This window comes from Giraffa tippelskirchi, chromosome 4, assembly GCF_054371585.1.
Source record: "Giraffa tippelskirchi isolate mGirTip1 chromosome 4, T2T-mGirTip1v1.2.pri, whole genome shotgun sequence".
Taxonomy (NCBI): domain Eukaryota; kingdom Metazoa; phylum Chordata; class Mammalia; order Artiodactyla; family Giraffidae; genus Giraffa; species Giraffa tippelskirchi.
In genome coordinates this window covers 8047930-8104080 of record NC_137278.1, presented here as the reverse complement: position 1 = coordinate 8104080, position 56151 = coordinate 8047930, and the positions used below count along the sequence as shown (strand labels likewise).

The 56151-nt window shown below is 54.7% G+C and overlaps 4 protein-coding genes across 31 annotated transcripts; 2 read left to right on the top strand and 2 right to left on the bottom strand.

Moving 5' to 3' along the window:
• Positions 1-2160: 2160 nt before the first annotated feature.
• Positions 2161-7689, bottom strand: PTGES2 (prostaglandin E synthase 2). Of its 4 annotated transcripts, none has more exons than XM_081587061.1 (7): positions 7411-7689; positions 5898-6095; positions 5148-5206; positions 4631-4780; positions 4161-4430; positions 3749-3866; positions 2161-2862 (listed from the first exon to the last, which is right to left on the bottom strand). In XM_081587061.1, exons 1-7 carry the CDS (start codon positions 7678-7680, stop codon positions 2767-2769), a joined length of 1161 nt encoding a protein of 386 aa, XP_081443187.1. In that variant the 5' UTR covers positions 7681-7689; the 3' UTR covers positions 2161-2766. The 4 variants fall into 4 exon arrangements, with proteins under 4 accessions (XP_081443187.1, XP_081443185.1, XP_081443189.1 ...); XM_081587059.1 differs by having other exon boundaries at positions 2161-2791; XM_081587063.1 differs by having other exon boundaries at positions 4161-4361.
• Positions 7690-22722: 15033 nt separating this feature from the next.
• LCN2 (lipocalin 2) lies at positions 22723-26796 on the top strand. Its single transcript, XM_081587057.1, has 7 exons — positions 22723-22997; positions 23524-23660; positions 25067-25146; positions 25356-25475; positions 25681-25782; positions 26436-26465; positions 26588-26796. Exons 1-6 carry the CDS (start codon positions 22860-22862, stop codon positions 26456-26458), a joined length of 600 nt encoding a protein of 199 aa, XP_081443183.1. The 5' UTR covers positions 22723-22859; the 3' UTR covers positions 26459-26465; positions 26588-26796.
• Positions 26797-31091: 4295 nt separating this feature from the next.
• BBLN (bublin coiled coil protein) lies at positions 31092-34691 on the top strand. Its single transcript, XM_081587058.1, has 2 exons — positions 31092-31400; positions 34212-34691. The coding sequence occupies exons 1-2, from the start codon at positions 31322-31324 to the stop codon at positions 34382-34384; spliced, it is 252 nt and encodes an 83-aa protein (XP_081443184.1). The 5' UTR covers positions 31092-31321; the 3' UTR covers positions 34385-34691.
• A 986-nt stretch (positions 34692-35677) lies between these two features.
• CIZ1 (CDKN1A interacting zinc finger protein 1) lies at positions 35678-53762 on the bottom strand. Of its 25 annotated transcripts, XM_081587008.1 has the most exons (18): positions 53550-53762; positions 53341-53471; positions 52484-52616; positions 52141-52256; positions 48346-48575; positions 46046-46139; positions 45734-45842; positions 44888-45224; positions 44608-44815; positions 44232-44353; positions 43162-43359; positions 42284-42408; positions 39735-39822; positions 39128-39241; positions 38786-38935; positions 36730-36799; positions 36402-36523; positions 35678-36023 (listed from the first exon to the last, which is right to left on the bottom strand). In XM_081587008.1, exons 1-18 carry the CDS (start codon positions 53693-53695, stop codon positions 35808-35810), a joined length of 2709 nt encoding a protein of 902 aa, XP_081443134.1. In that variant the 5' UTR covers positions 53696-53762; the 3' UTR covers positions 35678-35807. The 25 variants fall into 25 exon arrangements, with proteins under 25 accessions (XP_081443134.1, XP_081443130.1, XP_081443132.1 ...); XM_081587004.1 differs by having other exon boundaries at positions 44608-45224; positions 45734-45866; XM_081587006.1 differs by having other exon boundaries at positions 44608-45224.
• Positions 53763-56151: the final 2389 nt, after the last annotated feature.

Below are 56151 nucleotides of genomic sequence, written 5' to 3'. Positions count from 1 at the left end.
CATTACAAACGGGCAAGTAAGCATCCTTGGAGAATGAAGATGGCCCAAAGATGCGATCCCAGAACTGGCCACAAGGTGGCAGCACCAGGCCTTGTGACCTCCTCCTCTGGGCTTTGCGTCCTCTACCGCCCTCTGGTGAATATGGGAAAAGGTGACTGAGGCAAGGCTGTCACCTCTGGGGGGAATACTCTGACAGAAGCAGGACTCAGTACCCCTTGTGTTAGTGGCCTTGCGTTGACTGGCCATTATCCAGCCCCCGTCACAGGGAAGTCTCCGTCACAGGGAACTTCTAATTAGCGGTTCTAAAGGTCTAAGTTCCTTGGACTTTTCACCAAGGTGGAGGTGTGTGAGGAGGGTATGGACAGGCTCCTCTCCGCCTGCAGCAACCTCAGGAATAAGGCCCCTGTGAGGAGTCCGGCTCCTATCCCCAGCATGGCTGCTCTATCATCAACCGTATCTTCCTCTGAGAAATGCAAAGTCAGAAGAAAACATCTCTGCGAACACGAGGAGAGGGGTGGTGATGAGCAGCTGGGGTCTGGCCTGCACCGCGGGGTCTCCTTAGCTGGACCAGGCCTCCCGAGGAAGCTGAGGCTGGGAGACCCAATCACGGGATTCAGCAGGAGGAGCAGAAAAGGTAGGGAGCTCAGGGTGGGGTTGTGAGACGTGAGACCCTCCCCAGGCCACAGTGTCATGGACTGAAGGTGGCCGCCTTATCCCGAGCAGGTCACATCAAATGCTCCCTTTGGGGATTCTGGGATTGAGACAGAGAAAGGCCAGCCAGCCTCCTTGAACAGCTGGAAAAGTACCAAGTAACTCGGGTGGGTGACGTGGAAAAGGCCATCTGTGAAGAGAAGGAAAGCGGGGAGGGGAAGGGATATGGGAAAGCCTCCCCCAGCGAGTCATGGTGCTCCTGGCCTAGTTCCTGTCCTGCTGAGGGAGGCTCTAGGGCCATCGCAGGCCCCCTGGGGACTTAAAGGCCGATCGGTGAAGGGGGAACAGCATCCTGGACAGCGGTGACTCTGGAGGCCTGAACACCTGTTGGCCCCTCAGAGGCGGCTTCCATGGCTCCTCATCCCTCAGACGTGTGGTGTGGCCTCAGGCCTCGGCTTCCCTCCTTCCTCCCACAGGAGCGCTCTGCAGACTGGACAGACCCAGCCAGTGTGACCGGGTGACAAGGGCAGGTGCTCACAACGGGAACAAAAACAAGCAGGTGGCGGACAGCTCTGCAGAAGCTGAGGCCACTGCCTCCCCACATTGCGCTGTCTGCCTCCGGAGGGTTTGTCGGTGCTACCTTATCTGTTCAGTTCAGTCGCTTAGTCGCGGCTGACTCTTTGCGACCCCATGGACTGCAGCACGCCAGGCCTCCCTGTCCATCACCAACTCCATCACCAACCTTATTTGAATGTGTGCTAATACAAAGACCATGAATTATTTCTATGTTTTAAAAAAAATCACAGGAAAAAGTTAAACTCTCCTGAGGGGGTCTGAGGGAGTTGGCCCGTCACTCCCTGACAGGGAAGCCCCAGCAGGCTGTCTGTCCAGCCTCTGGAGGGTGACCTCGGTGGACCAGCATGCCCGTCATCTGCTGAAACCAGGAAAACAGGGACCCCACAGCCCCTCCTCGTTCCCAGAGCTGCTTTTCCCTATAGACTCCTATCCTACCGACCATCCCCTGAAGTCCCAGGCCTGGGACTGAAGCTCTGGGTGGCCACCCACGACCAGAGGGCCCCAGAGAGCCCCGCGTCCTCTGAACCCTGGTCTCCTGGTCTGTAGAGAAGGACTGGAACACTCCAGCCCCTGCTGAGCAGGGCATCCTTCCACACACTGACCTGCGTCTTGCGGTCGAGCCCTCACAACTGCCCCTAGAGGTGGGGACCATCTTTGAGCCCACTTGACAGAGGAGACTCAGGCTCAGAGAGGGGTGCCGCTGCCCTGCCCAGAGTCCCACAGTCAGTGGGGAGCAAAACCGGACCCGCGCCTCAGGCCATTTCTGCACCTCCCTGCTGAGCATCCCGTGGCCATGAACCCAGGGATTCTGGGCCACAAAGCCTGCTGAGCCTTTCACCCAGGCCTGACCCTTGCTAAGCCCTGGACAAACAGTATTAATCACCAGGGCGGCCTTCCCTAACCAACACTGACCTCCACTACAGTGCCACCACATGGGGAGCCACAAACCTTTTCTTTATTGCAAACAGGATATACAGTCCCCGGGGGGAGGGGATCACCTGGGAACGGCAGGAACCAGAGGGAGCCAAGGACAGGATCTCCCAAAACCGAAGGGTCCCTGCTTCTCTTGCTCAGGGCAGGAGCCCGACCTGACTCCACCAGGTGGCACAGACAGGGCAGCCTCGAGAGCCCCAGAGAAGGCTGAGAGCAGGGAGGCCCAGGAGGGAGTCAGGGAGGGTCAGCCCCTGGGGCTGGTGTGCAGGGAGGTAAATGATCCGTGGATAGAAACCAAGCCTGGGCTTTGTCCCCCAGGGCCCCAGCAGACATCCACTGTTAGAAGCGAGGGGGCTGCCGGGATGGGGTGCGCAAGAGGCCGAATGATCCTGTCCCCCGCTGCACAGTATCTCAGCGTCGCCAAGTGCTGGCCCAGCAATCCTGGTCCTTTGCAGCTGGCTGCTTCTGCTGTTTCCGCCCTCCCCCGGCAGGGATCACAAGGCTCAGTTCACTGGGGGGCCTCAGTGATGGCCTTCTCCACCCGCAGGTACCAGGGCTGGATGTGAGTGTGACGCATGAGGTCGTCGAAGGCCTCCAGACCCTCCATCACACGCAGCACGCCGTAGACTGCCTGGGGGTGGGTACAGAGGGGTGTCCACACCGGCTCATCACCTCCCCTTTCTGAGAGCCCGATGACCCAATCTAGGGAAACACCAAATTAGCCAAGATGGCTCTCTCGCCCCACGCCTTCTCGCCTTCATCCCATGTTTTGTCAATAATCAATATGTAATGGCTGAGATCACTTATAGCACTGTGCATGAGCCTCATGAGGTAGTCGCTGGCCACCGGCTACTTTTGTTCTGTAAGCATATATAAGCTCCATCTGGAACGCCCCAGAGGTTGGGCTGTGTTATGTGAGCTTATGTTATGTCTGCTGCTACGGCTGCTGTGCCAGCCAGGAGAGAATAAGCACGTCTGCAGTCCCTACCGCTCCCTGAGCTTTCTTCCAGCCTCTCAGCTCGTGCCTTGTCTCCCCTGGGTTCAGCAAACAGTGCAGTGTGAACAGCAAGACAACTGGCGTCACCAACAGGATCAGCGAGACACCCACTGATGGGCCAGCTTTGCATGTGGGGCTTTGAATGAAGCATGTGGGCTGGTTGCAAGTTTTGCCTGCCCTGCAGCTACATCCCCTTTTCTGGGCAACAAACCACCCTCCTCCCCTGACTCAGAGTTTCCTTTGAGAAAATGCCCTTCACCCACCCTCAGTTCTGAGATTTTAGAAGAGGGGACCCCATCACCTACTCCAAGACATGAATCTTGCAATCCACATATTCTACCCTGGCAGAACTACTTCAAGGATTGGCACTGAGGTCAGGCTAACAAGACCCTGTCGCATTGCCTTTTGCTGGGTAGAAGCCTGGAGCACTCATTTTCCTTAAGCCTTTGACAATTGTGGAGCCAGGTGCCCCTGGGATGGAGGAGCTGTGAGAGGCAGGTTATTGCCCACACCTGGGTTTTCCCAGCACCCTCTCCCCACCCCAAGGAGAGACCCTCCAGTATGTGCACCCTCTGCCGCCACCACACTCACCAGATCAGCCAGGTTTGGCTTCTGGCCCCCCATGAAGGGCCGGTCTTTGCCCACCGCTGCCACCCACTTGTTGGCAGCCTCGTAGAGATCCTCCCGCACGTCATCCTGGAGGTGGTGCCTAGGCAGGGATGGAGAAGTCCATCAGGGGGACTCCAAACCCTAGCACAGGTGGGGAGTGCGGGAAGGCCCGGGGACCAGCGCTGCTTTCGGGGCAGTAGGAGGGGGACAGAGGAAGGTACAAGACAGGGACCCAGAACTGGACTCCAAGGCCGGCCTTGCTTCCCCTGGGGTTGGGGAGGCAATCAGGAGTTGTGGGGTCTGAGTCTCAGATGGGCAAATGCTGGGGGATGGGAAGCCCCCAGGTGCGTGCACGCACGCCCACCCACCCACACACCCACGCGTGCACCATCACCTGCGCTTGAGCCGCTTGCTGATGAAGTACATGGCAGCTGCACCCATGTACTTGGCCATGGCGCCCTCCACGGTCCCGAAATTGCCCTCCTTGACAATGTAGTCAAAGGAGGCCAAGGCCTCGGCCGGCGTGCGGTACACGTTGGGGGAGATGAGGTGTACCAACCAGTCGTCAGCCCACTGCCGCCACTTCATCTCCTCCCTGCAGGCGAGGGGGACAGAGGGCAGGCCAGGTGGGCTTCCTGAGCCAGCATCTCCTCTCCTCTCCTCCCTGCGGGCAAGGGGGGCAGAGGGCCGGCTTGGTGGGCTTCCTGTGCAAGCGCCCGGGGCGGGGGGAGGCACAAGGAGACTCAGTCCCACCTGTGGCTCAGCCCCAGCCCTCATGGCTTACAGCATCTCACTCAGCCTGGTCCCCTTAGGGGAAGACCACCCCTTCCCCACATCCCCAGGGCCAGCCCCGGCCCCACTCACGTCCTGGCCTCCTTGCCCCCATACATCCGCTGGGCCTCCTTCTCATCCAGCATGAGCCAGTACTTATTGCAGAATTCGGTCACCTCCTTGCCCTGGTCATTCACTGCCTTCATGGGTGGATAGTAGGTGATGATGTCCGCCAGGGGTTGCCTTTGGGAGACATCTAGAGTTTTACCCTGACTCCCTCTTCCTCCTGGAGACTAAGCCCTCACTGTCTCAGGATGAATAATACCTCCCTGACCTGAGGCAACCCGCAGAAGCTTCCCACCCTCTTGTGGGTGACACAGGAGGTCCTGCAGCAAGAGGGATTTGGGGCAGACTCTGGAAGCACTTCCCCAACAGAGGGAGATTCACGGAGGAGAGGAAGGGGCGAATCTCAGAGTGACACCCACAGCCCATTCTGGATATCTAAGCTGCAGCCCCACCCCCACTCCCATGGAGGAGCCCAGGGGAGGCCTCCCTGAGACAGGAGAGAGCATGAGATGCGTTGCCAGCCTGGGCCTCAGGGGCTCCTTACCCCGACACCAGGTAGGTCTTGAGGGCGCTGATGATGACAGAGGAGTCGTTCAGTTGTTGCTGGAGAAGAGGATGGTTTAGATCAAGGCTGGGAGGGGCAGTGGGGACTGGCTGACTGGCCACTGGCCAGATCACCAGGGGCTCTTCTACAATCCTGACACCCAGGCATTCTGCAGGAACTGGTCAGGGGGATCCTGGGTGTTGTGTCTCTGTCCCTAGGGGTTCACCCCCAAAACTGATGCTCATTGAGTTCTACCTTCCCCCAGGTTGCAGTCCCCACTATCAGGGAAGCCTGTCCTGTGTAAGGGAGACACCAGTGTGGCTAATGGAGAGGAGGAGGTGGGAGGGACATAGGATCTGAGCCCTGCCCCCTCACCCACCTGGCCTCTTGGGCACTGAGGGGCTGGGTGGACTCAGAAGGTACAGACTAGGAGCCAAGCCTACACCCGGGATGGTACAGTTCTCTGTTGATCAATGAAGCCAAGTCAGAGAGGCTAAGTGACTGGTCCTAAGTCACATAGCCAGGGAGTGGCAGAGCCCCTCCTTGAACCCAGGCCACCCAGACTTCAGAACCCACGTTGTTAAGCTCTGTGGCGCTCTGCCTCCCTTAGACTCACTGGTTTATAATCTTCAGCAGAGGCCCAAAGAGCCCACGTTCCTCCCGGGGCTGCAGAGCAGAGCAGGGCCCGACTCAGGGGTGTTCCAGGACAACCTGGGACACTGGGGCAGGGGGCAGCTCCCCAAGGCTCACCAAGCTCTCTCCTTCCTGGGCCATAACGATGGGCACCTTCCTGTAGGAGGAGAACTTGATCTCGGCTCTGCGCACAGGGTTCACCTCCACCACCTGGTAGGGCAGGGCGTGGAAGTCGAGGAAGGCGCGGACTTTGCTGCAGAAGGGACATGTTTTGTACTGGTACAGCGTCAGCTGCAGGCAGCTGGACAGGGAGAGCTGGATGAGGAGCAAAGAAGGAGCTTCTGAAGCCGGGTGCCCAGGCCCAGGCCCCGCCCCCAAGCAAACCTTTCCCAGGGGAGTTTTCCAGGGTGTCTCTGAGAACTTCGGGAGGAGTGGAGGATGAGTGGCGGGGAGGTGGGGAAGGGCTCTTGCAGCGGACAGTTCAGGCTCAAGCGCCCATCCAGGGGTCTCCCCAGGCAGAAAGTCTGTTCTGTGTAGGAGGGATCTTCTCATCTCTGTCCAATGCTAGACAGACATCCCTCCGCTCCTTTCGGTCCCAAGGGAATGTCAGACACTGGCAGGTGTGTGCCCCTCAGATGCAACTGTTTCAACTTGGGAGTGCCCACCCCTACTCCCTCGACCCAAGGCATGCCCGGGTGAGGGGGCAGAGCCCAGCGTTTCCGAGTGGTGGTGGTGGTGGTGGTTCAGTCGCGCAGTCATGTCAGACTCTTCACGACCCCATGGATTGCAGCACGCCTGGCTTCCCTGTCCTTCACTATCTCCCCGAGTTTGCACAAACTCATGTACAAAGCCCCAACAGAAGAGGGTGGTATCTGGGCCCCTGGCCTTCATAGAGCAGGAGAGCCCCAGGTGAGCTTCCCACATACTCAGGTTTGAAAGTCACAGCTGCGGTCCCCCTCCCCCATTGTTCAGAGACGGGAGACTGAGGATGGGCCATGGAGGTGGGTGGGCAGGGAGACACAGAGAACTCCACTCCCCATCAACCCGCTCCTGTTTCCAGGGGTTCAGGAAAGGGGCGCCTGTGGGTGTGTGGTGGGGCTGGGGGCTGCCACTGTGTACAAAGCATACCAAAGGGCAGCTGGGCCATCCTCTCGCCTGGGGGGACATACCCTTGTTCCTCCTCTCAGGGCCTGGAATTGAACGGTCATCAGTTTCGTAAAAATACTAACACTAATAATACTAATAAATACACAACCTCAGGATTTGGAGACAGGGGGAGGGAGGCGAAAAATGTTTGGAAAGTGATAAACCGTGCAAGAGATTTTCCCTTTTCAGTGATTTCCAAATCTTCCCATTAAAAAGTCTTAAAACACATTTGTAAAATGACTTTAAAACAGAGGCAGTTCCAGTTAGCGGCATCAGTAAGGCCCCATTTCACAGATGAGGACGTTGAGGACAGGAGAGCTTAAAACCAAGTCACTCGCTCAAGGTCAAGAGGCGACAGAGGAGGTGATTCCTGACGCCGCCGGTTCCCAGAAGTCCCGAGGTTCCGCGCTCACCCCAGGGCCCCTACCCAAGGCTCGGTCCTTACCTGTGCGGCTTGCTACCCAAGCCCTTACCGCGGGCTTACCTGGGCGGCCGAGCGCTCTGCGCGGAGGTCCTGGGCGCGCAGGTGCCACCGCGCCGTGTGGTATAGTCCCAGGGCGCCACCCAGGGCCAGCGCCGCCGCCCCCAGGAGCCGTGGACCCCCCTTGCGGGCCGTAGCGGCGGGACCCGAGCCTCCCGCTGCCCCGGTGAAGCCGGCCCGGCTCTGCGCGTGGAGTCCCAGCGCCGGCCGATTGCCCAGCCTCCAGGTCAGAGCGCGCCCGTAGGGCCACAGCGCCCGTACAGCGTGGGCCATGTTTGCTCCGCCGGCGCCGCGGAAGGGCGCGAGAAACAAAGACTGCCTTGGCTCTGGCTCCCCTTGAAGGGGCGGGGCCAGACGGTTGCCAGGGTGACGGTGACGCTGAGCGGGGCGGGGGCAGCCCTCGTGGGACTGAGCGTGCGTCCCCAGCACCCAACTTTTAAAACATCTGTCAGGGCCGAAGAAACACCTGAGGATGTCTGCTAACTGCCCCCGGCTTCTAGAGTGTAGACGTAACTGGTCTCGATGGTGACCCGGAGCCGAATGCAGGAACTCATGCATGCAGCTGGCCATGTGGCCCTCAGTTCAGTTCAGTCGCTCAGTCGTGTCTGACCATTTGCGACCCCATGGACTGCAGCATGCCAGGCCTCCCTGTCGATCGCCAACTCCAGGAGTTTATTCAAATTCATCTCCATTGAGTCGATGATGCCATCCAACCATCTCATCCTCTGTCGTCCCCTTCTCCTGCCCCCAATCCTTCCCAGCATCAGGGTCTTTTCAAATGAGTCAGCTCTTCGCATCAGGTGGCCAAAGTATTGGAGCTTCAGCTTCAGCATCAGTCCTTCCAGTGAATATTCAGGGCTGATTTCTTTTAGGATGGACTGGTTGGATCTCCTTGCAGTCCAAGGGACTCTCAAGAGTCTTCACCAACACCACAGTTCAAAAGCATCAATTCTTCGGTGCTCAGCTTTCTTTATAGTCCAACTCTCACATCCATACATGCTGCTGCTGCTGTTAAGTCGCCTCAGTCGTGTCCGACTCTGTGCGACCCCATAGACGGCAGCCCACCAGGCTCCGCCGTCCCTGGGATTCTCCAGGCAAGAATACTGGAGTGGGTTGCCATTTCCTTCTCCAGGGCATGAAAGGGAAAAGTGAAAGTGAAGTTGCTCAGTCGTGTCCGACTCTTAGCGACTCCATGGACTATAGCCTACCAGGCTCCTCTATCCATGGGATTTTCCAGGCAAGAGTACTGGAGTGGGGTGCCGTTGCCTAACTACTGGAAAAACCATAGCTTTGACTAGACGGACTTTTCTTGGTAATGTTTCTGCTTTTTAATATGTGGCCCTCAGTGTCACCTATAACAGGCACGCAATCGAAAGAGACTGAACCCTTCACAGTATAAGGGAAAGCGTCACGGCATCGGGTCCATGAGAGCCGCAGAAACTGCCCAGCTGGACACGCAGTAGGTGAACGCCCTTGACGCTGGATTTTTTTCTCTGCCCTCCCGCACCGATGCACTGTTTCTTCTGTGACCAGAACCATAACAATTTCCATACACACAGGGGGCCTTAGAAACTCTGTGTCTCGGATTTCGCCCAGCCGGAGGTGCCGAGTCGCCGATTTGCCCAGGTCCCCAGCAGGAAGATGGGGCGGAATGGGGGGGTTCCAAGCTGTCCCGCCCCTCTGTCGGGCTCTTTCGCCCAAGCTGAAGGCTGGAGCCTCCGCCGCCTAGGCTTCTCAGCAGGCAGCCCCGGGATGGCCCCGCCCAGGGACCGGGAAAGGGGCGGGGCTCGAGGAGTGGGCGGGGCTTTGGCGGCTTGTGGGCGGGGCAAGGCGGAGTTGAAGGCCGGACCGGCCCAGAGAGCTCTGCTGGCCGGGTAAAGCGCTGCAGGGACAGGGACGCGGCTCTGAGTGGGGTAGGGACCTGGGGCAGACTCTGCCAGCGTGTGGGGGCGGGGCCGGGGCCCCTCTACTGCGTCCCGCCCCTCCGGTCCAGCGTTCGGTCCACAGCCTCCACCTCCCGCCCCGTGCCGGCCTTTCTGTGCTACAGTCGCCGTGTCCCATCTTCGCGGGGCCCTTGTGGCGCCCGTGTCTACAATGTCGGGACCTGGGCACGCCGGTGGAGACGGGCGCGCAAGGCGAGGACGACGGCTTCAGGGAAGCCGGTGACTCGGGGCGGGGATAGGGGTGGGTGCGGCTGAAGCGAATTTTGCTTTCTCGGGGATGCCCTCCTGGGAAGGGGAATCGAGGCTCGGAAGGAACCCCAAAGTCCTCCCATCCCCCGCCCCAGGGTGGGTCTGGGACTGCCGGCGCCCTTCTGGGGTTTCCGGGGCGAGTACCTGAGAGTAGGTCCCTGGAAACCGCGGCATTGGATAACTGTGGTCAACCGGCCCCGTTTTACAGCTGGGTATACTGAGGCTGCTACAGAGTCACTTGCCCTTTGGGACTGGGATTTGCTCCAGGCACTTTTTCAGCCCCGGTGGAGACGGAGGATCCTAAGTGGGCAGGGCTGGGCTGGACCCTCTTGGCTTAGCCAGAGCGTCTGTCTGGGTGGGCATCAGCATTCCCAGCCACCTTTGTTGGTGGTGGTCTGGAGCCGCGGCGAATGTAACAAATGTGATGATGCTTACAAAACATCCTGTTGCCTGCATAGCACTGCAGGGGAAGGGAAGGAGAGAGAACCGTCAGCTCCCTTCTCACCTTCTGGAGCCTCAGTTTCCCCACCTGTAAAATAAGGGTAATGGTTAGTGTCTCCTGCATTGAGATGTATAAGGATTCAGTGGGGAAATGAATGGGAAGAGGCTGAAAGCTTGAGAGGCCAGTGTTTTAGAGACCCCTATCTTTTGCCCACCTGGCAGCTTGTTCCACCTTTGCCAAATATAAGAAGGAAACCCAATAACCCAGTCCTCCACCAAAATACTTGGCAAATTCTCCCATTGTCCTCCTGGCCAAGATTGGGCAGGATGTAAGGGCAGACCCACATGTCTTGGCCCGTCTTCCAGTGCTCTCTGCCCCGGGTCCCTATATTGCCTCTTCCTTACCTCATTCCAGCCAAAGGCTTCCTCTCTGTTGCTTACCTGGATGTATCCCTAAGCCCAGGTCTGAGCAAGTCCCAGGGATGGCCATACTCTTTCTTGTTTCTGTGGAACATCTGGGGACAGGTAGCCAAGACCCAGGCCTCTCACACAGAGAAGACAGAGCCTCTGTTCAGGCAGAGCCCAGATCCTGCTGGCCCAGGAGCCCCATCCCAGGATTCAGCCTCCGTGACCTCCCATTGGTATCTGACCCTAGTGACCAGTCTCCTGGACACATGCCCCTCTGTGGGTCTGAGACCCCACCCCTTTTTGTTTTCCCTCACCCTCTCTTCTGCAGTAACCCCCCCAACCCCCGCCAAGAGTTGGGTGCCTCAGGGTTCTGTGCTGGCCTCTCTAGGCCCCAGGCACATGGCCTCGGCCACTTCTTCCCTCCCCTGGTTTCTGTTACCATCTGTGTCATGAATGCCCAGCCTGGGGTTTCAGGGCAGTCCTATCCTGTCCCTGCTTCTGGGACAGCCAGGATGTCCCCCAGAAACCCCACCTTTATCCTGGCACAAGCACCTAACTGGCTATCTCTCCCACCTAACCATTTTCTCCTCTTCTGTTCCTGCCTCCATCATCAAGGGAGAACCCAAGAGTCCTGCCAACCTCTTCACCCTCCATGACTGCCAAGCCCCTGCTCTGCCACCTCCTCTGACTCTGCCAGTTACCCTTCTCTGCCACCCCAGTGGGTTCTACCCATGTGTCCCACTGCCCCTTCATCTCACCGAAAACCTAGGAAAGAGATGAATTTCAAAATAATTATGCTGAATGAAAGAGGCCAGGCAATAGGGTATAGATGCTATTTGATTCCACTTTTATATACAACTAGAAAATGCCAGCTAATCGCTGGTGACAGAAAGCAGATTGAGGGTTGCCTGGGGGTGGGGTATGGAGTGTGTGATGAAGAGCAGGAGGGAAACGGCATGAGGAATCTTTGTGGGGGGGTGATGAATACGTTCACTGTTGATTGTGGTGGTGGTTCCATGGATGCTCAGTTGCTTCAGTTGTGTCCAACTCTTTGTGACCCCATGGACTGTAGCCCACCAGGCTCCTCTGTCCATGGGATTCTCCAGGCAAGAAGACTGGAGAGGGTACCATGCCCTCCTCATTGGCTCCATGGGGTATTCATATATATATATCATAACTTAACAAAGTGCTCAAAAACCACAGTGAATGGGGTATGGCAAGAGGACTTCAGAGCTCCCAATGGCCAAAGTTGGAACAATTTGATCAACAAAATTAAGTAGTATTGGACTATAACCCAAAGTATAAAATAAATATCCATGAATCCATTCTGATATAAATAAATGATTGAATTAATAAATAGAGGAGAAGAGAAAAATCTCTTGTGCAGAATTCCAAATAATTTGTGTAGACATCCTGCCCTCAAGAAGGTGGAGAAGAACTCCGCCCTCCTCAGGTGCAGGCTGTGCATGCAGGTTGACCCCTTCCCGTGAGGATGGTGTGGGAAGGGGGATGAAGGGTCACTGCAGTGGAGAAACCTGGCACTCAGCCCCAGCCAGGGGACCAAGGTCAGCATCAGCAGTGATCAGTCATGCTGATAGTATGCATCCTTGATAGAACGTGATACAAAAATGGCACTTGACCTCTGTGCTCTTCCTCCCCTAAACTCGGTCTAACTATGAGGCTAACACATGACAAATCCCAGTAGAGGGACATTCTACATGATACCTGAGCAGTGCTCCTCCAACCTGTCAAGGTCATCAAGACCAAGGAAAATCTGAGAGAGTGTCAGAGCAGAAAGAAACCTGAGGAGTCATAACAACCAAAGGTACTGTGGGATCCTAAAAATTGGTGGTTTGTTAACTGTAACAAATGTATCATATCAATATAAGAGGTTAATAATATGGGAAACTAGGTGCAGGGTGTATGAGAACTCTTTATAATTTTTATGTAAATCAAACTATTTTAAAAATTTATTTTTAAAAACTTGTCAAATTGTGCACTTTGAACATACATAGTTTATATTGCTTGTCTGGTATTTGTGGGAAGATCTTTTAATGATTGATCTGATTTCTGTGATGACTATAGGGCAGCTCAGATTTTCTTCTTCTTAAATCCATTTTGGTAAGTTACAATTTACTGGGAAATTTCCCATTTCATTATCTGTAGCATTTGCCTGTTCTTTTATAATTTTTATAGAATCTATAGTTAAATCCTTCTTTTATTTGTTTATTTGTGCCTTATATCTTTCTGTCTTGAGGAATTTTTCTAAGTTTCTATGTTATTAGTCTTCTTCCTGTGTTTTGGCCATGCCGTGAGGCATGTGGAATCTTAGCTCCCCAGCCAGGGATCGAACTCACATCTCCTGCAGCAGAAGTGCAGAGTCTTAACCACTGGACCACCAGGGAAGTCCCTTATTAGGCTTTTCCAAGAATCAACTTTTTGGCTTTGGTATTCTTATTGTATCTTTCTATTTTATTAACTTCTTCTCTTAACTTTATTTTCTCCTTCCTTCTGTTTTCTTTGGATTTATTCTGTGGTTTCTTTCATAAATTTTTATTTTCGACACTTTGCTCATGACATTGGAGCCTTTCTAATTATTCTAAAACAATTCCTTAAGGCCATGCACGTTCCTTGTTTATTGTGAGCCCAGCAGGGCGTTAAGAATCTATTTCATGCTAGATCTGGTTGTCTGGCAGTGAGGGCCCTTCTGCGCGTCCAGATTGCTGTTCACCAGGTTTGCTTTTCAAATGGACCCTCCCCCAAGGTGCACTCCCCAACGTCCCCTTGGGCCACAGGAGAACCGGGCACCCCTCCTTGCCTGCCCTTCAGAGCAGTAGCCTCATCTCAGTAGCCTCCCATTCTCTGCTCTCCAGCAGCGTCTGATCCTGTCCATCCTTGCCTTTTGACTTTTCTTGGTAGTAGTCCGACTCCAGTCCACAAGCTCCAAGATCAGAAGTCGGCCCTGCACCTTCTCCAGTGATTCCCCAAAATAGCCTTCACTGGGCGGGAGCTGGTGGAAACAGCTGCTTCCCCTCCCTGCCCCTGGGAGGGGTAGATAGTTCATAGATAAAAAAGGGAAGGCTCTGATCGGGAAGGGGGGGACCTTAAGGTCATCTGCAGAGAGGCCTATCCTACCTCTCCTAATACAGCACACACTGGAAGGAAGCACTTGGTGTGCACTGGGGGCCTGTGAGAACCCTCAGCCATGCAGGAAAGGGAACATCGGGAGGCAGGAGGAGGCGCAGACAGTGGCAGAAGGGCAGGGCTTCCAAGCTCCAGCCACAGGTCCGCAGCACCTGCCGCGACATCCAGAAACCCTGCCTGGACAGAGCTGAGTGCTGGAGCTCCTCAGCAGTCTGGCTGCAGCTACACAGACTAGGCTGCCAGGGCCTGAGATGAACCCAGGTCTCTTTGTGAGCAAGTCTGGGGTGTGGATGGCTCAGGACAGGTGGGGACTGGGTTGTGGGAGAAAGAGGTCTATATGAATCATGGGACTCTGATAGGCTGAAAAGTGCTCCCCCCTAAAGGTATTTATGTCTAAATTCCTGCAAATGTAAATGTAACTTTATTTGGAAAAAAGTCTTTGCAGATGTGACTAAGTTAAATATTTTTTTCTTTATTACTACTTAAAAAATTTTATATAGTGGTTAATGTCTTAATTGTTACAGTATATAAATAAAATGTGTTACTCTCTTCAAAAAACAAACAAAACAAGCTATTTTTTGCTTGGTATGGCCCAGTTTTGTTTTTGTTTTTTTTTTTTTTGCTTTCCTGCAGATTGACAATATCCTAATTCCTGATTCATAATATGATCGATTACATTCTATTTTCAGATTTCTAAAAGAATAAAATTATTTTCACAATTCACCAATATTTGAATAGTAGAAGACAAGTGTCCTAACCTGGTGATCAGCCTCTTCCTTCTTTCCATCTTTCCTTCCTTCTTTGTTTTTTAATTGGGGTTTTCCCAGACCACCTCAATAAAGTGAATATTGCAGTTCAAAAATTTTAATTAAATGGGATTTGACATGAAAGTTTTTCAGATTATCCAGGTGGCCCTAAATGTCATCATGGTGGTGGTGGTGGTGGTTTAGTCGTGTCCAACTGTTGTGACCCCATGGACTGTAGCCTGCCAGGCTCCTCTAGCCATGGGATTTCCCAGGCAAGAATACTGGAGTGGGTTGCCATTTCCTTCTCCAGGGAACCTTCCTGACCCAGGAATCAAACGCGGCTCTCCTGCACTGCAGGCAGATTCTTTACCAACTGAGCTATGAGAAAAGCCCAAATGTCATCATGAGTGTTCTCATAAGATGAGCAGAGGCCATGAGAATGAGTCACATTCTCGCTAATTTCTCTCGGTGGTCTCCTCCTCCTCTTTCCCTGCCTCCGTTTCTAGGAGGATAATAACTTGTAGAAAGGCCATGAGAAGCCAATCTATAACTTTTCGGGTAAGACGGTCACCAGTATAGCATTGCCACGTTTAGCAAATAAAAACACAAGACACCCACTTAATAACTGCATGAGTTGTACTTATACTAAGAGATTATTTGTTGTTTATCCGGAATCAAAGTTTAATTAGGCATTCGGTGCATCTCATATTTTATTTGGCAACTGTGTGAGCAGTCCCATCTTCCACTCAACAGATACATTCTGATTTGATCCCTTTAGTGAATGAGGACAGTGTTTTATTTTGGTTTTTTTGGCGCGCCACATAGCATGTGGGATCTTAGTTTCCAGACTGTGAATTGACCCTGTGTCCCCTGCAGTGGAAACACAGAGTCCTGACCAGTGGACCACCAGGGAAGTCCCATAACTGTTTTTAAGGTAAGGAAAGAATGATTATGTTACAGGATGTCATGGCCCAGGTAGCACAGGACTAGCATCTCCCAAAGGTCCTCCTATACACAGGACATGAACTTGGGCAAACTCTGGGAGATGGTGAGGGACATGGAGGCTTGGACTGCTTCAGTCCATGGGGTTTGAAGAGTCGGACACGACACGGTGACTGAACAAACAAACAGTAGACAGTGACTGCAATATCTGTTGCAGGCTCAAGGGTTTTAAAATACAGAATATGACTGGGAGGCAGTACCATGTTGAGGGCTGCAGCATCCAGAAGGTCCTAGGTATACACATCTCCATTCATTCAATGGCCATTTAAAAAAATATATTTATTGGACTTCCTGGGTAGTTAAGAATTCACCTGTCAATGCAGGGGACATCGGTTCCATCCCTGGTCTGGGAAGATTCCACATGCCTCGGGGCAGCTAAGCATGGGCACCACAACCAGAGATTAGCCCCTTCATGCAAAAATGAAGACCCAGTGCAACCTAAAAATAAATAAAATTATTTATTTGGCTGCACTGGGTCTTTAGTTTTGGTACACGAGATCTTCGACCTTCATTACAGCATGAGGGATCTCTTAGTAACAGTTGTGGCCTTTGAACTCTTAGTTGCAGCATGTTGGATCTAGTTCCCTGACCAGGGATAGAACCTGGCCCCCCTACACTGGGAGCACAGAGTCTTCGCCACTGGACCACTGGGGACAACATCCATTTTTGAGTGCCAACATTACCTTTAGGCACTGTTACAGGGCTCTGGATAGAGCAGTGAAAAACCAAATAGACAAAAATCCCCACCCTCCTGGAGTTTACCTTCTTCTGGGCAGAGAGAGATGGTAAACAATAAAAGGGCTATGAAGAAAAAGGGGATAGAGTGTTTGAGTGCTTGCTGGGTGGGGAACAGGTGTGGTTGCAATTTAAATAGGTTGCCAGAGGGAAGGCCTCACTTACACAGTGATAACAGGCATAGTGCATTTATCTTTATTTTTTTACAAACTGAAGGCTCTGGCAACCCTACATCAAGCGAGCCTGTAGGCGTTTTTCCAACAGCATTTGCTTATGTCATGTCTCTGTCACATTTTGGTAATTTTTGAAATATTTCAAATCTTTCAACAGCAAAAACATTATGACTCACTGAAGACTTAGATAATATTATTCTTTTTTTTAGCAATAACGTGTTTTGTTAAAAAAAAAAAAACAGGGAGATTATGCACAAAGGAGTAGGCGATGAGAAGACAAGCAGATACTGAAGTAGTGAGGCCACCCACGCATGAGGGCTGGAGAGGCAAGGAACAGTCCCCTGAAGACTCCTGAGGGTGTATGGCTGCCCACACCTTAAAGTCAGCACAGTGAACCTCTGATCTGGGGCTTCTGGCCTTCGGAATGTGTTGTTTTAAGCCAATAAATGGTTGTTTGTTGTAGTAACTCAATGATTTGAGAAATTCTCAGCCTATTAAGGGACTTCTCTGGTGGCTGAGACCATAAATCCTCCTACCAATTCAGGAGACCTGGGTTTGATCCCTGGGTCAGGAAGATCCCCTGGAGAAGGAAATGACAACCCACTCCAGTACTCTTGCCTGGGAAATTCCATGGACAGAGAAGCCTGGCAGGCTATGGCAGCCTATCTAGATTGCAGAAGATGCTGAAAGTATGAAATTCACTATCAGGAAACCTTACTCTGGAAAGAAGGCCTAGGGTGTGTCTGGGCAGGAGACTCCTGATGTAGGGTAGAGGGGGCCTACGAGAGGGAGACCCAGCAGTGTGGGCAGGTGGCTGAATCAGCCTGTTCTAGCTGCTGTAACAGAATACCTTAGACTACATAGCTTAAAAACAATAGAAATTTAATTCTTATGGTTCTGGAGTCTGGGAAGTCCAAGATGAAGGCACTAGCAGATTTGGTATATGATGAGGGCCCATTTCCACCCATTTCCTGGTTTGAAGATGGCCGTCTTCTTCCTGGGTCTGCACGTGGTGGAAGGGGCGATGGCGTTCTCTGGGGTCTCTTATAAGGGCACTAATCCCTTTCATGAGGGCTCCACCCTCATGACCTAATCACCTCCCAATGGTGTCCCCTCCTAATACCATTGTACTGGGCATTAGGATTTCAACATGAATTTCAGCAGGGGGGTGGGGGGTGGGACATGAACATTCAGTTCAGAACAGTGTCCCAGGATAGGGGTTCCCAGGGGTGTGGGTAGAGATCAAGGAGTCATAGGTCACTCAACCCTGGCAGACCCAGGCTGGCTCCTAGGAGGGCAGTTAGGCTGCACTGACCCTGGGGAGGCTAGTATCCATCTGAGGCTTGAGGGACTCTGTCCAGAGGGAGCACCCACACCTGTGCCCTGCATCCTCTGCCTGCCCAGCATGCCTCTACAGAAGGTTCCCACCCCTGAGATGGTTCTGAGAGTCATGAGAAGGGGGAAAGGCATGGTCCTCCCTCCAGCTGAGGTCCCCAGAAACTCACACTCTCCCCGCAGACCCCTACCTGGTCCCCCTGAGAATCAGACTCCAGAGGGGCAGTGGCCAGGCCAAAGCCTCAGTGGATGTTCTCAGGGTTTTGTTCTCTTCTGCTCCCTGCACCACGCTCTCTGGCCCCTCACCCCACTGTCCACTGGCCCAGGTCAGCCCCTTCTCCTTATAACAGTGGACATGCAGCACCTTTGGAGCCTGACCTTGTCCTCACGCAGTCTTGCTCATAGCAGGAGGGGTCCTGAGCTGAGAACAGCAGATCATGTCTGCTGTCAGGACCAAGCCAGCCCTATGAACAGAGGTGCCCCTGCCCAGCTCCATGGGAGCCCAAAATCCACCCACCACCTGAAGGATGCCTGCTGCCTCCTGCAGATCCTGCTCAGAGCAGTGGCTGTCAGTCCACCAGTCCCCTGTGAGTGTGTGTGTGTGCTCAGTCACTTCAGCTGTGTCTGGCTCTTTGCGACCCCATGGCCTGTAGCCCACCAGGCTCCTCTGTCCATGGAGATTCCCCAGGCAAGAATACTGGGGTGGGTTGCCATGCCCTCCTCCAGGGCATCTTCCCGACACAGGGATCGAACCCACATCTCCTGCATTGCAGGAGGATTCTTTGCCGCTGAGCCACCAGGGAAGCTCAGAGCAGTGGCCTCCAGTCCGCTGGCCCCCTAGTGGTCATTGTAGGCCTTTTCGCGTGAGAGTCCAGGTCCTGCACTGAATGGCAAGAGCACCCATCTAAGGTGCATGCGTGGGCCAGGAGCCTGAGGACCAGAAGCAGGAGAAGGGCCTGGGCACAGACCTCACACTGCTGCTGCTGCCCGGTAGACCCCACGGACTTTTGCAGAGGGAGGAATCTGGGGGCTTATGGTAGGGGGTGTCAGTAGGGGCTGCCTTTCTGAGCTTTGCCACAGCTAGGGTCTCTGGTAGGTGGAGAGGGCAGGAATCAGGAGATCCTCCAGTGAACCCTGGCTGAGAGATGAGCGATGGGGGTTGGAAAGCTGCTTCTGGAATCTCAAGACTCCAGTCAAGTCCCTGGAGGAGCAGACCCCTCACACTGAACAGTCCTTCCTCCTTGGACCAGCAGTGGCCAAGGAGGATCCATCGGTGGACCCCAAGAGTTCCTGCCCCCCACGACTGGCCTCCTGGGGGCATCTTGCCTGTAAGCTGCTCCCAGGTGTGGCCCCACTCTGGGGAGCCTGGTGGTCCCTGCCCGGGGTCCTCCTGCTCAGCCCTTCAGGTCGGGGAGAGAGGGCTGTTTTTGCCCCAAACATCCCAGATTGGATGGAACACGGCTCCCAAGCTTCCAGAAACGAGTCCAGGGGGTTAGACTGGATTCCTGAGATGCAAAACCTGTCAGAGAGCATTTGACTGACTTCCTGATTGGATTAGATCAGGTTGCTCCATGGGAGGTCAGGCCACCAGCAGCCCCCTGGGAGCTTCTCCCTGGGGCATGTAGAGGGGAGAGACGCCTGCCAGAACAAATTCAGAGCAGCCATGGTTCTCCTGGCCTCTTGCCACAGAGAGCCAGGTGTGGGTGGTTTTTAAGTTCCTGAGTTTGCTGAAGATACCCAGAGCAGGTCCAGCTCTGGCTTCTCCCAAGAGGGAGTTGGCCCCGAGACTCCTGTGTGCTGGTCATGGCCTCACTCAGGACATCTGCAGCTCCTAGAGAGATGATGGGGAAAGCCAGCGAGGGTGGCCCTGTAGGACCAGCCCGGGGGCCACGGTGGAAACCAAGAGAGGGGCCACGGGGAGTCAGGCAAGCACCTGGGGTGCCCCACATGGGGCCAGGCATGCAGTGCAGAACTTTCTGAAGCCCTGGAGTTCAAGAACTGCTCCTGGCTCTGGGCAATGGGGACATACGAGTGGCCTCCTTGGCCAGGGCCCAGGTTCAGAGTGAGGGAGCTGGGTGAGGAACAGAGCCTCCAGGGTTCAAGTCTAAACAGGAGGTCTACACCACGATCCTCACCCAACCCTCCAGCACCTGGGTCTGCAGCTCGTGCGAGGCAGTGTGCGTGTTGAGCTGACCCGTCCCCGAAGCCCAGCTGGACTCCGAAGAGGGTGGCATCCTCAGCCCAGCCCGCAGGACCCTTCCCTTCCTGAGGCAGACTGCAGCAAGCACCCTGGCTGATCATCTGCGCCCCTACAGCTCCATACAGCCCCAAACCCACCTCCTATGGGCTGAGATTGGCCTGAGCTATGGCCAAGGCCATGACCATCCTTAGACCCCCACGAGGTATGGCTGGGACGTGGCACACCACTGAGACTCTGGACAAGCTTCAACCCTTTCACCTTTCCCCTGGCTCCTGGACCAGGCCAACCTCCAGGGCTGAGCCAGGGGAGAAGGCAGTGGCAGCCAGGTGATGAGGGGTAATGAGATGGCTGTCACCGGGTGTCAGCCAAGGCCGAGACCACACAGAAATAAGGACAGAGAGACAGAGAAGGCCAGCGGGTCTGAAAAAGGCCTGTAGCCAGCACAGAGAGATGGGCCCTGCGAGGGTTTGGTCAGAAACTCAGAGGTGACCCCGTGTATGTGCACCGGCCACGTGGCCTTGCAGGATCTGGTGGGAAGCTCTCTTTCCAGAGGGGGAAACTGATGGTGTCAGGTAAGTGGACAGAGATTTCCAAGCACCTGGAGGAGTCAGGATTCAAACAGGGGCCCCTGAGCTGGGCAACTGGCCCGTCCCCACTCCTGCACCTGGTCCTGGTTTTCACATGCTGCAGACCCGACCCAAACCCCTTTCCCCATTTTATACCCAGGGAGCATTGGCCACCTTCACTTTTATTTATTTTTCATTTTTCGCCACGCTGCTTGGCTTGCGGGATCTTAGTTCCCAGACCAGGGATTGAACCCAGACCTGCAGCAGTGAAAGCACCCAGTCTTAACCACTGCACCAGCAGGGAATTCCCTCACCCTGACTTGTTTTCTTTTTTTGAGATTACTCAATCAGATCAGGTCTTCACATTTATTGGTTATCAACATCAATGGGAAATCTTAAAACACTGAAGAGAACAGGTCACCCCTCCTTCTGTCTCATTCAGTTAGTTTTTTGTTAGGACCCACTCCTTTTTTTTAAGAGTAACCTGACTTTTAGAATCTAGAATATTCCTTGCAGTGGCTCCTTGGTGATCCAAGGCACTGCCCCTCTCCTACTTAAATTCTTTGGAGCTCCATCCATCAGCCTCCCCGACATCTAGCAGTCATGACTCAATGGACATGAATTTGAGGACACTCCAGGAGACAGGGAGGACAGAGGAACCTGACGTGCTGCAGTCCCTCGGATTGCAAAGAGTTGGACAAGACTTAGCAAATCATTTCATTATGTATATAAATAAAAGCATTATGCTATATACTGTAAATTACATAGTGCTGCATGTCAATTTATATGTCAATAAAACTGTAAAAAACAGATGCTCAAATTTATATATGTCAATTATATCTCAATGAAGTTGGAAAAAAGAAAAAAAAAAAGACTTAGCAACTGACCAACAAAGGACTCGAGGATTCCTTTTAAGGTCAAAGAGAGCAGCAGCAGTGGAGGCCCTGGGGCTGCAAGCAGGCATGAAAGGGTTGGGATGGCCTCTGGTTCCTCCGGAGGGCGCGGGCAGTCTTCGGTGGTAACATCCTGAAGAAGCTTTGCTCATCTCTGCTTCCTGTGCTTTCACCACCGGACAGGGCAGGGCCTGAGGGAGCAGGGGTCCTGTGGGGGCCTCTCTGCCTCAGGAGGATACAACCCACCGACCAGCTCAGGACCCCTCCAAAGCCTCTTCCCTCGGGGCCTGGCACCCCAGAGCTGAGGCCGGGGGAGCTAGTTCCCAAGCAGCAGGTGGGAAGAGTCAATGAGGCCCCTGTCAGTCTCATTTGGGGCCAGTGGACCCTCAGTTTCAGCCACAGATCAGGCCTCCAGACGGCCTTGGCCCTCACGGTGAGCAATTTGGGTGACTGCTCAGGGGCTGGGACTCGCCACTGCCTCCCAAGGACAGCCAGGCCACCAGGGAGGAAACCGCCTCCCTCCAAGGGCAAAGCTGGGCTCAGGCATGGCAGGGATATTTCTGGGATCCCAGGCCTAGGCCACTGGCTCCAACGCTGTGGCCAGAGACTGCACATGGCCTCAATGATCCCTCAAAAAGAAGGCCGAGAGGACTTCCCTGGCGGTCCAATGGTTAAGACTTCACCTTCCAGGATTTCTTGGTGATTCCCTGGTTAAGAATCTGCCTGCCAAGGCAGGGGACAACACGGGTCCCATCCCTGGCCCGGGAAAATCCCACATGCCACAGGGCAATTACCCAAGCCGAAGCACCACAACTACTGAGCCTGCACTCTGAAGCCTGTGAGCCCACACTCTGCAACAAGGAAAGCCACTGCAACAAAAAAGCTAAAGAGAAGCCCCCACTAACTGCAACTACACAAAGGCCTAGAGCAGCAAGAAGACCCAGTGCGGCCAAAATGAAATAAATGAAAAAGAAACAAATCATCACCTTCTAATGCAGAGGGTGGGGGTTCCATCCCTGGTCAGAGAGCTAGAATCCCACGTGCCACGTGCCTCTCTCAGCCAAAACGTCAAAACATAAAACAGAAGCAGTATTGTAACAAATGACTGTTTGTTTCAGTACAGACTTTAAAGACTTTAAAAATGGTCACTGGGGGGTTGGAAGCAGGAGTCTCATCACACATACCCCACCTTGGGCTGGGGCTGAGCTGGGGCTCCTGGAAGCCAGAGATGACAGCTCGTTCATATTGGGGACCACCATCCACGTACAGAGCCAAGCAGAGTGAAGGGAAGGGGCACAGAGGGGGTGTGGGGGGAGCCCTTGTCCCTGCCAGAGGTTGCAGAGCTCTGGGGAAGGTCCCCTCCCCACCCCTGGCCTTCTGCCCCTGGTCTTGCACAATCCTAACTAGCGGGGAAAGGGGCAGAAATCTTGCCAGGTGTTTCAGCAGGAGTGCTGGCAGTTGCCTCACCCTTCCGGCATTTGGCAAAATTTGAATCACTCTACCCTGGGGTGGGCCGCAGGTCAGGTGGACCATAAATAGGGTCCCCCCAGGGAGCCTGCTCACTCGCTTCCTCCTTTAGCCGCTGCCTGGACCACTGGCCTCTTCTGCCCCGAAACCATGTCTGTAGGTCTCCTGTGGCTGGGCCTCACCCTGCTGGGGGCCCTGCACACCCAGGCCCGGAGTTCCACCCCCAGACTGCTGCGGGCCCCACCTCTGTCCAGGATCCCACTGCAGCCCAACTTCCAGGCTGACCAGGTAAGGGCCCCGGAGGGACAGCGGCCAGGGAAGCGTGTGAGCAAAGGGGAGGGGAGGTGAAAGGTCTTAGCGAACCAGAAAGGGCAGGATGCCCAGGCTTCATTCAGCTCAGCCTGCCCTCGGGCCCCCTGATGGAAGCCAGGCTCCATGGTCCCACATTGACCCTGACCTTGCTGGCAAGAGGATCACCTGGACAGACCTTCTCCAGGTCCACACTTTCTCTCATCATCTCTGTAGTGAGTGGATGATGGGAAAACCTTCAGTCCTCGCATGAGGAGGAAACTGAGGCCCAAGGGAGGACACCCCATCCCTAGCATCCTCAGGGCTCCCTCCTGGCCTGGCCTCCCCCATCTCCCACTGGCTTCACCAGTCCAGGAACTGAATGCCCAGTCCCAGGCCTGCTGCTCAGTGAGAGGGGCTACTGGCTCGGGGGCAAGCTGCCAGCAGTGCCTGCAGGGACAGTGCTGTAGGAGGGCCCTAGTGTGGTTTGTGGGTTCCGCCTATTACAGCCCCCCCCCCCCCGTAGTTCCAGGGGAAGTGGTACGCCGTAGGCGTGGCAGGGAATGCAATTAAGAAGGAAGAGCAAGACCAGCTTAAGATGTACACCTCCAACTACGAGCTGAAGGAAGACGGCAGCTACAACGTCACCTCCATCCTGTTAAGGTGAGAGCTGCCACCTCCTTGGGGAAAGTGGGGGAGACCCAAGGGGCTGCTTGAGTGTCTAGAGGCAGATTCATGTCACAGTCAAGGGCTGACCGGAGGAGAGGCAGTCACTCATCCTTCTGCTCAGCGGTGGATTCAGATATTAATATTTGTTCATTTCTTCCTGCGTTGTTGTTATTTATTTGCTAAGTTGTGCCCGGCTCTTTGTGACCCCTTGAACTGTAGCCCGCCAGGCTCCTCTGTCCATGAGATTATCCAGGCAAGAATACTGGAGTGGGTTGCCACTTCCTTCTTCAGGGGATCTTCCCAGTCCAGGGATCAAACCCGCATCTCCTGCATTGACAGGTGGATTCTTTACCACTGAGCCACCAGGGAGGCCCTCTTCCTTCATCAGATCAACATTTGTTGGTCATTTCAGTGCAGATAGACAGTGCTGGGCATGGACACAGGCATCAGGAAACAAGACTCAGACAGAGAGGTCTCTTGGATGGGGAAGAGGGTCCCTGAATCCAGCCTGGAACCCCACCCTGGTCTTCATTGAGGGTTTACAGGGAGGTAGCCTCCAGAACTGGGCCTTGAAGGAGCCACTCTGCCTCGGAAGGAGACACAGAGCATCCATAGCAGGGGCTGGTGGACTCTTGAGTCAGAGGGAAGCACTCCTTCAGGAAGCAGCAAGTCATCATCCAGCTACCCAACAGGAGCTGATGAGTGGCTTGGCAAGGGGGGCAGCCCGCACACTGCCAGGGTCCTCAGACACCAGTGCAGAAGTGATCTGGGGAGGAGTAGGTCTGAGCAGGGTCCCTCTGGGTATGGTGGAAAGAGAAACGGTGGCTGCCAAGGATCACCTAGCCCCTCTGGCACCCAGGGAGACTGAGGCTGGAGCATGTGTGCAGCAAGAAGCAGAGGAAGAATGGGTTTGGGGAGATAAGCTCCAGAACATCAGGAGAAAGGGTGGAACTCAGGTCAGGGTTGACCCAGGAGCTAGAGGAGTCCTTGGCATGGAGCAGACTGGAACCTTGGAGGGTGAATCCCCCAGGAGAGGTTACAGACAGGGAAGCAGCAGAGGGAAGATAGGAGTAGGGAATAAATGCCTGAGGAATGGGGTGGTGGACATTGTGTAGGGAAGACCACCAAGGGGAGACAGCCCTGAAGAGGAAAGGACAGTGGGTGCTAGAGGAAGGATCTGAGCAGGGTCAAGTGACCCGGGGGGACCAGACAGGGACATCCAGGGGTAGGCTCAGAGGCCCATCTGAGCTGGGTGGGGAATGGGCTGTCTTGGGCTGGGCCAGGCCAGGGGCATCAGAATCCCAGCCCCTCCAGCTGCAGCCCTGGCCCCCACCATGTCCAGCCCCAAGAGCGCAAGCCCCTGTCCCCTCTGCCCTCACTGACCCATCTCTCGCCCACAGGGACGAGCGCTGTGACTACTGGATCAGAACTTTTGTCCCAAGTTCCCGGCCTGGCCAGTTCACCCTGGGAAATATTAGGAGTGAGTCCTGAGGGAGGTGGGCCCTGGGGTTGGGCTTCTAGGGGGTGGGGGAGGGCAGAGTCCTCCTAGAAGGGGCACAGACCTTCCGCCCCTCCACACAGATGCTGTTCTATGTGGAGAGCCCCTGTAGACAGGTGGGGAACAAAGCAGCTTCCTCCTCCCAGCCAGGGTGGGCTGACCCCTCCCTGTCCTTCCTATCTTCCCCACAGGCTACCCCGGGATAAGCAGCTACATTGTGCGGGTGGTGAACACTGACTACAACCAGTTTGCCATAGTGTACTTCAAGAAGGTTCAAAGGAGACAGAGCTACTTCAAGACCACCCTCTACGGTGGGTCCTTCCCTTGCGACCTCGGGGACCCGCCCCCACCCAGCCCCTAGGTCCTCTCCAGTTCAGCTCCAAGCCCCTGCGGAGGGCCCAGGGAGGGAGGCCCTTCTGCAGACCCTCCGTGAGGAAGGGGTCAGAGGCCTTGTTCACACATTCAGCGATGTTCATAGAGTGTTTGCTGGCCACTCGCCGGCCATCTTGACCACAGGGAGGACCAAGGAGCTGACCCCTGAAGTGAAGGAGAACTTCATCAACTTCGCCAAGTCCCTGGGCCTCACCGATGACCACATCGTCTTCTCTGTCCCGATTGGTAATGGCCAGTGCAGACTGTCCAGGCCCACTGCTGTCCCCCCGCCTCCCTGGGAGAGGGGGGCGGAGGAGGGGCTGGGCCTTCTGCTCAGTCACTGAAGCCCCTCCCTGGGAGCCACTCTGGGTTCAGGAAGACCCTGCCCCAATCCAGGGATCTGTGGGGCACCCAGGGGTCTGGGGCCCAAGTGTTCCTCCTTGACAGATGAGGATTTCAGGCCCAGGTCCAAATTTTCCCAGTCTCTCGGCCCCGGGGGCCCCTTCCCCCTGCAACCCAGGCCCCTACCATCTGGGACCACTTCCTCCTCCCTCCCTCTTGTCCGGGGCCCCTTTCCTCCTCACCTTGAGGCCTGCTCACCACTGACTTGAAAGGCGGGCTTGTCTTCAGGCGGCCTGGGCTGGGCAGGGGGCTCCAGCCAGGTGGCCCAGGGAGCCAGCAGCCCCCCCATAGCTGGGGGACTGCCTGAGCTGCTCGTCCTCAGGGCTTCCTCCCAAACCCCTGCTCCCAGCCCTGAAGGGAACCCCCAGATCTGCAGTTGCTGGGCCAGGCTGGGGCCTGGGGTGCCCAGGGGCAGTGCAGGCGTCCCAATGGGCAGAAGTCACACACACACACACACACACACACCTGCCCATTCTGACAGACTCTCTCCCCTACAGACCGGTGCATCGATGACCAGTGAGCCTGCAGTGAGTACGGCTCGGGAGGGGGGCGGATGGGAGCCAGGGTGCAGTGGGCCCGGGGTCTCAAACTACCTTTGCGCCCCCGCCCCAGGACAGTTGCTGTCTCTACTTCCCCATCTCCCTCTCAGGTGCTTCCGGTCTCTCTTCGCTCCCAACCCCCTCAGGCCAGCCTTTGCCCAGCACAGTGCCCAGCTAACCCCCCCCACCAGCCTGGACATCAGTGACAGGAGAGAGCCCATAGACCCTTCTCTGTGTCCGGCCCCCCCAGCAGCTCCTTGGGCTGCCCCACAGATGCAGCCCTGCCTTGCCTGCTAAATAAACACGTGCCCTGCCCTGAGTCTGTACTGCTTGACTCTGTGCTCCTGGACTCCTGGGCCACTGGGAGGAGGACAGGCAAAGGCTGGGTTCACATCAGCATGGCTCCCGGAGCCCCTGGGGTCCTCATCAAGAGACGGCAGCCCCAGAGCCCATGGCCAGCTTTGGCTGGACCCTTCCTAGCTCTCCAACCCAACTCACTCCCAGGCCAGCAGCAGGCCTCACATGACCCTGACTTCAAGGAGTGACTGGCCCAGCAGAAACACTGAAGGGGCTACACCTCAATTCCACATTCGGCCACCTGCAATAGGCATCACTGCAGAGGCTCGGCCAGGGCCAGGGAGCTGGAGGGAGGCTGCGAGGGCTCAGGTGCTGTCACCCACAACTTCCTCAGGACCCCTGTGGCTGCTGGAAGATGGTAGCCAGGGCAGGAGGGGTGCACAGTCGGTGGCGCAGAGGCACGCCCAGCCTGAGGCTGTGCCAAGGGAGGGAAGGTCGCCAGGGGTGGTCCCTTACCCCTCTGATAGCCAACCCACCTGGTCCCTGGTTCGCCCAGGGATCACTCTCTGGCTCCCACTGGTGGGTGGCCGTGACCGTGCTGACCCCATTCAGTGTCCTGTCTTCATCCATGCCTCCCCTCTATAATGACCTCCAGACCACCAGGGGCAGAGCTGGGGGCGGCAGGGAGGTGAATACGCACCAGGAATCCAGACTCTAGAAGGCTCAAGGGCTCCAGGCCTGTACCCACCACTTGGTTGGGCCTGATAAGCCCTTGTTCACCCACAAGCCGGAGCTGGAGCCCCTCCCTGTCTGCATCAGGAACCCTCTCCCTGCCTCTTCTTCCACTTGCAAGATTAGAGGCTGGAGAAGAGGGGTTCTGAAGAAACCCAGGCTTCTCCACCCTCAGACTTGCACACGTACCCGGTCACCTTTTGAAACTGTGATAATCCTGGATAATCTCTCTTTCTTAAATTCTTAACGTCATCACCTCTGCAAAGGCCCCTTTCCCAATAAGGTACCATTCAGTGGTTCCAAGGACTCGTTGTTGTTTAGTTGCTCAGTCATGTCCAACTCTTTGTGACCCCATGGACTGCAGCACACCAGGCTCCTCTGTCCTCTGCTATCTCCCAGAGTTTGCTCAAATTCATGTCCATTGAATCAGTGATGCCATCCAACAATCTCATCCTCTGTTGCCCCTTCTCCTCTTGCTCTCAGTCTTTCACAGCATCAGGGTCTTTTCTAATGAGTTGGCACCAGGCGGTATCGGAGCTTTAGTTTCAGCATCAGTCCTTCCAATGAATATTCAGGGTTGATTTCTTTTAGGATTGACTGATTGGATCTCCATGCTGTTCAAGGGACTCTAGAGGTCCAAGGACTAGGACCCAGTTGTCTTCGGGGACTGTTATTCAGCCTGCCACACTGGGCTTGGGGAGGGAATGATGACAGACTTTGTGAGATGGGGAGTGAGAGGTGAACAGGGATCCTAGAGACAGGTCCCCACTTCTGATCGAGGCTGGCTGGGGTAGTGGCTGCATTGTCCTGTGGTCTGGTGTGTGGACCTTGATCACAGGAGTGGCATGGGCAGGGTCCGGGTTCGCTTTGGCTTCTGGGAGTAGAGAAGGGGCCAGCCAGGTAGTGGGCTTCATCAAATGCACTACCCATCTCCTCATCCTCCCACCCTCACTCAGCTGCCTGGGGATGAGGCTTTGGCTGGGCTCTCCTCTTCTCTCCTCCACCTGCCTCCCTCTGCCCAGATCTCTAGCCCCAGGCCCCAGGCACACGCTCAGGTCCAGAAGAAAGGCCACTCCTTGAATACTATGGTGGGGGCCGTGCCCAGTTCTCCATGGAGTCTGACTTCTAAGAGTACAAGCTGAGGGCCTCCCCTGCCTGGTTCCCATGATGGGATGGGAGCCCTGGGGTTGGGGAGGGGGTACCCTCTAGGGCTGGGTTGTCTCTCTGGAAAGAGGGGGTTAAATGCCTGGCAGAGGCGTGAGCAAGGCTGAGAAAGGAGGGTTGGTCACCTGCCTTTGGCTGACTGGTGAGAGGCCCTCCCAGCGACCATGGTGTTTCTTTTTTTTTTTTTTTCATGGTATTTCACTAAGACAGAAGAGCCCTGTGTCCTCTGATGGGCACAGAAACACCTGCGTCTGTGTGTAGCACACAAGTGTGCAGAGACACAGCAGAAACATCACATATGTGGACTCCTGATGCAATTCAAACACACGTATCCTTACAAGCACAGAACACCCAAAGAAAAACACAGACACGTGTTTTCTCCCAGATGTGAAATCATACCTGGGATCACAGGAGCCCACTCTGTGTGTGAGTCCACAGGCAAAGGGTGAAACATGAGGACACCCAGGCACAAGGAGCAGCAGACCTTCAGAGAGACATACAGGTTCCCAGAAACATGCCAACGCACGTAGGGATACACACCACACAGACATAGCAGGTGGATGGGAAGGTTCATGTATGGAGCCTGCTTGGGGACGCCTGATGCCCAGTTCCCCAGGCACACTCCCAGCACCCTTCCAAAGCCAAGACTCTTCCCTCTCCAGGAGTGGCCCAGGTGCTACCTGCCACCTGCTCCATCCATGGGCACAGTACATTCAGAGAGGGCTGGGGAGTGTTGCCAGCCACAGGTGGTGGGGAGTAAGTGGAGGCCTGGCAGGTAGGGGAATGGGAGGAGGGGTACCCACCCCTTATAGTCAAGGAGGGTGAGCTGACCCAGGTGAGGGATTGTTTACTACAATTCTTCCCACCTGGTTCAGCATGAGCCTCGCCTCCACTCCACCTGGTTCAGGGAGAAGGTGGGGCTGCCATCATGCAAGTCAGTGGCGGTGCTGACTGCAGGACGCGACTGCATCCTCCACGTTCCTCAGGAGAAACAGCAAGGCAGCTTCCGGGACAGAGAGGATCCCTCCTCATTGTCATCATCAGGGAACACACCTGGGCCTGACCCCCACCTGAAGGATGGCCTTCTGGCAGGAACTACCAGTGTCAGACCAGAACCAGGCCTTGGAGCAGCTACAGTGACAGGAATCCCAGTAAGTAAGCCCCTCTCCCCTGGACATGAGCCTGACTCAGCTGTGTCCCTGGCCAGGATCACAGCTGTGGGGCCAGCTCAGGAGAGAGAATTGCTGGCTGCATGACTTGGGGCAGGGCTCCCTTTCCAAGCTGGTAAAAAGGGTAAGGTATCATGGCAGCTGGGCAGACCTTATCTCAAAGCCTTCCTTGACTGACAGCCACAAGCTGCACTCTGCTGACCATGACTCTCAAGGAGGCTGTGAATGGATATCGTCCCTATACATTGTTGTTGTTGTTCAGGAGCTCAGTCGTGTCCGACTCTGCAACCCCATGGACTGCAGCATGCCAGGCTTCCCTGTCCTTCCACCATTTCCCGGAGCTTGCTCAAACTCATATTGATAAAGTCGGTGATACCATCCAACCATCTCGTCCTCTGTCGTCCCCTTCTCCTCCCGCCTTCAATCTTTCCCAGCATCAGGGTCTTTTCCAATGAGCCGGTTCTTTGCATCAGGTGGCCCAAGTATTGGAGTTTCGGCTTCAGCATCAGTCCTTCCAATGAATGCTGCTGCTGCTGCTAAGTCACTTTAGTCGTGTCCGACTCTGTGCGACCCCATAGACAGCAGCCCACCAGGCTCTGCCGTCCCTGGGATTCTCCAGGCAAGAACACTGGAGTGGGTTGCCATTTCCTTCTCCAATGCATGAAAGTGAAAAGTGAAAGTTAAGTCGCTCAGTCGTGTCCGACTCTTCGCGACCCCATGGACTGCAGCCTACCAGGCTCCTCCATCCATGGAATTTTCCAGGCAAGAGTGCTGGAGTGGGTTGCCATTGCCTTCCCCGCTCCAATGAATATTCAAGGTTGATTTCCTTTAGGAGTGACTGGTTTGCTCTCCTTGCTATCCAAGGGACTCTCAAGTCTTCTCCAACAACATAGTTCGAAAGCATCAATTCTTCGGCGCCCAGCCTTCTTTGTGGTCCAACTCTCACATCCATACATGACTACCGCAAAAATTGTAGGCTCTATACATTAGGGCCTTAGAAACGCGTCTCAGATTTCGCCCACGGGGAGGCGCCGGCTAGCTAGGGAAGAGTAGGGGTCCCAGCTGCCCTGCCCTGCCAGGTCGCTCGCCCGAGGTGAAGGCCGAGCCTCCACCACCTAAGTTTCTCCTGAGGGTCGCCCTGGACGGTCAAACTTGGCCGCCGGGAGAGGGGCGGGCCTGGGGAAACCGGCCAAAGTGGGCGGAGCTCGACTGTGAGGCAGGGTGTGGGCGGGGCTTGCGGTCCGTTGGGGGCGGCCTTTTGGGGGTGGGGTTCTGGAGCAGGGCACAGTGGAGGCGGAGCTCCAGTCTCCGGGCTCCGCCTTGGGGGCGGGTCCCGGCCGCCCCGGCGCGTTCGGCCGCGGCGTTCCACCCTTCCGGCCCGGAGTTCCATTCACCGCCTCCGCCTTCCGCCCCGCGCCGGCTGTCGGTGAGACAGTCGCCGCGTTCCATCGTCGCGCGTCCCTTGCGGCGCCTGAGCCCGCAATGTCGGGCCCCAACGGAGACCTGGGCACGCCGGTGGAGGCGGGCGCGGAAGGCGAGGAAGAAGGCTTCGGGGAAGCAGGTGACTCGGGGTTGGGGTGGGGGGAGCTGCTGAAGCGACGTTTGCTTTCTCGGGGGTGCCCTCCTGGGAGGGGGAATCGGGGCCGGGAAGAAACTGCAGAGCCCTCCCATCCCTCGCCCCAGGGAGGGTCCGGAGCTGCTGGCACTTTCGTGAAATTCGGGGCGAGCACCTGCGAGCTGGTCCCTGGAAACCGCAGCCCTGGAGAACTGTGGTCAGCCGACCCGGTTTTACAGATGGGGAAACTGAGGCCGCTTCAGGGATCACTCGCTTTTGGGAGGGGGGTGGATTGGGACCTGCTTCAGCCACCTCTTTCAGTCCCTGTGGAGATGGGGACTCCTAAAGGGGCGGGGCTGGGCGTGGACCCTCCTGGGTTAGCACGAGGGGCTATCTGGGTGGGCGTGCCGCCCTGCTGAGTCAGCATCCCCAGCCACCTTTGCTGGTAGTGGTCTGGAGCCTTGGCGAATGTGACTTGCTTACCCAGCATCCTGTTGCCTGCACAGCACTGTGCGGGGGGTAGGAGTGGGAGTGGAGGTAGGAGGCTGGGTAAGGAAAGAGAAAGATCAGCTCCTTTCTCACTTTCTGTAGACTCAGTTTCCCCATCTGTAAGATAAGAATAATGGTTTAGTGTCCCCCCACATTGAGATGTATCAGGATTAAATGAGAAAACAAATGAATAGTAGGCTCCAAGCATGCAAGTGTTCTGTAAATGGTTAGTCCCTTTAGCGTAATAAAGATTAGTGTATTAACTTAGAGGTCAGGACTTAGTAATTGCAGGGTAACTATAGACTCTGCTTTTGGCTTTGTTTTGGATAACAGCTTTATTGAGCGATAATTCACACACTATACAATTAACTCACTTAAATTGTACAATTCAGTGGGTTTTAGGATATTCACAGAGTTGTGCACCCATCCATCAAGACCACAATAGTTTTAGAACACTTCCTCACTCAAGATCTGCATTTTTATTAATAAAGAGGTAGAGTGAATGGGGTAAGCGGTGGGCTGCCCAGTTCCCCCTGGGCACTGCTGGTGAAGAGCAGCCCGGTGAGGTGCTGGGAGCTGTGAAGGGGGCATCCGGAAGGACCTTCCAGGAGTCATGTTGAGTGGAAGTTGGCAGATTGACAGGACTTAGGGCATAGAGGAGGGTGTCCTCAATGGAAGGCAAAGACTTGAACTGAGAGGTACCCTTGACACTTGACTCAGACAAAGCCCAGCCCCAGGAGTGGACTCACCCGCCTCCCCCAGCCTCCTCCCCACTTGGGTCTCTTGACCAGAATATGAAATGTTGCTAATAGTGACCATCTACTAAGTGCTTGCTGGGGCCAGACCCTGAGTTCTTGATATATGTGTTTGACTTCTCACAATAACCCACTTTTTGTCCCCTTTCCCCAGAAAAGTGCAGTAACTTGCTGGGATGGGGCAGAACTGGGACTGAAACCCAAGTGCCCCTGCTCCCCTAGCACCACCAATCAGCTGCAGGACCCTAGGCAGGTCTCGTCCTTCTTGGACCTGTTTCCCCATTTGTACCACAAGGGAGTTGGACTCTAAGATCCAACAGAGGCTTTCCAGGACTCTGTCTTCTGTGAGTTAGGACAACTCTGAGCAATGGGTACCCTTCCCCCAGAAGGCAGACACCTTTGCACCCTTATCCCAGACACTCTCTTCTGACACTGGCCATTCCCACATACCACCAGCCACTTCCCCTTTGTCCCATGCTGGCAGCTGAGTGTATCTGAGTCATGGGCTGGCTCAGAACTGGGTCCCGCAGTGGGCACAGGCCCAGACCTTGGGTCCTAAGAGACATTGTGTTGCTGAGAGAGGCAGGTCAGGAGTGTCAGTGGAGGAGAGTGATGGTTTCTGGTGGAGACCAGGGAAGGCTTCTTGAAAGAAGAGGCATTTGGAGCTGGTCCTTGAATAGCTGTTGTGGTTGAGGCATTCTGGGTGGCAGGGTCAGTTGAGAAAAAGCAGAAGGCTGGAAAGTCAGGCTCCATTCATTCATCGATTCATTCAACAAATGCTCACTGTATGACAGTGAGGGCATTGGGGAAACAGCGGTGGACACAAGACCCCTCTCGCAGAGCACTCACTAGTCTGGTGGGAGAGGCAGACCGGCACACAATCACAGCAATCGAGCTGGAGGTAAAGGCCGTGGAGCTGTGCGAGGGTCAGGAATAGAGGCCTGACCCAGTCTAGGGTGACATCCGTGCTGACACTTGACGGATGGGTGGGGCTCCTCCAGGAGAAGAGGAGGGAAGGCAGACAGAGGAGGACACAGCACACTCCAGGCAGAGGCCGCAGCAGGTTCAAAGGGGCTGAGGTGGGCAAAGGCAGGTATGAGAGAAGAAGGGAGAAGACGGGAGGTGGGGTGAGAGAAGGGAGCAGGGCCTGGGAGTCTGCCAGGAACCTTATCCTGAGGGCAGAGGAGCCAGGCAGGACTAGAGAGTAGGGTCTGCCTGGGGACAGAGGCCTGGATTGCCTGACTCAGGTGCATGGGCTCTGGCCTCTAGGCAGTTGATGTAGGAAGTAGAGAGACTTGGCACCTGGCAAGACTTCCCAGGCTGGACACTGTCTGGCTGACCTCCCTATGACCACCCTAACCCTAGAAAAAGATGGCACACTAAGCTATTTTTCCAATGCCTTTCTTCTTTCAGCATACACCCATTTTCCAGATGGTGACAGTGAGGCTCTAGAAGGAGAAGGGACTTGCCCGAAGCCCTTTTAGAGACAGGCTGGCACATGGTGGTAGTGGGGAAGGTGCCTGTGAGCCCTGAGGATATATGGGACCTTGACTGTCTTTCCCCTTCCTTCCAGAATACGCTGCCATCAACTCCATGTTGGACCAGATCAACTCCTGTCTGGACCACCTGGAGGAGAAGAATGACCACCTCCATGCCCGCCTCCAGGAACTGCTTGAATCCAACCGGCAGACGCGTCTTGAGTTCCAGCAGCAGCTTGGGGAGACCCCCAGCGATGCCAGCCCCTAGGCTCTGGGGTCCCCCAGCCAGGCCCCAACCTTGCCTTGCTGGGTCAGGCTCTGGCCTGAACACTCACCACCTGGCTTAGATACCTTCTCAAGGGCTGGCCGACAGATCTCCTGGAGGGTCTGCCTGCCTAGGCCACCTTTCTGGTACTTTCCTTGGTGTGCCTGGGCCAGCCCCCACCTTCCAGCATCCCCTCCTGGAGCCAGGTATGGGCCAGCAGCTCACCCACCATGCCTGCCTGCCCAACTCCTGGATGCTCCCCACTCTCCCCAGGCCTTGAGTGTCCACATTAAACGGGTCTCCAACACCACTGCGCCTCCTCTCTCTTCTGTATCCTGGGATGTGGACCCCAGTGGCCACCAGAGGTGAACAGGGCAGTGGAGGCATTGATCACACACTGGTGGCTCACGAGCCTGGTGGTGGGGCTGGGGTTCTTGGCCTTCTTGTATTTCTGGGCACAGAGGTGTGGGTGAGGTCAGAGCTTCCTCCCCACTGGATATGTTCCTGGTCAGGGGTTGTTCCCCCAGGCCAGCTGAGACAGCATCGACCATGCTGAGCTTCTCTGGGCTCTAGGGCCTTTCACTAAGACAACCAACACCAAGACATGCTGTGCAGCCTTGGGTTCTGCCCTCCGGCTCTTGGTCCTCAGTCTTGGTCCTCAGTCTCCCCATCTGGCCAATCGCAGGGCTGGTCTGGTTGTCTGTCTCTAAGGGTCCTTCCAGATAAGGAAGTAGAACTAAAGAGCTTGCTCAGCCAGGGCCCCACTCACTGATGATTCATCATAAGGTCTCCTGACAAGAAGGGTGGGGCCTCCATTAATGAACATGAACTTGGAGCCAGAGGGCCTGAGCAGTGAGGACCCCCCACTCCCACACCAACTTTGGTAAGGTCCAGCTGGAGAGAGGCCAGGATGGGGGGTCCAGAGCTCAGGCTCGGGATCAAAGCCTGGCCTGTCACTAGATGTATGACCTTCTGCAGACACTGGACCTTCCTAGGCCTCAGTTTCTTCATCTGTAAATTGGGTATAACAATAAGACTTACCTCCTGGGGACATTGTGAAGATTAAATGAGATCTTACTTGGAGGTAGTAATTTCCTAGCCTGGATACATGCTTAAGAGGGAAACTGAGGCTCAGGAGGTGAAACACCTCATAATCCCAGAGTCCCTGGTTAGGGACCCCGTCTTCAGCTTTCCAGCAGTGCCTCCTCACTACCTGCAGAGGCTGGGCGCCAGCTGAGAGCCGGCTGGGGGTCCCCCTCCCCCTATCCATGCAGACAGAAGTACTGGTGGAGACTATACAGGCCAATCTACCTTCCTTTATTAGATTTTCAGTAAAAATACCAACCATATCAAAGTGTCCACACAGACTCCCAAAAAGCATAGCCAATCGGGACCGAGATGGGGCGGGCATGGGGTGCTCCCTCCGTCAGGTTCTGAGGCGTCTGGAGCGCCGGGGCAGTGGGGGCCGAGGGGGTGTAGGCGTCATCTTGCTGGGGGTTTTGGCTGTGTCCTGGGTGCTGGGCTGGGTGGGTCCTCGACCACCAGAGGCGAACAGAGCAGTCAGGGCGTTCCGGGCGTTGATGGCACACCGGCGGCTCACGGGCCTGGTGGTGGGGCTGGATTTCTTGGCCTTCTTGTATTTCTGGACACAGAGAGTGCAGGTGAGGTCCAGGCTTCCTCCCAACCTGGCGTGCTCCGGGCCACAGGCTGCTTCCCCAGCCCCGCTGAGACAGTGTTGGACATGCTGTGTGACCCTGTGTGAAGTGCTCAGCCTCTCTGGGCCAGACCTCTAGTGCTAATTCTCCGGCCCTCAGCACCACCCACTCCAGAACAATTGCAAAAAGACCTTCGCCCCGACCTGGTTCAGATTCCCTTTGTGAGTAGAGCCTCTCGATGGGGGCTGTGCCCAGGGGCTGATGCCAAGGGGCTAGGAGGGAGGTGGCCACAGGCTGTTCCCGTCAGCTCGGAAGGAGTCTGACCCCCCTGGGCAGGGCGGAGCAGGGCAGGAGGCTGGACTCACCTGCAGGTTCTCAAAGTGGGCCAAGGACTTGCAGTGGGAGAGCTGCGCCCCCGAGTTGCTGTGGTAGAACTTGTGACAGATGTGGCAGACGTAGCCCATCACCGGCACCAGGAAGTCCACCCCTGAGGGACAGTAGGGGCTAAGCGCTCACATCCCCATGCCAGCCCGGTGCCTCAACCCCTCCCCGCACCTAGGGGCCTATCCTCCCCTAATACCCTCCAGGTGGGGAAAGAGACCAGGACGAGGGGACAGGCTGCCTGGCCAGGATGCTGTGACTGGGACCCGAGGGCCGCTGCTCCTGCAGGTGGGGTCAGGGCTGGGGTCTTACCGTATGCGGTGTTGGGGCTGTAGGTCTCCGAGCCTTTCCACTCCTCTATGGATACATCTCTGGATCTCATCTGGAAACACAGCAATGTGGGCCCCGGTTGGTTCTGGCTTCCCTTAGTCTCCTCCTAAACACAGGCGGGGCCTGGAACCCACCCATGCTCTTCAACGCCAGCCCCTTGATTTCCAGGAGGAGGTTGTGGGTGGCATCCTCTGAGCCTTTGCCCATGCTGATCCTGTTCCCCAGAGTTGCCCTTCCCGATCTCTACTTTCCAGGTGCACCTCAATCCATCCCCTTCTCCGGGAAGCCCTCCTGTTCCCACAGTGGCCATAATCCACACCCAACACATCACATGTGGCATTTCACTGAATCCTTGTAACAACTTTCTATGGTTCACCCATTTCACATATGAGGAAACTAAGGCCCAGGCTCATTAACCCACTTGCCCAGGGTCACCCAGCTGGTTGATGGAGGAGTAGGGTAGTGAACCCTGGTGAGCCCCAAGCCCTGGTTAGCCTCTACCATGAACCCCTGCCAGCTCCCGGAGGCTGCAGGGACCACAGTCTTGGTGGGGGGGGGGTGCATTTCAAGTGATCACCTGCTTGACATGAGCCCTTTTCAGACCATGCCTACCAGTGCCCTCCACCACTTACTAGGCAAACAAATATGGCCTCTAAGAATGATGACCACCCCCAAGGCTGTGGCCCTTCCTTACAGTCTTGAGTTGGGACTATTACTTCTAAGCCGAGAAAACGGAGGCTCAGAGAAACCAAAGGGCTTGCCCAGGGTCATGCCACTACTGATCACTGAGCAGCCAAGCTGGCACCACCCCCAATCTGCTTAGGGCTGGAGGCCACACATGCAACCCTCCATCCAAAGCCCCTCTGTGCATGCCTTCTTTGGCTGCCCCCTCACCACCCTGGACTGTGACTGGCAAGCTCTATAAGGACAGGGGCCAGGCCTTGGTCCCCGGTATTCCTGGTGTCCAAGACCAGGGCCTGGCCCAGAACAGGTGCTCCGGAAACACCTGTTAAACCGAAAAGCTCCTCCAGCTCCTCACTCATAGGAGACAGCAGAGCTGATGTATTCTAAGCACAGGCTGTGGAGTCTCGCTTCCTCACATCCAAATGGGTGAGACTTTGCCAGGAAAGTGCCTGGTTACATGCCTAGCATATAGTAAGTGCTCAACAAATGTTGACTGCAGGAGTTCCCTGGTACCCTAGTGGTTGGAATTCCAGGCATTCACCGCCATGGCCCAGGTTCAATCCCTGGTCAGGGAACTGAAACCCCATAAGCCACGTGGCATGGCAAAAAAAAAAAAAAAAAAATCGTGGAGAGCTTCCCTAATGGCTCAGTGATAAAGAATCCGCCTGCTAATACAGGAGACACGGGTTTGATCCCTGGTCCAGGAAGATCCCACATGCCGAGGAGCAACTAAGCCCATGTGCCACAACTACTGAAGCCCTAGCACTCTAGAGCCAGTGCTCTGCAACAAGAGAAGCCACTGCAATGAGACACCTGTGCAGCCAGCTAGAGAGTAGCCCGCGCTCGCCACAACTAGAGAAAGCCCGTGCGGCAATGCAGACCCAGCACAGGCTTATTTTTAAAATTGGGCAATCTGGAAAGCTTTCTCTGTAAAGAGCTTGATAATAAGTACTTTAAAAGAAAAAAAGTTGACTGCTCTCGCCACCATCATCATCACCATCACCATCATCACCTTTCACCGACTTTCCCGTATGTACCACATAGCTCCCCTCTCCATGTCTCTGTGATGCTATTTTATTGGCCTAAGATGCCTTTCTCTTCCACAATACAAGAAAAAATTTCAGGCAGGCTTCCAAGACCCTGTGTATTTCACCTGCCACCCTACCGTCGTCATGATGCATATTTACACGCTGTCATATTGAAGAGCGTTCCTAATAATACTAGATCGTGGCATGTCTTAGTGTTTGCAAATGCCAGCGCAGTGTCTCCTGGCCCCTGGGAGGTGGGGGGAGGTCTCTCCTGGTCTGGGAGTCCAGCCTCCAGCCTCCTTTCCACGCCCCCTCTCCCCAAGCACCTGCTTGCAGAATTCCTCCTCAACCTCTATCTCTTCTTCCTCCTCGTCATCCTCCTCCTCTTCTTCATCGCCCTCAAAGCAGCCCACAGCATCCACCGTGATGAAGTGGTCCTCGTCTTGGCCGGCTATATCCTTCTCCAGCGTCTTCAGCTTCCCAGGGTGGGCAAGGGCTCAAGTCAGCTCTGGGCAGCCACAATGCGACACCCCAACCACCTCACACCCCAGAGAGCTCCAGTCCCTCCGGCCCTGCTATGAATTTGGACTGGAATACACCTTAACTTGCTGTGTGGCCTTGGCCAAGGCTCTGTACCACTCTGGGTCCTCTGAGGGAGCTGTGGTTACCTCCTTGGCTTTGTCCTTATGGCCCTGGGACTTCACGTGCTCCACAAACTTGCGGGGTGTCTTGAAGTAGCGGTTGCAAATGGTGCAGAAAGGTCGCAGGGATTGTTTGGCGAGCTGAGGAATGGAAGGCGAGCCCAGTGGGCAGTGCTGGGGGACAGCGTCCGCAGGTGCAGCTGGGCAGGGCCCAGCGAGACCTCACTTTCCACCTGCAGGTCTCAGGTGTGCTACCTCCAGTCTCAGGGTTAGGGTTACAGTTAGGCCACTCTGCAATCAGCCGACTGTGCTCCACAGAACACAGGCAAACACAAGATGGGATGGTGGGTGGTAACAGAGAGATAGGTCAGAAGACAGAGAGAGCAGGCGCCAGAGGACCCCATGAGTCCCGAGGCTGAATGCAGGGTGAGATGGTGCCTCGCTCACACTGGACAGATGGGGAAACTGAAGCCCAGAGAGGAAACATGACTGACTCATCATGAGCTACAGCCATGCAGGGACAAAGACTGACGTTTACTTTCCACTTCCAACCTGGGCTCCCTCCTCCCCAGGCCTGGTCTTGGAGACCACACATGGGGTACCTTTGCAGCCAGTGGGGGGGGGGCCCTGGTACCTTGTGGTCCTGCGTCCTGCGATGCTGGATCAGGTCCCCCATGTAGTAGAGCTGGCAGGTGTTGCACCAGCGCCTGGGTGGAGGCTCTCTGATGACAATCAAAACAAGTAAAGCATGACACTGCATTCTTTTTGGAAAGACAGCCGCTCTTCCAGACGCTCCATAAATGGAATGCCAGTCCAACAGAATCGTTTTTTTTTTTTTTTGGAAACTTAACAAACAGATTCTGAGGTTCATCTAGAAGAATGTTTAAGAATAAAGGAGAAAACTTGGGGGGAGGGATGAGATTTAGAAGCACTGGGGACACCAGGAGGCCACCAGGATGGGTGACAGATCTGAAAATATCTGGCTTTGAGAACTCCTCTTTGTCCTTCACTTTGGATGCCCTGTGTTTCTCAGAGCTGGTCTGAGCCCTTCCCCAATTCCAGGACCTGTCTCCATGCCAGTAAGTCAGGCCCTGCTCTGGGACCCCAAAGTGCCACTGCCATAGCATTGTCCACAATGGATTGGGAGGACCTGATTCCCTCTCTGCCCTCAGTGGACTGTGAGCTCTGGGAGGCCAGGACCTCACCCCAGCATCCCAGGTCTGGCAGGGGATCAGTCCAGAACTGACTGTGAGGGAAGGACAGGCAGCCTAAAGGAAGGACTGCGGCATTCTGGGCGGGGCCGAGTCAGGATCCAGCCATGTCAGGACGCAGTGTAGCGAATCTTCTCCACCTGAAGCTTGTTTACAGCTTGGGCTACAGCCCTGCATTCTGTCACAATATCTATTTTTATATAGTCAAACTCATTCTGCAAATGCAATTTTGGATCCAGTTTGGTCCTGAAATTGCATCAGGCATATGTTTCCACATTATCAGCAATTCTCTGCCGTTGTCCTATATATTATTAGTTCTTCCACCAAGAACTGATCTAAGCCCCTAGTTTGGGATATTTTAGATCATTTCCAAGTAAATTTTTTCACCACTGCATGAACTCTGCAAGGAACATCTCTGTGAGTCACCTTTCTCCTGGTTTTATGCTGATTTGGCCCAAGTGTAACTCCTAGGTCAGCAAGCAAGGGGAGGCTTAAGGGTGGAGAAATCCTACAAAGCCACAGAGAAGTTCCGCTCGAACTGAGAACCAGCTAACAGAGCCACAGCCTTTGGAGGGAGCTCCCCGTCACTCAAGGAATGCAAGCAGAGGCCACCCAAGGGCCCTTCCTGTCCCCTCACCCCACCCAGGGAGCTGCAAGCTGTGACTCTCTGTAAATCCTCATCGCGGAGCCCCTGACCATTGTCTCAGGGCCTATCTGACCAGGGAAAGGATCTGATTTGGCCTCCACAGGACTCGTTTCTTATTTTTTTAAGATTTTTTTTTTTTGGATGTGGATCATTTCTAAAGTCTTTGTTAAATTTGTTACAATACTTATTCTGTTTTATGTTTTGGTTTTTTGGCCACAAGGCACATGGGATCTTAGTTCCCCAACCAGGGATTGAACCCACACCCTCTGCATTGAGAGGTGAAATCTTACCCACTGGACCACCAGGGAAGTCTGCTGTTCTGGTTTTAATTCTGAACTAGCTGTTAACATTATGAAATTGGGAGATTCACATACAAATCAGTTTCTAGATGCTTCTGAGAAACCAGGAAATCTGGAGCTGAGTGGCAGCTGTTTGGTGAGACAGAGCCCATGTCCCCTAGGGTGGACTGAGCCAATGCCATCCTGTTTCTCTCACTGCTGATGCCTCCCAGCTCCTGGAGGCCTCAGTGGTTGCCCACTAAGCATCCCAAGAGCCAGTCCCAGACTCTGGAGGGCTCACATTTCTAATGGACCAAGCCCCCATGACTAAGAAAGGAGTAAACCCAGGGAAGTTCTCATCTCAGACCATGAGATGAGCAGGTCCTGCCTGACCATCAGGCCCTGTTGGAGGCAGCACATATGCCAGGGAAGTGGGGGGTCTGTGCCACAACTCAATTCCCTCCCATATAGGGGGTCACACTGTTCCTGCCTGGACGGAGCCTTAAGAGACTGTCTAGGGGCTTCCCTGCTGGCCTAGGGGTTAAGAATCCACCTGCCAATGCAGGGGACATAGGTTCAATCTCTGATCCAGGAACTAAGATCCCGCATGCCATGGGGCAACCAAGCCCGCGAGCCACAACTACAGAAGCAGGCATGCTCTACGGAATCCGTGCTCTGCAGTTTGAGAAGCCACCACAACGAGAAGCCCGTACTCCACAACTAGAGAGTAGCCCCACTTGCTGCAATTAGAGAAAGCCTGCACGCAGCAACAAAGACCTAGCACAGCCAAAAATAAATAAATAAAATTTTACTTTAAAAACAGAGAGGCTGTCTAGTTCATGAGTTTCTGCATTACACCCCTCACCAGACCATTTTACAGATAAGGAAAACTGAGGGCCAAGGCCACACGGTTAGTGAAGAGGTATGTGGGAGAGGGCAATCTTAATCCCTTAAGACCTTGTGGATGGTAGATCGGGGGCCCCCTCCACCTGGGCTGAGGAGACCACCTCCCCCCTACCGTCCAGAGCCTCTGGGAGCCCCCACTCACTCGTCCTCTCTCTCCAGGACGTCCCGGGGCACAGGCAGCAGGGACAGCAGGTAGGCTTGGCTCATGTGCTGGATCTCACCGAGCCGCTGCTGGTGCTGGGCTCCCGACATGTGCTCCTGGAATTCCTGCAGCACTCGGGAGTGAGGAAGGGGCGTGAGGAGTGAGCCCCTGAACACTGGGGCTAGAGGAGGCCTCCAACCTGGGCTTCCTGGCCACCCCACCGCCACTGGGAGGACATTTTTCTTAGGACCCTGTATGGGCCAGAGAGGGTTCGTAAACTGAGGCCCAGAGTGAGCACATGCCAGCCAGAGCCTCTGCTCCCCCTGGAGACCGTGAGCACCTCCTAGGTGAGGAGCAGTCTGATCAGATTTCAGGTCCCTGTGGCTCTGCTCAGGCCAGGCAGGCACACAGAGGCAGCGCTAACAATAGTGACAGTAATCATACCAGTGTGATGCTGTTATTAAGGCTGTACTCTCTCTGGGCCAGCCTGGGTACTCATGACTTCAATGTCAAGTTGCTGAATCCCCAGAACCCCTCTGGGAGGTAGTTTTTCTTTTTCTAGAGGTGGGTTCTAAATGTTTCTTCTGACACATACAGAAACTGAGGCACCAGTGCCTCAGTTTGGAAGGTGGAATTCACCTTCCAAAACCCACATAGCCGGTCAGGGCTGATTTGCACCAGGTCCACCCGACTCTGAAATCCTGCCCCCTTGGCTGGTCTGGAGAGGTTTTGTGAGCAAAGTTACAGCTGCTGGAGGTGGGGCTTGGGGGCCCAAGTGGACACAGAGGCAGCCCTAGGAAAGGTAGGCTGGGTATCACATACAGACCCCAAACCCTCCAGCCACCCACGAGATCTCCCACCCACCCACCGGAGGGTACCTGCTGGCTACTGCAGCCGGCCTTGCAGATGTAGCAGAAGAACTGAAGGGCCTGCTTAGAGGATGTGCTGGCTGCCGCAAGGGTGGCAGAGGTAGAGTCGCCGGCCCGGGGCCCGGGTGTGAGGGGTACGGTGCTAAAGGCCCGGCTGTCGCTGCTCTGCAGGATGGTGACCTTCAGGGAGCCCCCGGCCCCCCACACCTGCACGGGGAGCAGGAACAGAGCTACCACCAGCTGGGTGCTTATGGTGAGTCAGCCCTGTGCTAAACTTCTAGGAGCCCTCCTGACAGCCCATTTTACAGGCGGGAAAACTGAGGCTCTGAGCCATTAGGTGATCACCCAGGCTCGTTCAGCCAGACAGCACCGCAGTCAATATTCAAAAACCCAGGTCGCCCTCAGTTCCCCCTGCCTCCTGTGACAGATGGAGAAATGAAGATGCAAGGAAGGGAAGGGGGCTTGGCCACCGTTATACTGTAAGGCTCCCCAGGTGGCGCTAGTGGTAAAGAACCCACTTGCCAATGCAGGAGACATGAGACGCAAGTTCAGTCCCTGGGTCGAGAAGATCCCCTGGAGGAGGGCATGGCTACCCACTCCAGCATTCTTGTCTGGAGAATCCTATGGACAGAGGAGCCTGGTGGGCTACGGTCCATAGGGTTGCAAAGAGTTGGGACAGGACTGAAGCGACTTAGCACACAGCACACAGAGTGGAAAGCAGGACTGGGTCCCAGGCCCTAGACACAGGCTTCCACGCCATGCTCTCTCCACTGGAGCAATGTAACCCATGTGGGGGCTCTGAGAGCTCTAGTTTTGGGGTGAGCAAGCTGGAAGGGACCCTTATCACCAAAAGTGCCTCCAGATTGTCAGAGAAAAGGCACGTAAAGGCCCCCATGAGAGCGGATGAACACTGTCAAACCCAATCTGGTCTGCCTGCAAATCCAGGAGGAGGGCTGCCGTCACATTTCACAGGAGGGGAAACACGAGGGGGTCCCGGGTAGGGGGGCCACAGCTGGGGCAGAAGGAGGCCCTCCCACCACTGGGCGCACCGTGTGGTCCTCATCAGCATCTCTACCCACCCCTAGCATCTCTCTCGCTCTTTTTTCACATTCTGCCACATCCAGGCCACCAGTCAACTCCTCCTGGCTCTCCTCCACGCTGACCTGGGTGCCCACTGGCTCCGGCGGGGCCTCCTCTGGGCCTGAAATGACAGGTGTGCTCCATTTCCCAGGGTCCATCTCCCACCTGGGCCCTGATGTGGGCCTGAGAGCCACTTTCTCTGCCCACAGCTAGGACTTTGAAGCCTCCAGTGCACGTGGACCGGAACCCTGGATCCAAGCCCAACCCTCAGTCCCAGGTGGCACCCAGTCAGGGCTCGACAGTGCCGGGGGAGGAGCAGGGTCCCAGCAGAGCAAGTCCCATCACCAGGCCAGCTGGGAGTCAGTGCTCACTTACCTGCTCCAGCTTCTACTGTATCAGGCAGTGTTTCTGGCGCTGTGGAGCGAACCAGAACTGGGGCTTTCTCCGACGCTGGCTCCGACGCCTGAGGCTGAGTCTGAGGCCGTCCCTGGGTCGGTTCTGGTGGCTGCACCGGTAACTGAACCAGAGGTTGCTTGGGTGGCTGCTCTGGCGGCTGGAGCCTTGGCTGTGCTTCCATCTGGACCTGTGGGTACGTCTGCGTCTGTGCCTGCTTCTGTAGCAGTGGCTGCACATGCCTGGGGGGCTGTGGATGCGCCTGTGGCTGCGCCTGTCTCCGTGGCTCTGCCTCCTTCTGCAGCTGCTGCTGTGCCTGCTGTGGTGCTAAGTGCTCTGGAGAGGTCTGCGTTTGTGCCTGCTTCTGCAGCTTTGGCTGCACCTGGGCATTTACGGGGAGCGTCTGCGGCTGGGTCTGTGGCTGCACCTGGGCTGTGATCTGCAGGACCCGAGGCTGAAATCGTGGCTGCACTCGGGCTTCCAGGGGCTCAGGCAGCAGCTTGGGTGTCTGTGTCTGCTTGGGTGCCATCATCCGGGTCTGCAGCTGGACCTCTGCCTGCAGCTGCCCTGGGGGCCCCTTCTCTGTGGGCTCCTCTGAGCTGGGAAGGGTCAGAAGATCACATTCATGTCTGCCAATTGGCCCCAGGGGCTCCCAAGAAAGGCCCTAACCTAGGCTCCAGTCCTGGCTCTGCCACGTATAAGCTGGGATCTGGGCAAGCCCCTTCAGCTCTCTGGGCCCCAGCTTCCCCTAAGCAAACTGGATCACTTGCTCCCACCTCCCACAGCTTGCTAGTACATATTCAAGGTCCTGGAAGCCTGCCTACCCTTTGCCCACTATCTGAGGTTCCAGGTGAAAATGTTTTCACCCCTCCACACTGGCCCCCTCATCTCACTGTGGCCCAGCCACAGTGAAGAAGCCAGAGTCCATTTGGCCAAGGGCCTTCCCAAGTAAGATGAAAAATTAGGTTTGACCTCCCCGCAAGCCAGAAACCAAGGTCCTTGCCTTGTTCCCTTGAAGGATCTCACCCCACCTACCCCTACCCTTTGCCTTTGCAGGAATGAAGGTATAGAACACCTGGGTACCAGGCAGGTTTTTGGCCTCAGTTACCTTTTTGACTTTTTAGCTGGTGGCTCAGAGGCTTCACAAGACTCAGGCTCAAGTGCTGGAGTGCGTTTCTCCTTAGTGATGTCATCTGGGCACTGAGGCGGTTCTTGGTCTGGGATGGAGGGCAGGGGAGAGACTGCCATGCCGGGTGGAGCATGTATGAGCTCCCAGTTCCGAGAGGTGGGGCCTGGGCTCACAACTCCCCCCGCCCCCCACAAGAGCCCTGCCTCCCAGATCTGCCTCCATGTTCCCTGCACCCACCTTCCCCCAACCCATGTCCCTCTGAAGGGCCAGCAGCTTCCCTCTCTTCCTCACCTTCGGGTGTGTCTGTTCGGGGCTCTGCAGCTTCTTCAGACCCCTCTGGGGGGTCTGACTTGTCCTCCACAGGCATCGTCTGAGAAGAAGAATCCTACTTCCTTTCAGAAACCATTTCTGATATCTGCCACTTACCCCAGTAAATACTCGCTTGCCCAAGAGCGGCTCCAACATGTAGGCTCCAGGGGATGAAGGAGCCTGGCCCCAGAGCTGCCAAGGGAAGACCCTAAACACCCCGGGAATCACGTCCAGGGGTTCCGTCTAGCTGCCAGCCTGTTAAGTAAATGCAGGTTTGGGCAATGCAATACTTTCTCCGAGTCCATGATGCTGCCCCGATTCCTTACCCTCTTCACGAAGCAGCCAGAGGGACCCTTCTCAAATGCAGCCCTGATCATGTCTCTTATCTCTTTCAGGCGGAGACCCTCCCATGACTTCCCGTAGCCCTGGACTATTCCTGCCTTACCCCAAGCCTGAAACTAACTCCCCTCCCCATGCCCCTGCACAATCTGGCCCCTACCTCAGGCCTGTCCCTCAGCCTCAGCCTCCCTTTCCTCTATGTGTCCACACCGGCCTCTCTGGCTCCCCAAAGCCCTGGGTATTCTCCCAGAGCCTCCAAGTCACTTCTTGCAGGAAGCCCTCCTAACCCATAGTACAGGTTCCTGGGGCCTTGGACCTCCTTTCTGTGGCATTTCCCATGGCCATCATTCATCGGCTGGAGATTTATATACATTAAGGTCTCATCATCACTACCACTCTCCTCCCCAGCCCAGGATTTCCAGGAGACCCAAGCCAGATACCTTCTCTGCCCCAGAGAGTCCTCTGCCGGACCTTAACAGACATCTGCTAAGTGAACACAGTTCCAGATGGCTCCAGGGTACCCCAGGGAGCCCCAGGGGTCTACCTGCTGCTTCCCTCCCTCCTACTATGCCCAAGGGACCAGTGGTGAGTGGAAATATGCACCATATCAGGGCTCCACGCCCTTCGGAAACTACCCAGCTCTCAGGCACTGGTCTGAGAGTCAGGAGGGCCGGACTCTGGGTCTGCCTCGACAGCTATGCAGCCCAGGACAACCTTCACCCTCCTCTCTGAGCCTCAGTCTTCCCATATGTAATATGGGGGCAAGGAGGTAAACACTAGACAGGACCATGTTAGGACAGGCCTGACTGGAAGGTCAGAGGCTGTGACCCCTCTCTGGAGGGAAATGCCTCACCTCGGGATGTGGGTGGCGTCAGAGCCAGAAAAGGTGGGTGCTGCCCCCTCTCCCAATTGGGGTGCTCTCAGGAGTGTGGTATGTGTGAGGAGCTGTCTGGACATCCGGGGACAGGACAGACATAGGGAGCATATTGTTTCCTTTGCAAACCTCTCTGGTTCTTCCTGATCAAGTCAGGGAGAACTCACTAAAGGCTCAGACACTTCGGCTGGCAACAGACAGAGTTGAGTTTAGGATTTTATAACATTGTTTTACCCCAATCACTTTTCTTTTACTTCTACACCTGGGGATTAATTCAGAGTTACTGTACTGGGTTGCTTTTTTTTTTTTAATTTCAGATAGTGATTGTTTCTTTTTTAAACAAATGTAACAGAAAAGCAGTGTTCATTTAAAGCTATACTACCCCAGACAGTAGCCAGTAGGTACATGTGCCTGACTTTTGAGCACTGGAATTGTGGCAAGCCAAGTCGAGATGTAAGCATAAAATATATACCAATTTTAAAGAATTAGTATCAAAAAAAAACCCTCAAAAGAATATAAAATACCTTGTTCATTTTTTATATTGATTACATGTTGAAATGATAATTTTTAATATATTAGGTTAAATACAATATGTGAGTAAAATTAATTTTACCTGTTTCTTTTTACTTTGTTACTGTGATTACCCGAAAATTTTAAATTACATGTGTGGCTCACATTTAATTTCCACTGGGCAGTGCCAATTTAAAGAAAGTTGGTAAAATATACCTACAATGAACACAGTGTTATATGTCAATTACACCTCAGTCTTTTCAAAAAGAGAGAATTGTTAGCAAACAGTATTAGTAAATAATAGAAATGGTAAATAAAAAGGGAATAAATAGTTCGAGTGGTGTTTGGTTATAGCAAAAATCACTTTGGGGTTCAGACATATTTAAAGTTTTAGAAACACTAGACGAGTCTAACTCTCCCCCCTCTCATTTTATTGATAAGGAAACTGAGGCACAGAGAGAGCTATGATCAGCCCCAAGGCCAGTGTGAGCTGGAGGGGGTACTGCTGGTGGGTCCCCAGATACATCCTCTCCCATCCATGCCCCTAGACACCACTCACCTTGCGATTGGGGGTCGTAGAGGAGGAAGTCCGGGCCTGTTTCTGGGGGGTTCGCCCTGAAAGGTTGAGCTGGGAGGGGTTCATGGGGACCCCGACAGGAGGAGGGCCCAGCAGGGACTGCCGAGTGGCCTGAGGAAAGAATTGCTGGAGATTTGGGGTGGCCAGCTGTGGGGGTGTGAGGCTGGGGGGTGTCAGGTTGGGGGTTGCCAGGTTGTAGCCACGGAGGTTACCTGTGGGTGAAAAGACGGCAGAAGGGGGATTACAACTGTGGTCAGGTAGTAAAGGTTAGGGTCAGGGGTCAGTGCCCCAGAGAACCATGGGAGCATCACAGATAACTTCCAAGGGGACCCTTCCCACCCAAGGGCAGCCAGAGGGGAAGAGATGAGAGCCGAAAGCCCAGACCCACCTGAAGCACTGGTGGGAGGGGGCTTTCAGGCTGGTTTTCTGCTCCAGCTTGTGAGGGAAGGGGCCCTTTTCCCTCCTCAAAGGCCTCCCTAGTCAGTGGCTTGGGCACCCCCAGAAACTCCGCTCACCCTCAGGCATGCTCTAGGATACACTTTAAAGGATATAAGAGATTCAGCACAGGATCCAAAGGGAGAACCAGCAAGATGATTGGTCCCTGGAATAACAAGATAACTCTCCTACCAACACCAACTACCCTTCATCAAAAGTCTCCTAGGGGACCTCCCTGGAAGTCCAGCAGCTAAGACTCCACGTTCCCAATGCAGGGGGCCTGGGTTCGATCCCTGGTCAGGGAACTAGACCCCACAGGCCACAACTAAGACCTGGTGCTGCCAAATACATAAATAAATATTTTTTAAAAAGGAAATGTCTTTTGGTGACCGGGCACTTGCTAAAAACAGCCTCAGTCACACCACCCAACCACCCTCAGGGTAACTATTATCCTCTCCACTGATAACAAAACAGACACAAAGTGAAGGAGTGGCCTGTCCAGGATCTCTGGGAGCGGCACTGCTGTCCACTCACCAGCTCCCGGGTAGGATTCTGGGGGTCCTCCTGACTCCCCTCTCTCTTTACCCTCCCCCACATGAGCCAACACCAAATTCTCTTAACCCTGACTCTTACCCTTCTTCTCAGTCCAGCCTGACTCCCTTTCAGGTCTCCACTCCTATCGCCCCTCTTCCTTCCAAAGCCGCTTCATCCCACGTGTGAATTTCAGCCAGTCAGTCTTTGTACTGTGGTCCTTCTAAAAACCACATTCTGAATTTGCCCCTCCCCCTGCTGAACCCTTCCATAGCTTCCTGACGCTCGGGAAGGAAGCCCATTCCTCACTACGCAAGGTCCAGCCCTGCCCCCCTCGACTCCCTCTCTTGCAGTTCACACACACACACACCCACTGTACTCCAGCCACATGCTCCCATGCATGGGTCTGCCTCAAACAAGCCTGGGTCTGCCTGCCTCTGGGCCTTTGCACATGCTCTTCCTTCTGCTTGGACTGTTCTGCCTCTGCATATTCCAGTCATCCTTCATTCCTCCGTTTAGGTGATTCTCCTTTGAGAGGCCTTCTCAGACCCTCTCTCTGTCCCCAGAAGCCCAGCTCCCTGTTTCCAGACCAGCTGCACAATTTCCTTGTCCACTTCCCACTTAACCACCCTGGGAACTCCTTAAGGGCAGGCACTTCATCTGACTCAGAGCACCGGGGATGTGTCTGATCCAATAAAGGACAGTTTAAATCCTTGCCCCAGTGCTGGGATGGGAAATACAGGGGTTACAGGCATGAATGGGTCAGATGTGCTGGGAGAAATGGTTTAAATGCAGGCTCTCTAGTACAAGTTCTGTGACCCTGAGCAAATAAGTTTCCCTGTCTTAGCCTCAGTTCCCTCATCTGTAAAATGGGTATAGTAATAGTGCTTGACTCACAATGTTTTATGAGGATTCAGTGAAATATACAAGTGTGCCTGGTATTTACTAAGCATTTTGTGAACATTAACTTAAACACATATACACATATGTGCAGAGAGAACACCACCCAGCTCTTAAACAGTGAGATAAAAGATGGCACACTCTAAAAGAGAAATGGACAAAGGACATGGACAAGTCACAAAATGAATTACAAACGTTCAGCAGACACATATAAAATGTTCAAGCGCACTAAGAAATGTAAACTAAAAGCACTCCAAGAAATGTAAGCTAAAGCATTAGTGATATAGCTTTTTTGCCAAGCAAATTAGACTAGATGTATATATACATACATATTAGAAAAGAGTATAATACCCAGTGTTGCTGTGGGCATGGTGAGACCGGCACTGTCATACGTGGCTGGTGGCATTGCAAACTGGTCCAGTCCTTTGGGAAAGCAATTTGGCAATACTTATCGAGAACCATAAAACACCCATCCTCCCTGACCCAGTCATTCTACTTTTGGGAATCCATTCTAAGAAAATATTCTCAGACATGATATTCATCCCATTATTTAAAGCAGCAAAAAAGAGAAAGAAAAGAAAAATAAAGAAAAGAAGTAGAAGAAGGAAACAGCTGAGAAAGTTTAGGGACATAAGGACACACACCTCCAGTGGAATATTAAACAGCTGTTAAAAATAATCTTTATAGAGACTGTCAAATCATATGGTAAATGAACATGCCATTCTTCTCAGTGAAAAAGAAACAAAATACAGTCTTTCATGTATATCACTAATTACAGTCATATATAAATCCCCAAGTCTGTGCCTAGGAAAAAAAAATGGGAGGAAATATACCAACACTTTAATGGGTGTTCTTTTTCTTTAGAAGTGAGTCTACATATGATTTGGATTTTCTTGTCCTCTTTTTAAAATATTTCTTTCGCTCTTCTTTGAAGAGTGTGACTTTTAAAATGAGAATGAAAAGAGTGAAAAAAAATATGTAAACATTGTAGGTTCCTGTATGTGGTCTTATATCTCTATCCATCCCTCTATAATTTATAAGCCGGCTCCCAGGATCATCCACACCCATGTGGCCACGGGAGGGCTGAAAAGTGACAACATCACATCTTCTGACCTGGCTGCATACCCTGCTGGGAGGCAGGATAGCCTGGTGTCTCAGAACAAAGCTCTGTAGTAAGAGCTCTAATCAACACCTGGGCCTCAGTTTCTTCATGTGTAAAATGAGGCCATGAGTGTATCTCCCCTTAGGGTTGTCAGCAGAATCAAGAAACTGGGCTTGTAAGGGGCTCAGCACAGTGCTCAGCCCTGAAGGACCAGTCAGCATGTCACAGCTACCCTGTGGGAGGGGCTAGGTCTGAAGAAGAGCTGGCTCCATGTCTCTGGACCCCTGCCTCCTCCCACAGTGGCTGAAGTATTGGGAGCAGCATCATGGAAAGAAAAGCTGAAAGACTTCTCTGCACGTGGAGAAACCCGGGTGAGGGCACAGGCTTAATGCAGAGGGCTAGAGACACCCACTCAGAGATACAGGGGTCAGGAGGCCCAGGCCTCCATCTAGCTCAGCCATTGCTGATGCTGTGTGACCCAGGGCAAATGACGTCCCTTCTCCGGACCTCAGTGCCCTCATCTGTCAAACTGGATGCAAAGGAGGGTGGTCAAAATAGATCTTTCCATCCATCATATCATCTAATCTCTCAATGTCAGCAAAATATGTGCTGAGTAGCGCCTACAGAGCTAGCACCACGGCCAAGGGCACGCCTCTGTGATCAGACAGACCTGCATTCAGCTAAGCAACCTAGGGACTTCCACCTCCCAGAGCCTCAGTGTCCTCATCTGTAAACTGGGATATTGACAGTAGCTCCCTTTCAGAGTTGCTGTGTGGCTTGGATGAGATTCGGTGCACCCGCAGCCATACCTTGTAACTGCTGCAGAAGCAAGGCTCTCTGCAGCACAGAACCGTTGAGGAGGGAGGTGGGGCTGGTCCCCTGGAGAGTCAGGAGCTGCTGCTGTGGCTGCTGCTGGGGGAGCCCCCTGTGTGTTGAGAGCGGGGGTCAGAGGGTTATGGGGAGAGGCAGACCCTCCCTCTTCTCTGACACCCTCCCCTCCATTCTCTGCCCCTCTGTACTGAAGAGGATCCCCTTGGGGTGGGAACTGATGACCTCCAGGGCTCAGACAGGGCTGCCTCTGGGCGAAAGGGCTGGAAGGGGGGACTCCAAGGCACGGGCCAGAGTTGCCCAGCCCTCCAGTGGGGAGCTCACCTGCTGACGGTCATGGGCAATGGGGCCTGCGGTGGGGACTGCTGGAGCAGCTGCTGGAGCTGCAGCAACTGCTGCTGTTGAAGCTGCTGCTGCTGGAGCTGCTGGAACTGCTGCTGCTGGTTGAACATGGTGGCTGCGAGAAGGGAGGGAGTCGGGCTAGATGGATCCCGGTCTCCCAGCCCCAGCCTGCGGCCCTCGCGCGCTGCCGACTGAGCTTCACGGCTACCCTCCCGGTCCCGCCCAGAGCGCGCCAGGCGTGCGCTCCGTCCCTTCAATACTCCTCCAATCCCACCAGCTGCGAGGTTTAACCACTCTCCCGCCAACTGCCTCCAAATCTTCCTAACAGTTCCTCCTCCAAACGCCCAATCCCGCCCTCCATCTCTCCACTCCCCCCGCTCGGGTCCCTCCAGGAGCGGCGCCTGATACGGATACACCTCCCACCCCACCCTTCGGCCTTTATTTAGGCCAATCACGTGCCGAACAAGCCAAGCCCCCGGCCACTCACACCCCTCTGATGCTCCCACCCGGTCCCGGGTGCGCGCGTTCTGTCAATAACATCACCCCCACCCCCACCCCGCTGCCGCCTTTTACTGTCTTCCGCGAACAAAGTAGGAGGAAGGCTTCCCTCCACTCTAACCGCCCCCCCCATTCCACTAGCCTCTTCTTCTACGGACAGATCCAGCATCACATCCTAATGCGGTGTCCCCACCTGCCCACGAAGACCGCAGCCTCCATCCGAGTGGCCCCTGGGTTTTCGCCGTCCCCCTCGAGCCGTGCCCGGCCCGCGCACTTCGTCCCCGCCCTGGAAACCTCACTGCCACCTCCCCTCACCCCCTCCGCCGCCTCGTAGCTCTCACCGGCGGGGAGGAGTGGGCCGGGCCGGGCAGCTCTGGCTCGCGGATCCGCGGGTCCCCGTGTCTCCCCGTGGCTCCGCCCGGGCCTGTCCACTCGGAAGGTCGGTCTGCGGGCCGGGCCCAGGCAGCGCCCTCTGGAGGACGGGAGGTCCAGGTCACTCTGCGGGGACGGCGGTGCGGGGGGCGGGGTGGGGGCGGGGGAGACGGCTCACCCGGCAAAGCGGCCGGCGGCTGGAGTGGTTCCCTGCTGCGAGCTGGCGCCGGGCACCGAGCAGACCCTCCTCCCCGCGTCGTCCGCATCGGGAAGGAACGGCTCTGAGCCCCAGGTCCGACTGTCGCACAGAAGGGGGTCTGTCATCTGGCGGGGACTTGGTGGGGAGCTTTGAGGAGGACCGTCCCCAACCGACTTCCCCGAGGACCCCACTGTCCCGCGATTTGGGGCCTCGCGTGGGGTTGGGGGTGGGAGGGGGCGAGGAGCCGCCAGCTGTACATTCGGGGACCGAGACCCAGCGAGGGGACGCCCGGCACAAGAATTTGCCCTAGAAGAGGTGGTGGGGGCCGGCGAGGGGTAGGGGGGCCTCGGTTTAAAAGTGGTTTTTGTCTGTTTCTCGGGTTTGGCCGCGGAGCCGGGGAGGAGGGCAGAGTTCAAAGATTAAAAAAAAAAAAAACGGCGCTCATCGTCCTGCCAGCAAGGACCCTTTAATTTCGCCTCTGTCCGGTGTCCCGGTGCCTCGCTCCTTGGTCCCCACACTGGGTCACAAACAGTCCGCGGTTACTCGAGAGCAATCCCTTTTCCCTTTTCCGTAACTCAAAGCCGACCACAGCTGTAACAGCCCTAGGCAACGCGCTCGCTTTGTATCCGGCGCCGACTGTGTGCCGCGCGGCTCACGCGGTGGCGCAAGGGACTGCAGGCCCGAGGTCGACCCAGCGGAGACCCGAGGGTCAGTCATCGCAATCACGTGGCCAGCGCTGCCCTAAAGCTAGGGACCCGCGCTATTACAGCCTCTGGGGCGGCCGCACAGGTGCCTAAACTCGGCCTGGATTTAGGCGCCAACGGGGCTGGTCGTAGGTGGGACTAAGGGGATGTCCCTCCTACGGGTGGAAGGGCGGCCCAGGCGCTGCGGGCTTTGAAGCAGAGCCTGGTTTTATACCTAAAGGAAGCGACAGCGAAGTGTATGACAGCATCACATCCGCCCAGATTCGGACACGGCTCGAGATCCCCCGGGCTTCCAACCAAGCAGAGCTCGGCGCTAGCCGGGATTGAACTGGGGCTCCTCTGCCTCCTGGCTAGGCGACCCTGGCAGACGCGGGAGTCCTCTCTAAGCCTGTTTCTTCCTCTGTAAAATGAGTGCCCCCTCCCGGTGTGTGTGTGTCTGTGTATGATATTACATAATGCTTCCCACTGGCATCTCGCACAGGGCAAGCTTAGCATATTGCCAAAGTAAAAAATACTTAGTTCAGTTCAGTTGCTCAGTCCTGTCTGACTCTTTGCGACACCATGGACTGCAGCACGGCCAGGCCTCCCTGTCCATCACCAACTCCCAGAGTTTACTCAGTCTCATGTCCATTGAGTCAGTGATGCCATCCAACCATCTCATCTTCTGTTGTCCCCTTCTCCTCCCACCTTCAATCTTTCCTAGCATCAGGGTCTTTTCCAGTGAGTCAGTTTTTTGCATCAGGTGGCCAAAGGATTGGAGTTTCAGCTTCAGCATCAGTCCTTCCAATGAATAGTCAGGACTGATTTCCTTTAGGATGGACTGGTTGGATCTCCTTGCTGTCCAAGGGACTCTCAAGAGTCTTCAACACCACAGTTCAAAAATATATATATAAACCTGAAATTAATGCTCATGCTGGTGAAAGTAGGGATGCCAGCACTAGCTTCTTGTGTTGGTTCATCTTTCTGGAAAACAATCTGCAAATTCTCTATCAAGATTCTTGAATGTGTTCTGCCCCTTGACCTGGTAATCCCACTTGTAGACTCTAGCCCAAGAAAATAATCAGAAACAAGTCTTTTTAAAAGCCAGCAGGTGCACAGAAACATCTATAATAGTGGTCTGGGAAATAATCAACTTTAGAGAATAGCTAAATAAATCATGGTGTCTGCCTCTTAAGGAATAGCACACAGCCTTCAGAAATTATGTCTTCAAAGGATATTTAAGCAAGATATGGTATGAAGTGAACTCAGCAGGTTACAAAACTGCATACACATTATGATCCCAGTTTTTGGAAAGAATAAATGTGTGTAGTGGGTTCATGGGGATGGAGATTCACTTTCCTTTTTAAAAATAATTTGCTATGATCTGTTTGGATGACTTTTTCATGAGGAGGATGTGGGCATTTTTTGGAATGTATGTGACCTTGTGCTGCCTCCCTGAAGACCAGAGAATGCTCTGAGGACACTGTTTGGGGCTAGACTCATGTTAATTGCTTTTTTTTTTTTTTTTTGGCTGAACCTCGGGGCATGTGGTATCTAAGTTCCCAAACCCCCTCCAGTGGAAGCACCAATTCTTAACCACTGTACTGCCAGGGAAGTCCCTCATGTCAATTCCTTTAAACCAACCCCTTGCAAGCAAAGCCCCCCAGTGAAGTATGTTCAGAGGGAGATGAGAGGCCTCATCTCTGCATCCCAAATGAGGTCTGAGGATGTAGCACGACCTGGAGGCCTCATTCTTGCCTCCACGTTGAGGTGCACCTTCACTGTGAAATGGACTTATACTCAGGTGGCGCCATGTCCAGACCTATTTGCTCCAGGAATCTGTCTCTTCTCATGATGATATCATATAGTGTGATTATTATGGTGGCGGTTTAGTCACT

Coding starts and splice junctions, on each gene's coding strand:
- PTGES2 (XM_081587059.1), bottom strand. CDS start 7,680: ATGGCCCACGCTGTACGGGCGCTGTGGCCCTACGGGCGCGCTCTGACC. Junction 5,207..5,897: donor CCCAGGAAGGAGAGAGCTTG/GTGAGCCTTGGG, acceptor CCTCTTCTCCAG/CAACAACTGAACGACTCCTC. Junction 2,792..3,748: donor AGCCAAACCTGGCTGATCTG/GTGAGTGTGGTG, acceptor ACCCACCCCCAG/GCAGTCTACGGCGTGCTGCG.
- LCN2 (XM_081587057.1), top strand. CDS start 22,860: ATGTCTGTAGGTCTCCTGTGGCTGGGCCTCACCCTGCTGGGGGCCCTG. Junction 25,147..25,355: donor CACCCTGGGAAATATTAGGA/GTGAGTCCTGAG, acceptor TCTTCCCCACAG/GCTACCCCGGGATAAGCAGC. Junction 25,476..25,680: donor CTTCAAGACCACCCTCTACG/GTGGGTCCTTCC, acceptor TCTTGACCACAG/GGAGGACCAAGGAGCTGACC.
- BBLN (XM_081587058.1), top strand. CDS start 31,322: ATGTCGGGCCCCAACGGAGACCTGGGCACGCCGGTGGAGGCGGGCGCG. Junction 31,401..34,211: donor AGAAGGCTTCGGGGAAGCAG/GTGACTCGGGGT, acceptor CCTTCCTTCCAG/AATACGCTGCCATCAACTCC.
- CIZ1 (XM_081587004.1), bottom strand. CDS start 53,695: ATGACAGACCCCCTTCTGTGCGACAGTCGGACCTGGGGCTCAGAGCCG. Junction 44,354..44,607: donor TACAGTAGAAGCTGGAGCAG/GTAAGTGAGCAC, acceptor CTGTCATTTCAG/GCCCAGAGGAGGCCCCGCCG. Junction 36,024..36,401: donor CCCACTTTGAGAACCTGCAG/GTGAGTCCAGCC, acceptor CTCTGTGTCCAG/AAATACAAGAAGGCCAAGAA.